We start from the raw sequence: 72089 nt of genomic DNA on the forward strand, positions 1-72089 counted from the left end.
CTTCCCTACAAGACACCTCTAATGCTGCTGCCACTGAAAGCTACCTGCTCCTGTTTCTGTGCTGATACTAATCTTCTGTACACAGTTAGAAGTCACCACTCTTACTAGCTTGCCTGGATGATTTTGACCTATGCTGTATGGTCATAAATGACTGACCAAACCCAGACCTGTGTACAGTTATGACAATAGCTCCATTTATTGAGTTCTTTTATAATAACAGGAATAATAACTCACACTTATTGGGTGTGTACTATCTGTTAGCCAGTTCCCTGTGCTAGATTCCATACATATATGACCTCATTTAATAGTCACAAAAAGGTAGATCAGAGTATACACAAAGTTTGTATCTGACTCCAGTAAAGCAGATTTGGGGATTCAAGTTTTAAGAAGTCCTTGCTCTTTCACAAAGTAAATACTTATGAAAATGTTAGATATGTAATTGATATTGTACGTGACGACTGCAGTGATAATCTGATGTTTTCATAAGATCTTAAAATAATATTTTTTCATTGTTTGACATAAAGGCTTTGTTCTTTCCTTGAAAGAAAGGTTTCCCAAAATGTAGCACACAGACCTCACATGGTCTCCCAGATGATCATTGAGAAACATTTAAAACTTTTTAATGATATACTTCTTTTACTCTGCTGTTAAAATGTAACTAAAGCACTAAAGATATTTGGAACAGTTCATAGGGAGAAAGATGAAAGAACTGGATATCACAAGCCCATGGCAAAATGCCACATCTCCTGCAAAAACTATGTTTTTCTTAAAAAGTTATTTAAAGGCAGGGAAGGAGAAGCCACAGATCTCTTTTTTCCTCCACGTAAAACTCCATCAGCCTAACAGTCATCTCAAAAGCACCTCCAGTGTCCTGGTCTAGGCTTATATACTTCTTATTACAATGTACAATATAAGAATTACATTTCTGAGTCCTCATTTGCATCTTCATGCACCAAAAAATGCTTCTGCGACGAAAGGCCCTACTCAGAATTCACTCTGCTTAGGGCATTATAAGCAGCAGTTGTTCCCCCTTACGGAGGCTTTAAAATCTTTCCAGGTCCTAAAGGACTGAAAATCTTGGGTGAGACTTAAGGTAGGGTATCCCATTTCACCATAAAATAGGTGAGAAGCCCCAGGGTTGTGGAGCTGCCTGAAAAGACTAGATCCTAGGTAGAAGGAAAGGGAAAGGAGCCCAGGGAACTCACTGAGGCAAAATGACTTAGGTCTCACCTGCTCTGGCTCCTTATTGGCTACAGCATGAAATGATTATGGGTTTCAGTCCTGGCTCTGACTCACATTGTGCGATGGTGAGAAAGGTATTTATATCCTTTGGGTCTGTTTCCCCATTTCTTAAGTGGAAATTACTATATTTACACTAAATAATTGCTATGAAGAATAAATGATATAACTGAAGTAGGCATTACATTGCAAATGGATTTGGCTTATATTCCATTCTTTCACTTGAACTCAAGTGTTTTTATTTTCATTTACCTTTACAATTACATCTCTAGCAAGTGATACTGATTTTGAATTTCAAGTAGGAATATAAGGCTAACTTTCTAAATGAATTTGAGTTCAAAAATGTATTATATTTAAATAAATATATTAAGTAGCAGTATAGCTGGTGTCAGACATGGCATCCATTCTAAAGTTGGTTTGTAAATAACTGAGGTCTGACAAGACTACCTATGTCATGGTATGAGTGGAAAACTGCTCCTTGCTGTGCGTGATACCAAAGAAAATAAGCCAGCATTCTGGTCATGCAACACCACACAACTCAACACCAGAGTCTGTCAAGTGGTCAGGCAGGCAGTCCTTAAGTAGCACTGCAGGGACTACAGGGCCACACGGTGCACTACTGCAGCTGTTAGGTTGGCTTGTCATCCTTCCAAGATATTTCCAGTAAGGAGACAATGAGCCCAAATGTATTCAAACAGTTTATTACTTAACAGAGCAAAAGCAAGTTCAGCTTGACGTCAGCTCCCTGCATCCCTAGTCCCACACACAGTTTGACATTGAATCAGAGGTGCTCAGTGACAGACACCACAGGTGGTGAGTCTCTGCCTGTGAGGAGCCCGCAGCTGTACCCTAAAGCAGTGAGCAGTTCTGTAGTCCACAGCTGTACTCTCAGGCGGCAGGGATATCTCCCAGGCTAAGGCACAAGACAAAATCCCAGAAGGAAAAATAAGCGATGAGGAGATAGGCAATTTATCTGAGAAAGAGTTAAAAGTAACGATGGTGAAGGTGTTCAGGGAACTCAAGAAGAGTATAGATACACAGAGCAAAGGACAAGGAGGACTGTCCTATACTCAGTTGAAATCAGAGATGCATGAGTAACAACCTCGTATGCTTCATTTTGTCCCAGAGTTCTCTTTAACTATCCTCATTTCTTTTCATTCTTTTTTCTGTTTTGCAGTAGTGATTTCCACTAATTTGTCTTCTAGCTCACTGATCCATTCTTCTACTTCATTTAGTCTATTCTTGGTTCCTTCTAGTGTGTTATTCATTTCAGTGGTTTTATTCTTCAACTCAGTTTGGGTATTTTTTGTATTTTCCAACTCTTTGCTAAAAGCTTTGCCAGGGGTTAGGACTTCAACATATGAATTTTGAGGTGATGCAACCCAGCAAATAACAGTATTATTATTAGTCTTATTTTAATACCATCTTTACTACTATTACTAATATAGTTCATCTCATTCTTGTAATGACCTTACAAGGTAAGAAGTAGTCACTTAAGCTCAGGAGTTACATCTCTTGCCAAACCTACCCAGGAAGAGACGTACTTACAGTCAAACAGACAAAGCTCATGTGTTTTTGACTGTGGTGTAGCTGACATGTAAACCCAACTTATATGTTAGCACTAATTCATTTGTTATCATTAAACTATAAATGTTCAGCATCGTAAAGAAAAAATAATAAAGGACAATCAAGTCTTATGAATCCACTGACATAGTGGAAATCATACTAGATTTGGAGGCCAATGAGATACACTTGATCAGGCAACTGCAGGAAACCACTCCCAAAGTTTCCTGCCCCCTGCAGTCTTGAGGCAGTTATTAGCAGAGGAATCCTGAGGCTACTGAAAACATTCACACTTTCACACCTGCCCAAACCCATGCATCAATGACCACTTCTGGGAGGAATAAAAAAATGGCTTCTACTTCCCAAATCTTACAGAAAGGCATAGCATTAGCAGCACCTAAAAAATTGTAGAGCACCACCAGCTGCAAGGAACCCTGGGACATTTAGCTATTGAGATTCTAGCACCAGAAACACAGGAGAGAGCAAAGAAAGAGATGGGATGATTGTTGCTTGAATGCTTGTGGAGATTCTACCTGTCAAGAACTGATCTATGTTCTTTTTAATAGAAGCTTCCTGAACAATGAGGTTCGAGTATATTTGTTGTTCTATGGGTCCCTTTGAAGTGATATATTGTATGGGAGATTTTTTTAAATTTCTATTATGACAAAAAAATGTATGTTATGTGTTAAATTGTGTTTCCCACTCCCCCAAAAAAATCCTGTTTATGTCCTAACTCCAAATACTTCAGAATGTGAACTCATTTGGAAATAAGATCATTGCAGATGTAGTTAGTTAAGCCAAGATAACTTCCTAATGGAGTTAGATGAGCCCCTAATCGAGTATGACTGGTATTTTTATAAAAGAAGAAATTTGGAAGTAATGCATCTACTAGCCAAGGAATACCAAAGATTGCAAGCAAACCAACAGAAGTTAGGGGAAAAAAAAACATGGAAGAGATTTGTCCTCACAGCACTCAGAAGGAAACAACCCTCCCAACACCTTTATTTCAGACTTCTAGTCACCAGAAATAGATTTCTGTTACTTAAACCACCCAGTTTGTGGTACTTTGTGTTATGGCAACTGTAGCAAACTAATACAGATTCTGGCACCTGGAAATGGGGTGCCGCTATAACAAGTACCTAAGAATGTGAAAGTAGCTTTGGAATCAGTGATGGAGAGAGGCTAAGAGGGTTCTGAAGGCATGATAGGAAAAGCCTACATTTTCTTGAAGAGGCTGTTGGTAGAAATAGAGGCACTTAAGGAAATTTTGGTGAGAGCTCAGAAATTTAAGAGGTGAGCTGTAGAGAAAATTTCTATCGTCTTAGAGATTACATATATCATGAACAGAATGTTGCTAGTAATATGAATGTTAAAGGTGCTTCTGGGAGTGGGGTCTCAGTCGGAAATAAGAAACATGCTATTGAAAACTGGAGGAAAACAATTCTTACTATAAAGTGTCAGAGAATCTGGCTGAATTGTGTTCTGTTGAATGCAAAGTAGAACTTGTAAGTGATGAACTTGAATATTTACCTAACGGGATTTCTAAGCAAATGGTTGAAGGTGTGGCTGATTTCTCCTTGCTGCTTATAGCAAAATGTGAATGGAGAGAGAGGAATTGATGAAGGAACTACAAAGCAAAACGAAATGAGCACTTAATGATTTTGAAGATTCTCAGCCTATCTAGATAGCATGCTCTGGAAATAGGGCAAGGGGTGTAGTTAGACAACTGTTTGCTAAAGACATTAGGTGTGCATGTCTTTGATCCAATCATATCACATTAGCAGAAGCCAAGAATAAAGATATGATTATCCAGGAAAGATTTGTGGAGGATCCATGGTCTTTTGGCTTAGATCCGTGAATTGCACGAGAGGCCAACAAGATTTTTAAAAACACTGCCTGCCTGAAATGAAAGGGACAGTAATGGGACAAAATAAGGGAAGAATGACATTGAGGAAAGACCCCCCCCCCGGATGCAGAGGCTGATGGAGGTTATCACTGCCACTGAGGGACCAGAAGGCAACCCAAGGGTGGGCTGCCACCCTGTGGGGCTCAGAGGCCAGAGCATGAAGCCAGAAGGATTATTCTCAAGACTTAAAACCAAGTGGAATTTATCTTGCTAGCTTTCATACTTGTTTAGGAACTGTGATCCCTTTTCTCCATCCAATTTCTTTAGTTTGGATTGGGAATGTCTATCCTAGGTTTGTTCTCTCATTGTATTTTGGAAGTTGATCATTCATTGTCTGGTTTCACAAGTTTAGAGATGGAGAAGAATTTTGCCCCAGGATGAATCATACTCTAAGTCTCACCCATTCCTGATGTAGATGACATTTAAATGAGATTTTGGATTTAGAATTGATGCTGGAATTAGTTAAAACTTTGGGGAATGTTGGGATGGAGTGAATGTATTTCGCCTGTTCGAAGACAAGAGGGAGACCTTTAATGGGTTAAATTACATCCTCCCCAAAAACTCATATGTTAAAGTCCTAACCTCAGAATGTGGAAACAGGGTCATTGAAGATGTAATTAGTGAAGATTAGATCATACTGGAGTAGGATGGGCCACAATCCAATATTACTGATGTCTTTATAAAAGAGGGAAAGTTGGACACATATACACAGGAAGAACACCATGTGAACATGAAATTAGAGATCAAGGTAATGCATCTAAGAGCCAGGGAATGCCAAAGATTTCCAGCAAACCACCAGAAGCCAAGAAAAAGGCATGGAACAGATTCTTCTTCTCATACTTAAGATAGAAGCAACCCTGATGACACCTTGATTTCAGATTTCTAGTCTCCAGAATTCTGAGAAAATAAATTTCTGTTATTTAGGCCACTCAGTTTATGGAACTTTGTTATGGCAGCCCTCAAAAACCAAGACAACACATAGCATGTTGTTTAATTACCACATGTTTATGAATTTGCCAGTTTCCCTTATGCTATTTCTAGTTTCACTCCATTGTGGCTAGAAATATGCTTTGTATAAAATTTTTTTAATTTACTGAGACTTGTTTTGTAGCCTAACATGTGGTCTATCCAGGAGGATATCCTATGTGCACTTGAGGAAACCATGGACTCATTGAGTGCTACTATGTGCCAGACAATTTTCTAGATGTTTGAGATACAGCAGTGCAAAGATCCCTGTCCCCAAGGAGCTTACATTCTCTCAGGAACTGTAATGAGTGAAAAAATAAATTAGTAATTTATGGATTGTCTCATTCAAACCTGTGTTTTCTTTCTGCCAGTAGTCTTTGGGGATTGGAATACCCTACAACTCCTTCGCACATACTATAATTTTTTATTCTTCATCCCCTGAAATAGGCTAAGCAGAGGCATTAGGTTCGAAGAGGCATAATCTGATGTGGTTGTAATGAATTATTACACCAAATGGCACCCTTGGTGTACCATAGCAACACAGCCTTGTAATTGTAGTTGTGAAGGACTCAGGATATTGGTGGGTCCTGGGAGAATCATAACATAGAAAGGCAATGGTGACTGTCACCTTGCATCAACACCCTAGCCAACCACCACACTCAAATCAGCAAGCTATCCTGAAATAGCTCTTAATTCATTTAAATTGTCTGTTAGTATTAAGTAAAGTTTTATCTTTTTATTCTATGAAGCACAACAGATTTCACTTTAGATTTTCTCAGTGTTTTATTGTAAGATATTTCACAACTGATTCTCTTGCTTTTCTAAGCAAATAATAATACCGACTAAACAAAAATCATGACTTTTCACACAGTCAGTGACTCAGATTTTATTTTACATAGATATTAATTTGGGAGTTAATATTAGTTCAGGTTTTTCTCTTTTTTCTGTCTTTTTCAAGAAGTCTTTTGTCCAAATATTTTTAGTTTTAAAATTATTGCATTTAAAAGGAAAATAATAATAAAATAATTCAAAACATGCTGGGAAAAGTTGTATATAAAGTATAGCTTCAATATTGTAGAATATATATATATATATATATATATATATATATATATATATATATCCCCACATTCAACATAGAAACAAACAGATGAACAGAGATATGACAAAAATGTTGTTGTGTTTGAGTTTTTATTTCTTTTTCTATTTCTTTAATATTTATAACTCTCTAAATATTTACCTTTATACCTGCCCCCCAAAATGGCCAAGAAAATAATATTAAAAGACTGTTCAAGCAAAACAGAGCTTTATATAGCACAATATATACTGTTAGACAAAACAGTGGAGCATGTGTTCTTTCATTTAAAACTTACACTTCTAATTATATTTATATGAGACAAAATTAAATCTTTCTTCGTTCAGGGTGTTTTAATGAGCCTTCATCATATTCTATCCAATAGAGCTTTATATTTCACTTGTGACTTCTTAAGCAGTTTTAACCTCTGTTCATTCTACAGGAAACTGGACAGTTATTCATATCTTCCTATGAGCCAGTCCCATTATTTGAGCTTGAGTTATAATACAGTGTTTCTCAGAACTGTGAATATTTTCCTTGACAGTGTGAGAGAAAGCTCATAGGTTGAGGTGCTAAATCAGAGCTTCACCTCTTATGATTCTGTTAACCTTAGTCCGGTTATTTTCCTCTGCTGAAGCTCAGTGTCCTCCTCACTTAAATGGGCCTAATCATACTTGTTATAATTGTATGTGTTCAGCACATGGTGATTGCAACAATAATCATTGCTATTACTCTTCATTGTTCTTTAGCAGGAGGAAGAGATCAGATTGCAGTGAAATTTTTCTATTTTCTTGATAAGATATCCATCTTTAATCTATACAATTGAACATAGGGTAACTGGGAATCTGAAGCACTTAAAATAGTAAACATGAGGTTTGAGGAGATGTCAGAGTAAGATACAAAGAAATCCAACTCCCACTTTCTGCCTCAATGCCCCTCTCCGTGCTGGGTGTGGATAGGCTGACTAATAAGGATGGCCCCTACTCTGGCGGAGTGAGAAGCACCTACTCAGTGGGTAACAACTGCCAGGGCTCTGGTCAGGGCAACTAGGTGGAAGGAGGTGACCACATCCCTTGTGTTCAGCAATGGGCACTCTTCCTCATTGACTGTCGCCCTCCAGCATCCCTCAGCCAGGAAAGCAGCAATAATAAAGGCTGTCATTCACTGAGCTCTGCACCAGGCACTTCATTCATTCCAGAGACTAATGTTTGTAGAGGATCATCTATGTGCCAGGCAGTGGAGTAGGAGCTGAAGATGCACCAGTGAACTAAGCAATCTAAAATGCCTGCCCTTGTTGACTTTATATTCCAGTGGGGGAGACAGCAATAAGCAATGAGTTTAATAAATCAACACATGATGCAGTACAGTATGTGTTACTAGAAAACTAGTGAAGGAAAAGGGGTCTGGCAGTGCTGATCAGTAGGTATGAAGGTTTAAACAGGGTGTCAGGGTCAGCCGCATTGAGGAGACATTTGAGCAGATACTGGAAGGCAGTGAGGGATCAAGGCACAGGGGTATCCAGAGGAACAAAGCTACAGGCATTGGAAACAGCCCTGCACTCCCCTGAAGGGGGGGTGGGTGTGCTGTGACCTCCAGAACACTGAGCTGGGCACTGGACTTACAACGCTGAGATCACACTCCACTGGGCTTGGGAGAGATGGACAGTTCTACCAGCAATTACAACAGCCTTGCCAGCACTATCTAGTTTGAGAGAATGAGGGGGACTTTGTCAGCATTTGCCTTTTTAGGGAAGTCAGATGAGCTTGCCTGATGAAGTGCCAAGAATCTCAGAGCAGAAGGAAGAGGAGAAGATAACCAGGATGGGGGTAGAGTTTCCTAGACAGGTGCAGCAGGGTGACTGCCATTAGGAATGCATCTCAGGAATCTGATGGCAGGGAATTTAATGATCTGAGGGCACCAGCTGCTCTCAGGCTGACTGAGTGTGGTACAAATAGTTAAGACAGGACTGTTCCTGGGAGGCTGATTTTGTTCCTGTTCCATCTGCCCTTTGTTCCCTTTTGGCTTTTTTCTTCTTTTTTGGTACTTTGTGTGCGGCTCATTTTTCCCCTTTGTAGGCTTATTAGCAATAAATTTCATTTTGTTCGTGTTTGAGCTTATCACATATAATACTTTTATTACTTAAAAAATTTACTGTGATAACATAAAAGTATTTTTATTTAGCTTCATTTTACTGTGAGGATATTACAGTAATATTTCATTTCTATTCCCTCAACCTTTGGGGGGGAGGGTTTCACTGTCACATACTATGTTTAAATCCCTACACCGCAATGGGGGGTTTATTCCTCAGGCAGTCAACTATCTTTCAGAAAACTTAAATAGTAAGAAAAATTTTGCCCATGCTGTTACTCTCCTAGGGGCTCTCCATTCCTTTTCATAGATCTACATTTCCATTTGCTATCATTTTCCTTCTTCCTGAAGGACTTGCTTTAACATTTCTTGTAGGGTGGGTCTGCTGGTGGTGAATCCTCTTAGATTTAGTGTATCTGAAAAAAGACTTTATTTTGCCACTGTTTTTCAAATGTTACTTAACCAAACTTGGGTCCACTCGCCCACTCACAGTAAAGCCCATCCACTGGCACCAGGTTGTGGTGAAGGCAAGTACACCCAACATGGGTGCACGACGTCCAACAGGGGACCAAGCAAGGAGGATGGGCAGCTCATGCTCAAAAGACCGGAACTCCCTGAAGGTTTTCAGGGAAGGGTTTTTAAAGGCAAAGTCAAGGAGAGGATCAAAGGCTGGGTGATCAGCTCATGCTCAGTTCTCTGATTGGTTGATGATGAAGTAACAAGGTGATGTTTTGGGAACCTCAATCATCAGCCTTCAGATTCCAACCCGTTTGAGGTCTGTGTGCTGATGGTCAGCATATAGTTAATTTCTTCCACCTAGTGGGGCTTTTAGTATCTGCAAAACAACTCAGGGATATGGCTCAGAATATTATTATAACCCTTGAGGAGGAACTAAAGGTCCTTGACTTTGATGCCTAAACTATTATTATTTTGTCTTGCTTTGATTGTATTCCTTTTTTCTTCATTTTATCACTTCTCTGATTAAATTTGCTCTTTCAAAGTCAGGGGAGGCCTAGTAGGCTAAAGCTTTTCTACAAACAAGGGGCAAGGGACACTGGGTCGGGGCGAGAGAGGGGAGGTCTGTCCCTAGGAAGGACCACATAGTCCTGCTCAGTTTCATTTTATCCTCGGGTGACTTGGAGATAAAGAGCTAGCCCTCACAGTTTTTTCTGTCACCAACTGTACCAGCAGTGTGGTCCCAGCTTCTAAGTGGCCATTGTAGGAACTGGCAAAGCCTGGGTGGGTTTAAGGAAACTGTTGGGGGAGTCAAAGGGGATGCATGAGATTTGTCAATGTCCCTGAGAGTGTCCCCAGGAGTCAGCAGAGGACTCATCCTTGACTCTGGTGACAGAGGGACCAGGAGTGAACTGCTAGGCAGAGCTAGAATATTAGTTAAGATACAGTCTTAGGATGGCAGAAAACATGATTAAATTGGTTTAACTTACAATGAAAAATTATCTCCTATAAGAAAATGTCCATGGGCAGAGTGATTCCAGGCATGGTCAGCTTAGTACCTCAATGATGCCATAAAGTAACGAACTTCCTATTTCCCGGCTTCTATCTTCACTGGATGGGCTTCTCCTAGCCCCAGATCCCCTTGTGGTACCAAAATTGTGGCCACAGTTCCAGGCACCATATCCAGACACAACAACGTTCAGTGGAATACAAGGCCCTGATCCTTGCTGTGTGTATCCTGTTCTGAGCAAAGACATCCAGCTCTCAGACTGCATTTCCACTTAACTCATTCTGAACCTGAATAAATGTGATATATTTGTGGATTTTATAATGAATGTCCATCATGTTCCATCTAGTAGAAATGTCACATTTATTAACTGCATTCTTTCATTCAGAGTTAACTTTTGCTGGATGAATGGGAATTTGATGTATGATTTCATATTTGATTACTTCCCCTATTCTGACATCTTATATTTAACCATGACACTGGATATGTAAAACAGATTATTTCTGGGGTTCAAGGGAGGAAAAGACACACACAGTCTCTACCCTCAAGGACTCCTAGTCTGCTGGGAGACATTCAGTAAAATAAGCACTGACAATGAACTGTGATAAGTGCTTTCTATCAGAGAGAAAGGTAATTGCATGGACTTGTTTGCACATAGCAGGAAATAACCTAATTTCAGAGTGACAGAAAAAGCCTCCCAGAGAAAGATAAGTGGAACCTGAGAGCTGAAGGTAAGCATCAATCGGCCAATGAAGATCTAGGGAAAGCACCCCTGACAGGGGATGTATGAGGTTGTGTAAAACAGCATGTATGAGACTGGAAATCAGAGAGAACATGGACCATGTGATGAACAGAAAGAGGTTCAAATTGGCTGGAACACAGAGTGTAGGATGCTGATTCAAGATACTGCCTGGAACGTTGTGAGCTTACTGAATATTCATTGGTTTGAATAATCTATTTTATATTCTGATTCGAGAACACTCCCTCATTTCTTGAGTCAGTATAGAGGAGGCACCAGTTTATAACTTATATGCACCAGGTTGGACAACTGCTTGTACTAAGCTGTGTGTTGTTGCAGGAACAGAACTTTGACTTACTTTCCTTTGTTATCACACAGCAAGTAATACAGTTATCATCCCATAGCATGACATGCCAGCATTTACAGAACTCAGTCATTTCCAGAGAAACTTTGGGATTATTGGAATATCTAACATGGACTGAAGTGTTATTTAATTATATTGATTTTTTAACAGCTTTATTGGAATGTAATTCACATATCATACAGTTGACTCATTTAATGTGACAAGTCAGTGATATTTAGTATGTTCACAAAATTGTGCAACCATCTGTGAATATTGCCAGCCGTATCAGTAAACAAAGGATGCTGTGGCCATCAAGTCGTTAGCTGCTACCACCACCCCCTCCGTGACAATGAGCAGAGGGAACTCAGAATGCAGACAGGAGGGCAGCATAGTCTCTGCTGCCACCCCCAACCATGCACCCTGGGGGAACTCAGAACTCAGCATGTGGAAGAATAGGATACTGGCCCTAGACAGTTAAGTGCATAGGAATGATTTCACTGAGCCCAGACCTTTGCACCATCCCATCCATAGAGAAGTGCTAAATTCCTTAACTTGAGGTATCGGGTTTTCTTTTATTAATGGTAATCTTTTGATGTTCCAATTACCTGGTCTTTATTGAAAAGACACATATATCCTGGTTTCTACTTTGCCACTTTGGAACAGCTTTTTAGAGCAATCTGAGATGCTGTGTCTCATGCTCGAGTCGTAAGAAAATCCACCAAATAAAACATAACTCTCAGCTTTTGGATTGTGCATTTTATTTCAGTCAACACATCACCACAACTTAAGACTACTTAAGAACATTTTAATCAATCACCCCAAAAAGAAACCCTAATCCTAGGTATCTACCAATGTACTTCCTATCTGTCTGTTTATTCTGAACATTTTACATAAATTGAATCATACAATGTGTTGTTCTTTACTACTGGCTTCTTTGATTTAACAAACTGTTTTTAAGGCTCATCCATTATGTACTTTATTTCTTATTATTTTTGAATAACATTCTATTGTATGAATGTACCGTATTTATTTATCCACTTGTCAGTTCATGGATATTGTTTGTACTTTTTGGCAACTATGAATAATGCTATTATGATCATCATATACAAGTTTTTGTGTCTACATAAATTTTTACTTCTTGAGGTATATACCTAGGAGTGGAATTTCTGGGTCATATGGTAACTCTATATTTAACTTTTGAAGACCTGCCAGATTGTTTTCCAAAACAACTGTACCATTTCACATTCCAACCGCCATTGTATGAGGGTTACAATTTCTCCATACTTGTTATTATCTGTCTGTATTGTAGCCATCCTTGTGGGTGTGAAGTGGTATCTCATTGTGATTTTGATTTTCTTTTCCCTGAAGCTAATGATGTTGAGCATCTTTTCAAACACACATTGGCTATTTATATATCTTCTTTGGCAAAATTTCTATTCAAATCCTTTGTCCATTTTAAAATTATGTTGTTTGTCTTTTGTATTGAGTTGTAAGAGTTTTTTATATATTCTGGATGCAAGTCCCTTATTATATATATGATTAAATTTTCTTCCATACTGGGGGTTGTCTTTTTACTTTCTTGATGGTGTCCTTTGATGATTCCAAATTACCTATTTTTGTTTCTTTTGTTGCTTGTTCTTTTGGTATCATATCTAGGAAATAATTGCCTAATCCAAGATTATTAACATTTACATCTATGTTTTCTTCTGAGAGTTTTATAGGTTTAGATCTTACATTTAGGTCTTTGATCAATTTTAAGTTAATTATTATATATAATGTGAGATATAGGTCTCAATTCATTTTTTTTTCATGTGAACATCCAATTATCCCAAGACCATTTGTTGTAACTTATTCTTTGTATTGAATGGCCTTGGCACCCCTGACAATAATCAATTGACCATAGAGATATGAATTTGTCTCTGGACTCTCAATTCTATTCCACTATCTGTCTATATATTATCCTTATGTCAGTACCATACTGTCTTGCTTATATTAGCTTTGTAGTAGGTTTTGAAATTGAAAAGTGTAAGTACTTCAACTTTGTTCTTCTTTTAAAAGACTGTTTTGGCTATTCCAGGACCCTTTTAATTCTGTTAGAATTCTAGAATCAGCTCACTAATTTTGGGGGAAAAGAGTAGTTCAAATTTTGATAGGGATTGCATTGAATCAGTCGATCTACTGGGGGAGTATTGCCATCTTAATGCTAAAAGTAAGTCTTCCAATACATGAGTGTGAGATGCCTTTCCATTTATTTAGGTCGTATTTAATTTCACTCAACAATGTTTTATATATTTCAGTGTACAAGTCTTGATTTTCATTTGTTTAATTTCTTCCTAAGTATATTAACCTTTTGATGCTATTGTAAGTGGAACTGTTTTCTTAATTTCATTTTTGAATTGTTCATTGCAACTATATAGAAATATAATTGATTTTTGTATATGATTTTGTATTCTGTAACCTTGTTGAACTCCTTTATTAGATCTCATAGGGTTTTTTTTTGTGTGGGGGTTCTTTAGGATTTTTCTATACATAGGATTATGTCATCTACAAATATAAAAGTTTTATTCTTCTTTTCCAATCTAGATTCCTTTTATTTCTTTCCCTTGCCTAGTTGCCCTAGCTAGGACAACTCCCAAACAATGTGGAATAGAAGTGGTGAGAGATGACATCCTTGCATTGGTCCTGATTTTAGCGGGAAGTATTTCTGTCTTATATCATTAAGTACAGCATTAGCTGTAGGGTTTTCTGCTTCATACCAGGTTAAAGATATTCTCTTCTATTTCTAGTTTGAGTGTTTTTATCATGAAGGGACAAGGAATTTTGCCCAATGCTCGTTTTTTCTTTTCACTTTTTTATTGAAGTATAGTAAGTTTACAGTGTTGTGTCAATTTTTGGTGTACAGCATAATAGTTCAGTCACACATATACATACATATATTCATTTTCATGTTCTTTTTCGTCATAGGTTACTACAAGATATTAAATATAGTTCAATATACTATATTGAATCATCTACTGATTCAATGCAATCCCTAGTGCTGTTTATGAAGCTATTGAGATGATTATGTTTTCTTTGTCCTTTATTCTATTGATATAGTGTATTAACTTAATTGATTCTTAACATTAAATCAATCTTGCATTCCTGGGATAAATCCCACTTGCTCATACTATATAATTTGATTTACTAGTATTTTACTGAGGATTTATGTGTCTATATTGATAAAAATATCAGTCTGTAGTTTTCTTTTCTTGTGATATCAGGGTAAAAGAGGCCTCATAAAATTAGGTAAAGGAATTAAATTACTGAATAGATATAAGGTTATTCATCTCTTTATTTTTGAGTGAGCTTTGCTAGTCAACGTTTTCAAGGAATGTTCTCATTTCATCTGTGTCAAATTTTGGAGGATAATGTTTTTTCAGGTATCTTTTTTTAAAACAGCTTTATTAAGGTATATATTTAATGTGTATATATTTTTGTATATGTTTAATGTGTACAATTTTATATGTTTGGACATATGCAAACACTCATGACACCATCACCACAGTCAAGGAAACAGACATATGCAACACCTCCGAAAATTTCCCTGTGTCCTTTTATTTTTGTTTTTTGTTAGGTTGTGTGTATGTAATATGAACACAACATTAGATACACTCTCAACAAATTTTGAATAATATTTTCTGTAATATAGTGTGATTTTTTGCTTTCAGTTTTATTAGGTAGAATTGCTGCAATTTGACTGCACATATACAATGTATTGCATGTAAATACATACACACAATATACTGCATGTATTTTTTAATTTACATATATGAACTGTTCATTGTTTCTAAGAATGTTTAGAGCTTTAGATTTTTAAACTTACATAGTTATCAAAGGAATAAAGCCAACCACAAAATAAGAATTAATTTAAAAAGATACATACACCCTACTATTAACAGCAAATTATTTGTAGTTGCCAAGATATGGAAGCATCCTAAGTGCACATCAATAAATGAATGGATAACGAAGATGAAACATATATACGTAATGCAATACAACTCACCCATAAGGAAGGATATTTTGCCATTTGTGGCCCTTCATTAACTTTTTTTTCCTTTTCACTTCAAAAACTAGAATTTTATAACTGGCATAAACATTTCCATTGCATCAAAAACTACAAAATACCTGGAAATAAACTTAACCAAGGAGGTTACCTATACTCTGAAAAACTGTAAAACACTGATGAAGGAAATCGAAGATGATACAAAGAAATGGAAAGATATCTTGTGCTCTTGGATTGGAAGAATCAACACTACCAAAATGGCCACACTATCCAAAGCAATCTACAGATCCAACGCAACCCCTGTCAAAATACTCATGACATTTTTCACGGAACTAGAACAAACAATTCCAAAATTTATATGGAACCATAAAAGACCCCAGACTGCCAAATCAGTTTTTTGTAGGTCTTTCTTTCTCTCTCTCTCTTCTTTTTGTTCTCTTTTCTTTTGGTTTGATGACTAGAGAAGTTCCTTTAACAGTTGTTGTAAAGCTGGTTTGGTGGTGCTGAATTCTTTTAGCTTTTGTTTATCTGTGAAGCTTTTGATTTCTCCGTCAAATCTGAATGAGAGCCTTGCTGGATAGAGTATTCTTGGTTTTAGGTCTTTTGCCTTCATCACTTTAAATATATCCTGTCACTCCCTTCTGGCCGGTAGAGTTTCTGCTGAAAAATCAGCTGATGGCCTTATGGGAGTTCCCTTGTATATTTTTTGTTGCTTTTCTCCTGCTAATTTTAATATTTTCTCCTTATCCTTAATTTTTTGTCTATTTGATTACTGTGTGCCTTGGTGTGTTCCTCTTTGGGTTGATCCTGTATGAAACTCTCTGAGCTTCCTGGACTTAAGTGACTGTTTCCCAAGTTTAGAAAGTTTTCAGCTATTATCTCTTCAAATATTTTCTCAGCTCCTTTCTCTCTTCTCTTTCAGGGACCCCTGTAATGTGAATATTAGTGTGTTTCATGTTGGCCCAGAATTCTCTTAAACCATCCTATTTCTTTTCATTCTTTTTTCTGTCCTACAGTAGTGATTTCCACTAATCTTTCTTCTAGCTCATTGATCCATTCTTCTGCCTCATTTAGTCTATTCTTGGTTCCTTCTAATGTGTTATTCATTTCAGTGGTTTTATTCTTCAACTCTGTTTGGGTATTCTTTATATTTTCCAAGTCTTTGCTAAAAGCTTCACTCTGTGCATCTATACTCCTCTTGAGTTCTCTGAACACCTTCACCATCATTACTTTAAACTCTCTCTCGGATAAATTGCCTATCTCCTCATCACTTATTTCTTCTTCTGGGATTTTATCTTGTGCCTCGGCCTGGGAGATATTCCTCTGCCACTTCATATTGTTTATCTTTCTGTTTGTACTTTTAGGTAGGTTAGTTACATTTCTCAACCTTGGAGAGGTGACCCTCTGTGGGAGACATCCTGTGTGTCCCAGCAGTACACTCCTCTCTGGTCACCCAAGGGCCAGGGTCCAGCCAGCCCCAGTGTAGAGACTGGTCTGTGTTTTTGGATTCCTTCCACAGGCTTTGGGATTGTTGTTTTCTTATTTCTTATTGCCCCCTAGTGGATGAAGCTGAATTAGAGGCTTATGCAGGTTTCCTGGCAGGAGGAGCCGATACCTGCCCACTGCTGGGTGAAGTTTGGTCCTGGACCTCTGGTGGGTAGGGCCTCTTTAGAGGCATTTGTGGCTCAGGAAGTCTGCTGGTGGGTGGGGCTGTGTTCCCACCCAGTATGTTATTTGTCCTGAAGCTTCCCAGCACTTAAGCCTGCAGTCTGTTGGGTAGGGCTAGGTCTTGGTGCTAATGATCCAATCAAGGTGTCAGCCTCCAGGAAAGCTCTTGTAGATGAACACTCCCAGAATGCCCACCACCAGCTTTTATGTCCCCTGGGTGAGCCACAGCTGTCCCCTACCTACCAGGAGACCTTCCAAAACCAGCAGGCAGGACTGGCCCAGGTTCCTATGAAATCACTGCCTCTGCCTTTGGACCTGGTGCACACAAGATTCTGTGTAGGCTTCCCAAGAGAGCGAAGTCTCTGTTTCCCTCAGTCCTAGGGGGCTCCTGGCACTAAGTCCCACTGGCCTTCAAAACAAGATGTCCTGGGGTCTCCTCTTCCTCCTAATGCCAGAACCATGGGCTGGGGAGCCTGACATGGGGCTTAGAAATCTAACTCCTGTGGGAGAGCCTCTACGACTTAATTATTCTTCAGCTTGTGGGTTGCCAAGCTGGGGGATATGGGGCCCAATTATATCGAGAGCACGCCCCTCCTACTATCCTGCTATGGTTCCCTCTTTATGTTTACAGTTGAACGCAATCTTCTTTGCTAGGTTCCAGTCTTTTTTATCAATGGTTGTCTAACAGTCAGTTGTGGTTTCATTGCAGCCACAAGGAGAGGCAAACTCATGGTCCTACTACTCTACCATCTTGACTAGAAATCCCGCACTTAGTATCTGAAAGCCCTGTATTGATGTCCCCTATGGCATTATTGAAATTGGTAATTTGTGTCACTCCTCCTTCTTTCTCTCTTTTTTTAATCAGTCAAGCTAAAGGTTTATTATTTAATTGATCTTTTCAACGTACCAACCACTGGTTTCACTGATTTTTTTGGTACTGGTTTCTATTTAAATGATTTCTGCTCAGACGTTTGTTATTCTTTTCCTCTGCTAGATTAAATTTTATTTTTCTAGTTTCTTAAGGAAGAAGATTATTGATCTTTGAATGATCAGTGGCCTTTTTCCTTATTAATAACACTTAACACTATAAATTTCCCTATATGAACCTCTAGCATCACCTCATAAATTTTGATATTGTATTGATGTTCTATTTTTATTTCTTCTTTTATCTTTGCATTAATTTGAAGTATTTTATAGTTTACAAATAGTTTGTGATTTCCAGATATCTTTCCACAGCTCATTTCTATTTCAATTCCTTTGTGGTCTGAGAATATACTTTGTATGATTTCAGATGTTATGAACTTATTGAGTTTTTTAAATGGCATATCTTGGTGATCATTCCATACATGCTTTAGAAGAATGTGTATTTTGCTGCTGTTATTCTATAAATATCAATTATATCAAGTTGGTTGACAGTGTTATTCAAGTCTTCTATATATTTTCTGATTTTTTCGCTCACTTGTTCTATTAATTGCTGAGAAAGAAAGGTTAAAGTCTCCACCTACAATGTGGATTTGTCTATTTCTCCTGTTTCTCCTTTCTGTTCTATCATCTTTTGGCACTTGTATTTTTGAAAGAGTATACACATTCATGATTCTTATGTCTTCTCAATGAATGGAATTCTCTATAATTATGTACTATCCCACTTTACCCTTGGTAAAAATCCTCATTCTGAAGTATACTTTGTATGATATTATTTTAGCCTCTCCAGCTTTCATTTCTTTCAGGATTTCTGGGTATATATTTTTCTGTCCATTTAATTTTAAATTATTAATTTATTTATATTTAACATGAGATTTTTTACCATATATAACGTGATTTGACAAACTAGGTCTTTTTTTCCATTATGTTTTATTGGAGTATAGTTGATGTATATTGTACACATGTAACTTTTATAATAATTATTGCTTGTTATTGCTAGTATTTTACTGAGGATTTCTGTACCTATATTCATAAAAATACAGGTCTGTAGTTTTCCTTTCTTCTGATATCAGGGTAACAGTGGTCTCATAAAATTAGATAAAGGAATTAAATTAATAGTAATTAATTTATATTAATTAATATTTTTAAAATTTTTAAATTGAGATATAGTTGATACAATATTATATGTTACATGTGTGAAATTTAGTGGTTCACAATTTTCAAAGATTATACTGAATTTATAGTTATTATAAAATATTGGCTATATTTCATGTGTTGTACAATATATCCTTGAAGCTTATTTTGTACACAATAGTTTCACCTATTAATCCCCTACCCCTATTTTGCACTTCCCCCCTTTCCTCTCCCCACTGGTTACCACTAGTTTGTTCTCTACAACTGTGATTCTGCTTCTTTGCTGTTATATTTACTAGTTTGTTATATTTTTTAGGTTACACATGTAAGTGCTATCATACAGTACTTGTCTTCCTCTGTCTGATTTATTTCACTTAGCATAATACCCTCCAAGTTCACCCATGTTGTTGCAAATGGCAAAAATTCATTCTTTTTTATGGCTGAGTAGTATTCCTGTGTGTGTGTGTGTGTGTGTGTGTGTGTGTGTGTGTGTGTGTGTGTGTCACATCTTCTTTATCCATTTGTTTCTTGATGGATATTTATGATGCTTCCACATCTTTGCTATTGTAAATAATGATCCTGTGAATGTTGGGATGCATGTATCTTCTCAAATCAGTAAAACCAGGTCTTTGAATAGATGTGTTTAAGCAATTTACACTTAGTGTGTAAACAGTTTACTTTAAAACCTACAATCTAGCTATGCTTTTCTATTTATCATATCTGTTTCTTAGTAGCCAGTTTTTCATTTCTTCTTTTCTTTTGGATTAGTTGAGTGTTTTTCATTATTTCATTTTATCTCCACTACTGGCTTACATCTTTTCAAAAATCTTTCTAGAGATAGCACTAGAGTTTACAATATGTATTTTTAACTTCTTACATTATGACTTCAATTAACATTATACCACTTCATATATACTATAAGAACTTTACAACAGTATATTTCCCTTTCTTTCCTGCTATCTTTTGTGCTATTTCTCTCCTACATTTTTTCTCTACATATGTAGCAAACAGAATACACTGTTACTATTTCTGCTTTAGACCATTATCATTTATAGAGATTAAATAAGAAAATATGTGTATCTATAAAAATTTTACCATTTCCATCACTATTCAATTGCTTGTGTAGATCCAAATTTCCTTCTAATATCATTTTCCCTCTATCTGAAATAGTTCATGAACAGGCTTTGTACGACAGACCTGCTGGCAATGACTTTTCTCATATTTTTTTACTTTGTTTAATCATTTGTTTAAACGTTCTCACTTCATGTTCATTTTGCAAAAAGCATTTGCACTGATTAGAGAATGCTGGGTGGATAGATTCTGATGAGAATTCTGTTGTCATTCTTACCTTTGTTCTTCTGTATGCAAGGTGTTCTTTTTTCTTCTCTGTTTCTGTCAGAGTTCCTGCTGATGTTTGAGTCAATCTGTTAAGTAGTTGATCTTCATTTGTTTCCTAACTATAGCTATTTTCAATACCAAACAACTTTATATTGGACACCAGACAAGTGGGAATTTTACCTTCTTGGGTTACGGATTTTATAATAATACTAATGGGAATACTAATCATCCCTTTAAGTGATATTGAGCTCCGCCTTGTAATGCATTTAAGATACCTGAAAATAATTTTATCCTTCTCAGGCTTGCTTTTGATAACTGTTAAATGGGACAAGACCAGTCATTAGTCTAAGTCTAATTTGACCCACTACTGAGTTAATATCTTCCTTAGTAATCAACAAGATATCTGCATGTTATGAGAGTTTTCTCCCTACTGGTGTAAGAAGAAGAAATATTTCCATCCATCTGAGAGCTCTGAAGTTGTTCCAACCACTCCTCTTTGGTAGTTCTTTTACTGGCCTTGGGTAGTTTTGTCACACACATGCTCTGATCAGAATTCAGCAGGAGACTCCAGGGAACCCGCTTCAAATCTCTCATACTCTCTCTCTCTCTCTCCCTCTCTCTCTCTCTCTCGCTCTCTCGCTCTCTCCCTCTCCCCCTCTCTCTCTCTTTCCCAACTCCAGGAAACACCTTTTTCTCTATTTTTCGGCTCTAGGAATTCTGGATGCCATAGTCTCCCTGCATGCTGAATGCTGTTTCCTCAACTCTGGGAGAATGCTGGTCTCTGTTTGGGTTCCCTCTACCTGCACTGAAGCCTGCAAACCCTCTCCAGGAAGTAACCTGAGACAAACTGTAGTGCTTGCCTCATTTTCCCCCTTCTCTCGGGTATCAACTTCCTGCATGCCTGTTGTACCATACCCAAAAGGTCATTTCCAATTTTTTTACTTATTTAAAGTGGGAGGATAACTGTTAATTCATCACAGGCAGAACCAATTCCTAAGTCAGTCTGAATTAGTCCCTGTATGCTGGGTTAAGAGGATCGGTTAGCCTTCTCATATGACAGGTGTGTGTGTGTGTGTCCTGTAATGAAGACGTTGAAGGAAACTCCCGAGTTTCTGTCAGTGTGAAGATGTAACGGCTGTTGCTATGCTGACAATTACCACTCTGTGTGATGATGAGGAAGTTGGGTGGGTCCGGGGTCTGCACCAGCCCCATCACCTCTATTGTACACACTCTGGGAGGTGGGTACAGGCAGGGAACGTTTACACACCCATCTGCTGCTCTTCCTTACCCTCACAGGAGCTGGGTTCACTTATGCACGTTAACTGCCTGGCTCTGGGGCATGTACGTTTCAGAACTCTGTTCCGGGACACACTCCAGATGCTCTCACTTACAAATGCTCTGGGCTGCAGGTATTGTTTTCATTCCATGACTTTGTTTATAAAGAGTTACTCAAATAATACGTGAACATGGGGCTGGTGTAAAAGATTCCATTACTACATCAGTACACAGACCACACAGGTCAGATCATTCCTCCACGTTCTCTACTCTGGGCCTACCGGTGGGGTTAGTTATGAGTGTTTCCTTGTTCCTTTCAAACATATTTCTCTGTATTTAAACAACACGCACACACAACAGGTCCAACCATGAGCATCTCCGCTTTGCTTCCCCGCCCCCACATGAACAACATGTCCTGAAGAAGATCTCTCTGATCAGTACAGACTGGTCCCCTCATTCCGTTCCATGGCCAGCGTGTGCTCCCTGGTGTCATACGAACCCATCACCGTTCATTTACCATCTAATGATCATTGACTACTAATGGACATCTAGAGGCGGTTCATGGTCGTTTGCTGCTACCTTCCCTGTACGCACAGTGCTGTGAATGTGTGTGCTTATTACACACATTTAAAGTGGAATTGCTGGGTCAAACGCAGTATTCACCGATCATCCAGTGAGCACCTACTATATACTGGGCACTGGAGACTGACCACAATGGACCTAAACACCGCATCACCGCCCTCACCGACCTAGCAGTGGAAGGATTTTTCACTTTGATAGATGCTACCACAATGCTGTCCATCAGTGATGCAAGAGAGAAAAATCACTTTTGCTGACACCCTCACACCATTTTTGGGGCAGACGGTTTGCTGCAGTGAACAGGGAGCTTAGACTTTTGTTCCCTTCAAGATCTTCAGGGTCTGGTGACAAGACTGTTCATTTGGGTGTGCTGGGGGGCAAGGAGGGAGGAAGAGAAGGAACCGCTCACTAGCAACAAGGTGGAGGGAGGGAGGAATCAAAGAGTCCACTTCGTTGTGTGGGAGAGAGGCTGAGCCTGTTCAAAATGCAAATTCTCGGGCCCCACCTGGGCCCCATCGAATCAGAAAGAGGGGCAGCAATCAGCATTTTAACAAGCCCTCCAGGTGACTCGGATGCACACTAAGTTTCACACTCGCGTTAGATCCACCAGAATAACTCGCAGGACTGAAGTCAGAAGCAGCCCCCACTGGGGTCTCACCTCCTGGAGGTGTCTGGGGAGGAGGTATGAGGATGGAACCTTCTGCTACTGGAACGAACCATTGTGGGTGCAGAGACGGGAGGCACCACTATAGGAGGTACCACAGGGGAGGAGGGTCTACTGGATAACAATGCAAATCCTGTGTATGGAGGGAAGATAAAAAGTCCGCCGCACCCCAGGGAGAAAGCCCCAGCTTTGGATAGAGAAGGCGAGGATGCTGTCTTGGCACCCAAACCCCAATCTGACTTGGAGGGACCCCCTTTCTCAGTCCGGGAGGCTGCTCCAGCCCCATTTTGACCACGACCATCTCCAGCAGTTTCGAAGAAACCAGGAGCCAGCGTTGGGGCCCCTGATTGGTTGTGGGGCGTTGGAGGCAAGGAACCAGGACCTCTCTAAGCCGCCCACCCAGAGGCCGTCGGCTCTGGCTCCTCTGCGGGACAAGGGCCGACCCCCAAGTCCGTCCCCGCACTCGCACTTGCACACCCGGGCCCTGAGGTTGCGACTGGGGTTCGCAAATGGCGGGCTCGGCCCTAAGCGCTGGAGGACCTGGAGAACCCAGCCTCCAGGAGGGCCCCCTGTCCTCTTGACAGGCTGGAGACACTTCCCTGGTCAGTGGCCAGTTGAGTGAGGTCACTGAGGGAGTCCGCTGGCGCTCTCCTGCGGGGCTCTGCGTTTTAGGGAACCCCTGATCTGATCTGCAGTGTCCTTAGCACTGGTTAGGTGCCGTCTCACTTAAATCTCCCTAGGCCCCTTGGGAGAAAACCCTGTTGCCCCTGTCACCGGTGAGGACACTCGGGCCCAGAGAAGGCAGGCAACTGGCTGGGTCGAACGTAAGGACAGGAGCTGGGGCAGTCCTGGCGTTCACACAGCCCCAGGCCCCTCAGGGCCCACTCCCTGTCCTCACAGACCCAGCCCTGCACCGTCATCCCAACTCTTGGGGGACACTCACCGCAGCTCCTCCCCTCAAAAACCATCTCCCTTCCCCGCAGCCCTGGGGGAACTGCCCTGGACTCCTGGTCTGGGTCTGGAGTTTCATCTGGATCCTGTAGAGATTTCCAGATGTGCCCCAACGGGGACCTTATGCGTGACCCCTGTGTGTGGGCAGGAGACAGGTGTCCTGCAGAATGTTCTGTCCTTGCAGGGAGCACGGAGGGTCCTGAGGGGATGCCCTGAGGCAGCGCTGGGTGCTGGGTGAGAGGAAGCAAACTGGGATGGGGGTGTAACTGAGGCCTTGTGACTAGGGCTGGGGGAGGGGCTAAAGAGGCCCCAGGGGTGGAAGGGGAGGCCTGGTGGTGGGCTAAGGGGGCAGACAGGGGAGAGACAGGAGTTGTGGCAGCTGTCATTAGGAGAGGGAGTTTGGGAAATGACAGGGGTGATCAGATGGATTTAACATAGTTGCCAAGGGCACTGTGAAGACCTCTCATAGCTCCAGGATCCAGTACCCCACAGCGGGTCCTGAGAGACCCCAGAGATGACCGGGTCCACATTCCTCCTCCGGGGGATGTGGGATTCACACTAAACTCCCCGTGGGGCAGGATGCAAAAGTGACCATGTACAGAGGTGACCACGGTTGGCCAGATGGTGGCCATTCCCAGAACCCACACATGAGAGGTCACTCTCAGGACCCCTCTGCTCCAGGGTGCTCCCCATCCCTGGAGTGAACCTGCCTTCCTCACGATGACATGGTGGTGACTGCACACAACAAGGATCGGCACACCTGAGGCCTCTCGCCCTGGGGGTTGCTGGACCAGAGTCACTGTCACTGCCCACACAGCAGCCCAGAGCTAAAGATGTGTGGCTCTGTGTTCCAGGGTGCACACTCTAGGCTCTATTGGGAGGTGTGTGAGGCCTCTGAGCTGAAGGGCAGCTGTGGCCTGAGTAGTGTCAACTTAAAGAAAAGCACACAACTTAAGAACTGTGAGTTTAGCTTTTATTCAGGGTCTTGCTGAGGACTGTAGCCGGGGAGATAGCCACTCAGCTCTGAGGAAACGGCCCTGAAAAGGCAGGGGAGAAGCCAGCTTAGAGAATTTTGCCTAGGGCATCCATGCAGTCAAGCATACATATTGGTACAAGATTAGTGTTAACCACAAAGATCAGATAGCTCAAGTTAATGATTTCCATGCTTTTCTGTGTACGGAAAGATGCAAGGAGCTCGGGTCATTGAACTTCTTCATGAGGTATGCATCTAACTAAATAAGGGCCTGTTTGTCCAAAGCACAGAAGGTCTCATCGTGTTTTTCACTCCGAATTCCTTCAGAGTGCACTGGCGGTCAGCAACCTCGGTGGTAACCACAGAACTTTTGTAGAACTGGGTGGCCAGCAATAATCATCCGAAATTTTCTGCATCTCCAGTAGGAATTATCTGAGCTGGCTGGGGTCTGTGTCTCAGGTGTGACATGTTTGAGCTGTTTGTGGTTAATGTTTAGGATGAGAGGTCTCTGAACTGTTTGTAGGTCTCTGCCGCAGGGCACGAGGTCTCTAAAGTATTTGGGGGATGGTGTTTGTCCAGAGGGTTGGGTCTCCGAGCTGTTCATGTATCTGCATGTGAGAATGTTCTTGAGAGGAAGGCAGGCTGGACCTTACTCTCACAGGCCTTAGAAGTAGGCGTGTGATTTCACTTTTGCTGTGATTTCTCCCATGCCTGCCCTGGTACCATGGAGATGAAAGCTTAGGGTCCCCATTCTCAGGGAGGGTAAGCCCTCTGTCGTGTACAGGTTATGGAAGCCCATGGTTTAATATGGACATGAACAATATTTCCTGACATCACCACTAACCTTGCTAGATGTCCTGTGATAAAACCCACGTATACATATTCACTCAGCGATCTGCCCAACCCCCAACGAGATGGGCACCTTTTGCAGATAGGGGGGCCTGAGATGCAGTGTGGATGGGGCTTCTAGGCTCAGGAGGAGGGGAGGAAGTAGATGTAAATTTGGGCTCCTTGGGGGAGGCAAGGAAGCTTCCACAAGCACCATTCAGGCCAGGTTGTGGGGAGGGCAAGTTTTGCCCAGGGCCATAAGGACCCTGTGACTGACTCATCGTCAGGATTTGTCTCCGTGTCCCTCCATCACACACCTGCTTGGTACTCGATGTACTGAATGTAATGCCCACATTCCCTCTGCAGGTGCTGGTGGCAGCTACAGGGGTGAGCCTCCAAGCAGCAGAGGAAATGCCTCAGTTGATCAATTTGCACAAACCCCCACCACAAATGTAGGGAGACCAGCTTCCCCTCCCCTGCCTAAAGCATTTTTTTTTTTGGCACTGAGGTCAGCAGGAGAGCAGACAAGGGCTGGAGGGGCTGTGTGGGACACTGTACAGCAGGAGCCTCCCCATAACGGGAACGTGCCCTCGTCCTGATGGGCAGAGGGCCCCGATGGCTGTCAAGGCAGTGTGACTGCGGCCCAGGCCTCGGGCAGCTGAGTCATTACCTAGAGACCGTCCCTGGGGAGGGCTTCTTGGCCCCTGCAGAGACAGGCACATCATGCACAGCAGATATCGGGGCCCATAGGTGGGTGCTAATCAAGTGGGGACACTGTGTTGCCAGAAATGGTCTCTCTGCCCCTGTCTCTCTAATGCTCTTTCTCTCTGTCTTCTCTGTGCCTGTGACACTGTCCCTCATGTGCCCTGTACGGGACTGGGTGTGACCTCACTCACACCATGAGGGCCCTTGCTCATCCTCTTCTGAAGGTATCATCCTTTGACATGGGGACATGATGTTCATGGGGAGCAGCCGGGGGGACTCCCCGAGATCTAAGAGATTGTTCAGGAAAGGTAAATTAGCTGCAGAGGGGCTGGGGGAGGGGTACTCCCTGGGAGCAAACTGGGAGCTCCTCCACATATATTGGGTGGCCTGGGCTTATGGCCTCTGAAAGAGGCATGGGGGCTTCCTGCCAAAAACCCTCCCGTGGTTCAAGTTGAAGTCCTCACCATGGCCCAGAAGGCCCTACATGACCTGGTCCTCATTACCTCTCTCAGGGGATCCCCTACCTCTCCTGTCATCTGCTGTGCCAGCCACACATTGGCCTCCACACTGTGCCCATGCACGCCGGACTGAGTTCCATTCCTGCATTTTTGCACTGGCTCTTACCTCTCTCTGGGATGCTTTTCTCGCAGATATTCTTCTCCTCTCGTTTCTGCTCACATGTCACAATCTTAGAAAGACCTTCCCTGACCACTCCGTGGATATGCTCCCCCTCTCTATTTCTTTATTGCAATTTTATTTTAATCATAGAAGTTACCAACACGTGACAGATTACTTACATTTTGGAGGCTGTATGATCCCAACAGAAGGTAAGCTCCATCAGGGTAAGGGTTGTTTTTTTCTCTTTCCTAACACCCATAATTGTGCCTGACACATGCTTTGGAGAGAATGAATGAATGAGTGAATGACGGAATGAATAAGCAAGTGCAAAGCTGTGGAGAGAGGCATAGCCAGACAGGCCGAGGATTCTGCTAGGGAACATGTACAGAGATGACAGGATAGTGATGAAGCCCGTGGTCTTTATCTCACCGACTCAGTGTCCTTGGGGCTCCTGGGAGATGGCCCCTTTCCTAAAACAATCGAAGGCCCTGCTGTCCTTTCCACCTATTACTCACAGTCAGTGACAGACACCTGCCCCATATTAGGCTTTCTGGCCCCAGTTGGGAGTTTTAACCCTCCTGCCTCCTGGGGGACTTTGGCTCCCTTCTCCCACAAGACCTCTTCTGTGTTACGCAAGGAGGCACGAGCAAGCACAATGCCCAACACAGAGAAAACGCTTCGTAATGCTCCTTGTTATAGTGGTGGCCACGACAGGGAAGTAATCTTCAGTATACGAAGACTTTTTCCCGAATCCAAGACTGCAGGGATCTGTGGGGTTTTCATTTTCATCTTGCCTTTGCCCTCCCCTCCCTTTGGGGAACAACCCTGGCATCTCCATCTGCCGTTCCCCAAGGCGACCACCAAGGGGCGCACGAGATGGCATAGTTCTGTCCTGGGACGTACCACTGCGGGGCGTAGAGGGAGCACCGTCACTCGGGAAGGTACCACTAGGAAGGGGGTATCGGTACTGGAATAATCCATCGCGTGTGTAACAACATTGAGGGTCCCCGTTCACCGCGTCAGGCATCAACCACATTTCCCAGAGGAGGCACTCATGGCACCGCCGTGTCCATCTCCATTGGCACGACTCCATTTTCCCGGCGCATTCGAGCCCAGACGGATCCCGGGTCTGAGGTGGCAGCCTTCTTTGTTACTTCTCCAACTCCATCCCTACGTTTTCACATGGTCACATCCAGCTCGGGGTGGAAACGAGGCGAGAGATTGGCTGCCGGGTGCGGGGGACGCAGTCAAGGACTGTTCAGGGCGGTGATTGGTCACGGCGAGATTGCCGGAATAAGCTCTTTCGGACGTTCTAGCGGCGCCGGAAGTCCCGCTACTCCCGCCCCCTCTCCTCGCTTGCCCAGTTCCCATTGGCCGCCTCTGGGATGGACGCTGTGGTCGCCAAGCGGGAGTTTAGTGTGAGAGGTCGCGTGCGTGTGCGTGTGCGAGTGCGTGTGCGTGTGCGTGCGTGTGCGTGCGTGCGACCGCGCGCGGGCCTTTTGGGAGTGTAGATTTTTCGGAGTTCGACTACTCCACAACTAACCCTTCCGTGGGGGCCGAATGGCTGTCCGGGTCAGTGGCGAGGCTGGGCGCAGTGGCTGCCGTGCAGGGTGACGGCGCTGTCTTCCTGTGAGCTCTCTCAGCCGTGTTGAGCCCTGGCCCAGTCACGAGTCTCCCTGGGCGCGTGTGGCAGCGCACCGTCAGTCGGACAGATGCAGTGCGGTTAATGTCGAGGCCGAGGTCTCTGAGCTTTCTTAGTGTCTCTTCCGGGGAAGTAAAGTGTGTCATGCCATTTGGGGATGTGTACCGCTAGGTATGACATCACACATGCTGTTTGGGTGCCTTTGATCTCTCTGATGTCTGAGCCTTTGCAGAGATTGTGGGTGAATGGGATATTTTATCTGAGTGGATTTTGTGAGCCATGGTACAAAGCCTCTTAGGCATTGTGTGCCTGTATGCCCGGGTGTGCATCTTCTGAGCTTTTGGAAATTTGAGTCCCTGGGTGTGAGATCTCTAGGTATCTGCAGTCCAGAGTATGAGGTCTCTGAGCTGTTTGTGATTCTGGATCCCAAGTTGTGATGTCTCTCAGCTTCTTTTGGGAGGGGTGCAGGGGGATGTTTGTGTTAAGGTGTAAAGTATCTGAGCTGTTTGGGGATCTGTAGGACTGTGAGCAAGAACACTCTGGCTTCATCATATTGTTTGGATTTGGCCCACTTCACCTTCATAAACTGATTATATTAAGATATATTCACCTTTTCCCTTTTGGTTTGTGCTTGAGCAGTTCAGTCCTAAAGCGACTAGGTGCTGCAAGGCAAGTCAAGTGTATGCATGTAGAGGCCTCCCAGCTTGGGGAGTCAGAGCCCAAGGCGGAAGGAGGATGTCCCTGGAGGTTGGGTGGGGAAAAGGTTGACTGGCCCAGGGACTCAAGCTGGAGCGGAGCGTGGAAGTCAAGGGCGGGGGATGGTTCAGCCCAGCGTGTGAGGAGGGCCTCTATGTGGAGGAGGGATGGCTAATATGCTTCGGGATTCATCAGCTCAGTAAATGTATAAGGGTGGTGGGGGCGATGCCTGTCCCTTTTGGAAAAGGGAATTTCAAATATGGAAAGGAAGTAAACAAGAACAAATCCCGAGCTATTACAGTACTGAAATTAAAGTTCTCCGTGAGAACTCTTGGGTTTCAATCAAGATGTGTGCATATGTGGGTCGATTGATAGATACAGATGTACGCCTGTATGTGTACACACATTAATCCCTAAATTTCTAGAAACGGCAACATCCCAGTGGCAATAAGTATACCTCCCCCTAGCTTCTAAATACCATTCTCCACAAAATGATGGGTTCCCAAGCTGGAGGAGGGTAAGGATAGATGAGCCTGCCTCAACTTGTCATGTAGTAATAAGGGAAAGTTCGAGGGATGATGGGAAGGTGTCAGAGGGACACAGATCCAGCTTGAAGGCACTCCCAGTGGAAAAACTGAGGACTCTTTTATATCTCTAGCTTTATTGAGCTATTATTGACATGTTACATGTAAGTTTAAGTTATACAACTGTGATGATTTGATATACGTATATGTTGCAAAATGGTTACCACATTAAAGTTTGTTAACATTATCCCCTCACATCATTACCTGAAAATTTTTTTTTATTTTGATAGCATTTCAGATCTACCCTCTTACCTTTCAATAGATAATACAGTACTAGTAATTACCGTCACCATGCTGTACATTGGATCCTCATATGTTAAGCATTTTGTAGCTGGAAGTTTGTACCCTTTGACCAGCATTTCCCCCAGCCCCTGGCAACCACCCTTCTAAACTATTTCTGTGAGTTTGACTTTTTTAGATTTCACTTATAGGGGAGAACATAGAATATTTGTCTTTCTCTCTCTGGCTTATTTCACTTAGCATAAAGCCCTCAAGGTCCATTCATGTTGCAAAAGGCAGAATTTCTGTCTTATGGCTGAATAATATTCCATTGTATATGTCACCACATTTTCTTTATCCATTCATCCCTCTGGGGACACTTAGATTGTTTATATATCTTGGTTGAAGCTGCATAGTAAATCTTAAAAGTTGCTGTTACTCCTCCAGTTTTGTTTTTCAGAATTACTTGGCTATTGTACTTCCTTTGCCTTTCCACAGCAATTTTATAATAGGTTAGTCTGTATGTAGAAAAAAATCCTGCTGGGATTTTTACTGGAATTGTATGAAATTGATAGATCTATTTGGGGTGTAGTGACATCCTAATTATATTGAATTTATCAACCCATGAACACAGTATGTGTCTCCATTTTGACAAGTCTTATATTTCTTCAGCATTTTGTAATTTTGAACATAGAGGTCTTGCTTCTGTTTCTCTAGGTTTCGGGAGAGGGGAAGAAGCTGTTATAAATGGTATGTGGGAGTCTTTTAAAGAAGTTTTGTTTTGTAATTGTTTATTGCTGGTACAGAGAAATACACCTGATTTTTTTTTTTTTTTTGCGTTGAGCTTGTATCCTGCAACATTGTTAAAGTTGCTTATTAGTTATAGGAGTTTTTGTTAATAGATTTCATGGGATTTTCTATGTAGGGAATCTTGTCATCTGTGAATTGCAGCAGTTTGATGTCCTCCTTCCCAGTCTAAACCACTTCCTTTCCTTTCTTTCCTTACTAGAGTGGCTAAGACTTCTAGTACAATGTTGAATTCTAGCCGAGATAAGAGTGGCTATCCTCCTGGCCTTGTTCCTGATCTTAGGGAGAAAACATTTAGTCTTTCTCCATGAAGTAGGACAGAAAGTGCAGGTATTGTAGGTGCTGTGTATCAGGTTTTAAAAGCTCCCTTCTACTCCTGGTTGGCTGAGTGTTTTCTTCATGAATGGCTGTTGAATTTTGTCAGGTGCTTTCTCTGCATCAGTTGATACGATCATGGAGTTCTTTTTCTTTGGTATGCTGATATGGTGGATTGATTGATGGATTTTTGAATGCTGCACCAGCTTTGCATTTCTGGGATAAACCCCAGTAGATCATGATGTATTATTCTTTTAATATATTGAATTTGATTTGCTATTACTGTCTCTGTTTGATTCTGGTATCAAGGTAATGCTAATCTGATAAACTGATTCAACAAGTGGCCTTCTCTTCTACTTCCTTGAAGAGACCGTGTAGGGTTGCTGGTATTTCTTCTTACACGTTTGGTAGGATTTTCCAGGGATACCATCTGGGCCTGGAGGTTTCTTTCCTGTAAGTTTTTCAACTACAAATTTGATTTTTAAATAGATTCACGTCTATTCAGATGATCTGTTTAGTTTTGAATGAGCTTTGATAATTTGTTCCATTTCACCTAAATTGCCAAATGTAGGTATATAGAGTCATTCATAGGATTCTTGTCATTTCTGTGCGGTCTGTCTGTAGCCTGTTTCATGCCTGATGTTGGTAAGCTGTGTCTTTACTTGTCTTTTTTTTTTTTCTTTTGGTCTGTCTGTGTAGAAGTTGATGTAATGCTATTGACCTTTTCAAACAATCAGCTTTGGGTTTCATTATCTCTATTCTTTTTCTCATTTCTGTTCCAACCTCTATTTCTCTTATTCTCCTTGCTTTCAATTGATTTTGATTTTTTTTCTAGTTTCTTAACTAGAAGCTTTCATTACTGATTTGGGTTCTGTAGTCTTTCTACTACAAGCATTTGCTGCTGTACATTTAATGCTGGCACTGCTGCAGCTGCATCCTGCACATTTTGGTAGGTTGTTTTCTCATTTTCATTTTGTTCAAGATCGTTTCTAACGTCCCTTGATACTTGCCCTTTGGTCCATGGACTATTTAGAAGTGTGCGGTTTAATTTTTCTTGTGTTTGGAGATCTTCCTCTTCATTTTTTCTTACTTATTGGTAGTTTTTCTCTTTTGGTCAGACAACATTCTTTATATGATTTCAACTATTTTGCATTTGATAAGATTTGTGTTATGACCCAGCATATAGTGTACTTTAGGGAAACCTCCACATGGCATTGAAAAGAACGTAGTATAGCCTGCCTTGTTACGTGGAGGGTTCTGTGCTTGTGAGAACATCCAGTTAGTTCATGGTCATTCAGTTCATTTATGCATTCGAATTTGCTTTCTATTTTCAGTATATGTTCAGTATATTGCTGTGTTCAGTATATTACTGAGAGAGTCCAGCTACTGTTTGTACACTTGTTTCAGCTCTTTCAGCTCTGTCTGACTTGGTGCAGATTTCTCTAGGAAATTAGACCTCTAATGACCTCTTCATAGGATTTGTATAATGATGGGAAATCAAGTTGTCACTGGATGATTATAGAACATGAGTATATAATTTTTTATTGAGTGATAGTGGCTTTACAAGGCTGTGTCAGTTTCTGGCATACAGCACTATTTTTCAGTCATACATGAATATACATGTCTTCATTTTCATATTCTTGTTCCCCGTGAGGTACCCCAAGATCTTCTATCTATTTCCCTGTGTTATACAGTCTAAACTTGTTTATCTATTCTATATTTGCCTGTCAGTATCTACCAATCTCAAACTCCCAGTCTGTCCCTTCCCACCCACCTCCCCGCTGGCAACCACAAGTTTGTATTCTATGTCTGTGAATCGGTTTCTGTTTTATATTTAAGTTCATTGCTCTTTCTTTTTTTTTAGATTCCACCTATAATTGATATCATATGGTATTTTTCTTTGTCTTTCTGCCTTACTTCACTTCTCCAGGGACATCCATGTTGCTGCAAATGGCATTATGTTGTCTTTTAATGGCTGAATAGTATTCCACAGTATAAATATACCACCACTTCTTTATCCAGTCATCTGTCGATGGACATTTAGGCTGTTTCCATGTCTCGTCTGTTGTAAATAGTGCTGCTGTGAACATTGGGGTGCGGGAGTCTTTTTGAATTAGGGTTCCCTCTGGATGTATGCCCAGGAGTAGGATTACTGGGTCCTATGGTAAGTCTATTCCTAGTCTTTTGAGGAATCTCCATACTGTTTTCCACAGTGGCTGCACCAAACTGCATTCCCACCAACAGTGTAGGAGGGTTCCCTTTTCTCCACACCCTCTCTAGCATTTATCATCTGTGAACTTTTGTATGATGGCTATTCTGACTGGTGTGAGGTGATGAGTATATAAATGTTTAAAAACATTTCAGGTGAAATTTAAATGCCTAAGAACCTCATCATATGGCTTTTTTTCTTTCTGCTATTAGTTTTGTCAAGTGTAATTCTCCTTCATTAAATTCTGAAGATCTGAATGTGATGAAGATACGAGAATTGTTAATAGTCAAGCTTTCCTAGTAACACTTTATTTCTCGTGTAGTTTTCACACTGCCAGTTTTATTGTGTTCATTGTTTCTACCGCTGATGTCCGTGATTGACCTAACAAAAGGCTGATGGTAGTCATATTTTCTGAGCTGAATCGTGAGGAGATGGCCAATAGTGTTTTCAGGTGGAGAGCCTGAGGAAAGGGGCAGAAGGGAGAGAGGGTGGAGTGGGGGGTGGGGAAGGTGAGAATGTGGGGCTGGGGAAGGATACGGTAGAAGCAGAAACAGAAGTGAAGAGACACAAGAGGAAAAGCTCAGGCTCCTGGACTGTGTTTAGCCATGTCTTTATGCACATGTGTAATATAAGGGTCATCGGTTACTCACAGCAACACTGTGAGGTAAGCGTTTTTCATGTTATCATCCCTTTTTACAGATGACAAGGCTGAGACACGTAGAGGTTTACAGGTGAAGGAACTTACCCAGAGTCACCCAGCCAGCAAGGGCTGAGTCAGATTGGTACCCAGGCCAGAGAGAAACAGAGACATGGTGTCCGGCACCAAACTCTGGAACACACTGCAGCGTCCGGTGTCCCCTGGATCAAAAGGCAGGTGACTGTGTCCAGCAGCGTGAATCAGATCACACTGGGTCTCTTTATGGATTGAAGGTGACGTCTGTTCAGTGCATGAAAGACTGGGGTGTCATCTCCATATGCACACGTCACAGAGGACAGTTCCCCGTAGGTGTGAAGGTCTATCCTTATCTTTGCTCCTGCTGATGTCAGTCAACATCCTCATCCTTATGGAAAGTAGCGTATCCATAGTATAATGATAAACGGAGCAGTAGATACAACATTATGAAGGCATTACCTCCCCACCCACCTCATCGTTTTTAAAAATGCATAGAAAGAAACCTGGAAGACAAGAGACCACATATTAAGTGTTTTTCTCTTAAATGTGAAGTTCTAGGAAATTTCCAAACAACATTTATTATTCACTTTTTATTTTCTGTACTTCATTATTCCATAGCCAATTTTTCTATTCTAATTTTAAAATAGTCCTTCTGAAGACCCATTCTCTTAGGTATCTTGACGTTTCAGGATTTAATAAAAAAAATGTTTTTATATCTTTGCCAGGTGAAAAACCAGACAGCGCATTGAAAGCAGGAGAATGATCTTTTGTACAGTAGGTGGGGAGCGGCGGGGAGGGGAGCAGAGAGGTCCTGATAGAAGGTTAGATAAGTCTGCAAGTGTAAACGAGGCCACACAGGATAGAGGCCAAACCCAAATCACAACTAGCACTTCCCTACAGAGAGAGTGGTGTTCTATCCGCATAAGTATCCGTATTAGGACTTCTTAGGCCTTCGCTCTTTTTTGGCTCCCGTGGCTCGATGGGGCCACACGCAATACTTACAAGGAAGTCCTGCTTTGAGCCAGGCTGTGGATGAGGGTCGCACCCTCCCCTGCAGCACCGCCCCATTTGTGGGCCATCCGGAGCACTTTTCTTGATGTCTGGGAGCCTGCAGATTCAGAAGGGAAGAGAGGAAGAAGATACACAGTGCGGTAGGTAGGTCCAGCCCTCCCCCAGTAAATCCATACGCAGAGAGTGAGATGCAGGTGCAGTCATCAGTTGGGAAGGAGCAGAGCTGGATTGGGTGACTCAAGGAGGAAACGTGGAAGTGAATGCAAAGGGGAGAAAACACGTTAAGAGGGGTGAACGGCTACAGTTCCCATTTCTAGTACGAGGATAGGGTGCTCCATTATTGTTGGGAGAGGGCTCCCTGCTCTGAGCGCTGGCAGGGCCTCACTGCACTTGGTGATGAGCGTTCTGAGGACCCGCCATCAGCCCTAACTAGGGGGTGCTGAGCATGTGAAGCCAGGAAGGAGTCAGCCTTTACCACCGACAGACACAGAGAGCTTCTTAGGCCTGCTGAAGGTACTGCTGTGGCACCTCAGGGAAGCTCAAAGGTGCCCTGTAGCAAAACCACCAGTGCTTCCTCAGCCTCCTGAACCAGCTCAGGAAGGCTGCCCAGACACTACATACTGATCTGGATGTGCCTGGTGGTAGCGGTGTGTGTGTGTGTGTGTGTGTGTGTGTGTGTGTGTGTGAGTGAAATGAATATGATCTCTCTGTTTAATGGTTCACCAAGCTCCACCTGTGGTCAGGGCACTATGCTGGGTGTCTGGGGGATACGAAAAAAAGAAAAAGACACATCACTGCCTTCATGGAGTTTATGTGAAATCGTGAGACAATAGTGAATCTAACAGTCACACAAATAAACGTGAAAACTGCTGCTGTGATTGGTGAGAGCAGAGAGGCCCACCCCAGGGCTTCGGAGGAAATGACCTTAGCCAGATCTTTAGGGAAGTCTTCCCTGAAGAGACATGACTTGAGTTGAAATGTGAATGATGCCCAGGAGTTAACTAATCAAGAGGCTTCAGGAAGAGGGGACAGTCTAAGTGAAGTTTGGAAAATTGGAGGGTGTGAAAGAAGCCCAATAAGAGAGACAAGAGGAAGCTCTGCTTTCCATATGGCTAAAGAGGTGGGCAGGGGCTAGACCACGCCTCGACGTCCTTGTGTAGGAGTGTAGTCTTCGTGTAAAGTCAGGGACAGCTCTGCAACAGGAAGAGAGGGAGGGGAGAGGGAGACAGAGACCGGCACACTGAGCGGATGTGAGAGGCCACTTAGAAGGGAGGTTTCACAATCAGAAGCAGGGAGGCTTTGGACTAGAGCTGATGGGGTGGGCACAGGAAAAAGTGGAAACATCAAGTATTTGGGAAGTAAAATGGGCAGAACTCAGCAAGGATTTGGACTTGAGGTGAAGGAGAGGGAGTTGCAAAAATGGTTATGACTAAGTTTCTGTGTTTACTCATAGGAGTACGATGGAGTTGTCCATTGACATGGGAAATACCAGCAGACGGCCCAGTCTGCAAAGAATTCCGAAATAAGACGTATTTATGAGATCACGCTGTAGGTGGATACGGTAACCAGTATTTAAATATTTTACCTAAAAGTTCCTTTTCCTTTTTAAAAAAAAGTCAGAGGTATTGAGATAAAATTTCATACAATAAAAGTGAACCTTTTAAAGGACACAGTTTGTAGAGTTTTGACAAGCATATACAGTTGTGTAACCACCTCCACAATAAAAATACAGAAAAATATTCCCTTGTGCCATGTGCCATCAGACTCCTTCCTCCACTCCCATAGCCTGGAAACCACTGATAGATTTCTGTGCCTGAAGTTCTGTCTTTTCTAGAATTCCATTCACATGAAATCATATAATGCGGTAGGCTTCTAAACCGGCTGTTCTGGCTTGGCATGCTCGGCATGCATCCATGCTGCTGCGTGCATCAGTACTTCCTTTTTTCTTACCGTGTAGTATTGCTCTGTGTGGGTGTCCCTGTTTTTCTTTCATCCATTTACCGGTTGTTGAGTATTTGGGTTGTGTCTAGGTTTGCTTCATATGAATAAAAGTGCGGAGTGTTTGAGTATGGGTATTTTGACTTGCTTTCATCCCTCTTGGGTAGAATTGTCTAGGAATAGAATTCCTAGGTTGTATGGTAAATTTATGTATCTTTGAATCTAAACTGTGTCCTCTGGAGACAACAGACAGTTGGATCTTTTTTTTTTCTTTCATCCAGTCTGTCAACGTCTGCCTTGTGATTGGGTTATTTTATCTGTTCACGTTTCATGTTGATGCAGGCTGAAGCCTGCTGTTATACTTTTTTCCCCGTGTGTCTCGTGTGTTTTTGTTCTCTGGTTCATTTACTGCTTTCTTTTGCATTAGATGGATAGTTTCTAATGTAGCATTTTAACTTCTTTACTGATTTTTTTACTGTTTTTTAGGTTATTGCCTTAGCTGTTCCAGGGCTACCATAAGCATTTTAATTGATCACAGTCAGCTTCAGATGTATATGAATTCTAATGAGATAGAGAAACGTTACTCCTATGTTGGTCTCTTCCCATTTCCCTCTTTTCCTCGTATTGTTACGTATAGTACATCTATAACGGGTACATCCCATTAATATTCTTATCATTATTACATTATACGTAATGTTACATCTTTAGAAAGCTGGTATAAGACAGAATATCGAGTATATTTCTAACTTCTGTTATATTAACCTTCTTTGTCACTATTTCAGCTTCTTTTCATTTGTTCTTGTGGATTTGAGTCACCATCCAGATTTGTTTCCTTACCTCATAGTTTTGCTCCCAACCACCGCCTTTGTGCCGTTATTGGCAAATATATTACATTATATATGGTATTGTGACAACAGTCAATTATATGATGTTGTTTTATACAAATGCTTTTTATTTTCCTTATTCTATTATTTACTTTTTATTTCACTTTTTAACGCCGTTCTTGTGGTATGGTTCCTGTAGAGTAAAGTACACGTACTTCAGATATACAATGTGATGAAGTTTGATAGATGTGTAAACCAGAGAACCCACCATCACAGCCAAGACAGCGAACACTGCCATCACTCCCCAACAAGTGAAAATTTCAAATTCTCCATTTATCGCTTCCCACACCCTTTACCCTCTGGTGACCATAAGTTTGTTCTCTATGTTTGTGAGTCTGTTTCTGTTTTGTAGGTAAGTTCATTTGTGTCCTTTTTTTCTTTTAGATTCCACATATAAGCCATATTACATGGTATTCTTATTTCTCTTTCTGTCTTCACTTAGTATGACATTCTCCAGGTCCATCCATGTTGCTGCAAATGGCATTATTTTATTCTTCTTCATGGCTGAGTAGTATTCCATCGTAGAAATACACCACAACTTCTTTATGCAGTCATCTGTCCATGGAGTTTTAGGTTATTTCCATGTCTTGGCTATGGTAAATCGTGGTGCCGTGAATATCAGGATGCATGTGTCTTTTCAAATTATGTTTTCTCCTGGATATATGCCCAGGAGTGGGATTGCTGGATCATGTGGTAAGTCTAATTTTAGTTTTTAAAGGAAATCTCCACACTGTTCTCCATGATGGCTGCACTAAACTACATTCCCACCAACAGTGAAGGAGGGTTCCTTTTTCTCCACAGCCTCTCCAGCATTTGTCACTTGTGGACATTTTAATAATGGCCATTCTGACTGGTGTGAGGTAGTATCTCATTGTAGTTTTGATTTGCATTTCTCTGACAATTGGTGATGTACAACTGCTTTTTACATACGGGACGAAAAGAGTAAAAATGTGTATTCATAAAGTTATTTGCACTTCTATAATTACCTTCACCTGTGCTCTTTGGTTTTTCATGGGGATGCGAATTAACATCTGGACGCACTCACTGCAGCCTGAGGAACTTCTTGAGTTCTCCTTGTGAGCCAGTTCTGCTAGGAACATAATTCCTGACTTTTTGTTTTTCTGGGAATGCCTTTATTTTGCTTTCATTTCTGTTCCTTTAAACCACTTAATTGTGGTATGCTTGACACGTAAAAAGCCGTACATATTGCATATGTACTTCTCCATGAGTTTGGGAATATGTATACACCTGTGAAATCGTCACCACCATTGATAGACGAAACTGAATTGTATTTCTGTACGCTAGCAGTGAACACTCCAAATAAGTGATGAAGAAAACAATTCCAGTTGTAATATGATGAAAAGAACATGTACTTAGGAGTTAATTGAACCAAAGAGGTGTAGGAGTTGTACACTGAAAATTACAAAACACAGTTAGTAGAAATTAAAGAAAGCATAAGTAAATGGGAAGACATTCTGTGTTCATGAACTGTTAAGATGGCAGTGTTCCTCAAAGTGATCCAGACATTCTGCATAATCCCTATTGATATTCTACCTGCCGTTTGTTAGACGTTGAGAGGCTGATCCTGAACTTCATATAGAAATTCCAGGGACCCAGAATAGCTTAAACAACCTTACCAATGAAAACCAAAGTTGGAGGACTCATACAGTCCAATCTCAAAACGTATAACAAAGCTCTGGTTAACAAGACAGTGTGGTACTGGCGTGAAGGTAGACATGTAGATCAGTGGAATAGAATCGAGAGTCAGGGACTCAGTCCATGTATCTGTGATGAGTGACTTTTTGACAACAGTGCCAAAAGAACTGAATGGCAAAGAACACTCTTTAGTAAGCCAGAAAGAGAAAGAAAAATACCATGTGAGATCGCTCATATCTGGAATCTTAACAACAACAACAAAAAGAACATAAATACAAACCAGAAACAGACTCATGCAGATAGAATACAAACTTGTGGTTGCCATGTGGGAGTGGCGTGGGAAGGGATAGACTGGGGGTTTGAAATTTGTAGATGCTGACAGGCACGTGTAGAATAGATAAACAAGATTACACTGTATAGCACATGGAAATATATACAGATCTTGTGGTAGGTCACGGCGAAAAAGAATGCGACAATGAATATATGTATGTGCATGTATAACTGAAAACTTGCAGTCTATACCGGAAATTGACACAACATTGTAAACTGACTATAACTCAATTTAAAAAAATAAAACAGTCTTTTTAGCAAATGGTACCAAGACAACTGGATATCCACATGCAAGAGACTGAATTTGCCTTCCAGCCTCATACTGCCAGACACAATTACTCAAAGTGGATCAGAATCCAAATGGAAGTGCTAACACAATAAAGCTCCTGGAAGAGAGTATAGGAGTCAATCTTTACGACTTTGGTTTAGGCAGTGGATTTTGATGTGACACTAAAAGCACAGGTAATAAAGGAAAACTTAGGTAAAAGAGACTTCAGCAAGAAATGTGCTTTCCAGGGTACCATCCTAAAGTGAAAACACAACTCAGAGAATGTGGGAAAGTATTTGTAATTCATATTTCTGATAGTAACCACGACCCAGAAAGTATAAAGGACTCTTAGAAGCTAATAATAAAAGACCAAGAACCCAATTAACAATGCACTCAGCAGCTGAATAGACGTTTCTATAAAACATACACAGATGTTCAGTAAGGACATGAAAAGATGCTTGAAAATATTAGTCATAGGGAAGCCAAGATGGAAAACAATGAATTACAACATGGTACCCGCTAGTAAGGATATGATTTTTAAAATGTAAGTAACAAGTGTCTGGGAAGATGTGGGAAAGTTTAAATCCTCAGTGGCAGGGTGTATAGCTCAGTGGTAGAGTGCATGCTTACTTAGCATGGACGAGGTTCTGGATTCAATTCCCAGAAATGCCATAAAATTTTTTTTAATTCTTAGACATTGCTGGTGGGAATGCAGAATGTTGCAGCTGCTGTGGAAAACAGGTTGACAGTTCCTCAAAGTTACACACACAGTTGCCATGCGACTCAGCCATTCTATGCCTAAGTATGTCCCAAATTGTGTGAAAACATAAATTCACATAAAAACTTTTGCGTACAGATGTTCCTGGCAGCATGAATCAACAATCAAAGAGTGCAAGCAGCCCAAACGCCAACCAGCTAATGAATACAGTTTGAAATACAGTGGTATATCCGTATAATAGAATATTATTCAGCCATCAAAAAGAACAGAGGACTGATACATGCTACGACATGGATCAATCTTGAACACATGAAGCAAAGTGAAAGAAGGCAGACACACAAGGCCGCCTAGTGCAAGATTCTGTTTTTATGACATGTCCAGAGTAGGCATCTCCATAAAGACGAAAGCAGGTTAGTGAGTGCCAGGGGCCGGTGGGAGGGGACGTTGCGGAGAGACTGCTCACGTTCTGCGATTATGCATTGGGGTTGGTTGCACAGCATGGTGAATATGGTAAAAAACCATTCAAAGGGTGAGTGTGCTACATGCATGACAGTTGAATAAAAAAATTTTTTAAAGAAAGGGATGTACCTTGGGATATATTTTGGGCCATTTTGGGAAATAGAGTCAGCCACACCAGAAGGAGTAATAAGCACTCCAGATCTTGCCTCCATCAGTTTGATCACCAGATGCGACCACTGGAGTCAGTTTAGGTGTTTCCCTCTATTCCGTGTTTTCTGCATGGAAAAACATCACGTAGACACACGCACCCAGACGCTGGTGAGTAGGAGTACTTCTCGCTTCTCATTTAGAAACTTCTCTGGCCAGTCAAAGTGGTTCCCCTCATTGTCTTTCACAGCTAGTGGTGCTCCGTGGTATAATATGAACACTTCATCTCTCACTTACCCTTCCACTGGTCAATGCCTATTACTGGACATTTAGCACTCCCCCCACCCCCAGAAATTTGCTGCTGTCACTGTACACACAGCTCTCTGCAGGTGTGAATATTTCTTTAAGACACTATAGCAGTGGAACTGCTGGTCCAAACAATCCTTTGGCTAAACAGACATCTCTCGAGTCCCGACTGGGTGCCTCACACTATTCTAAATGTGGAGGGACATTGCAGAATACGACTGACACGTGTCCCTCTTTTCATGAAGCTGAGAGTGGGTGCAGGATGGAATTTAAATTTTGATGGATGCTGCCACAGAGCCGTGCGAAGGTGTTTTCCGGACTCACACTTGCCTCAGTGGGGCAGGGGAATGAATGTCCCTTTGCTGGCACCCAGTGCCATTCGTGTGGTGACGGCTCTAGGCAGGTGGCTGGACTCCAAAGAGCTTCGGGTCTGCAGCTGGAATGATGGGCATGTGAGGAAGTGAGCTTCTCGGCGGCCACACCCTCAGTTGTGAGATGACAAAGTTTCTTTGACACAGGATGGCAGGTGTCTGACCCTTTGGTGGCTCTGCCTACCGAGTGTGTCATCTCTGACCTGGCTGTAAGTCTGTGTGCCAGGGATTGAGGCTGCTGGAGCTTTGGGAGTTTATGGTGTCTCAGGCTGTGAACGTTGGGCTTGGTGGGATTTGGGGTACCACAGTCTGAGGTCTCTTCGATGCTGGCTGCACGTAACGTTGTGAGCGCGCTCTCCACCTCCACGGCACCAGTGCTCTGAGCTGTTTGTGTGTGTCTGTGCCCGGGAGTGTGAGCTCTGTGATTGTGTGGCTTCTGTGTCCAGGCTGTGAGGCCTGGGAGCTATTGGGTTTCTGCATTGCAGGCTATGAAGTTGCTAAAATGCATGTAGACCTGTCATGTCTGAGCTGATTTTGTGTCTCTGGCCTCATCGATCGAGCCCGTAGGAGTTTCAGTTCACTGGATTGTTTGGTGGTGTGTGTCCAATGCAGTGAGGTCCCCTCTCTGCTGTTTTGTGGGTCTGTAACTGAGCTTAGCATGTCATTGATGTCTCTGGGGTTTTGTGACTCATAGTGTGCAGTCCCTGGGGTATTTGTGAGCCTGTATTCAGAGTATGATGCTGCAGAGCTGGCGGGAGACTGGGGTCCCAGAGTGAGGTCTGCTCTGTCTTTGGTTCTATGTTCCAGAGGTTGAAACCTCTGAGTCCCTGGGGCGTTTTATGCCGATTGAGAGACTGTCATTTGCCAGAGTTCCGACATGAGGTGTTGCGACCTCTTCCTGATGTTTCAGTCCGACAGTTTTCCAGAAGGAAAGGGAGAGGTTGATTGATCTGAGTTGAGTTGACTGTGGACTCGTCCACTGCCACTCCCATCAGGAGGACATGGAACACACCTGGGGCAAGTCACCTGACTGTTGGGGAAAGGGATGTAAAACTTCCCCTTGCTTTGCAAACATAAAGAAAAGCCTGACAAGTGAAAGTAAGAGGAGAAGGAAGTACTGCAGCTGCTGAAACCGAAGCATTTCACACTAGCACACCCAAATTAATCGAAAATTGTGAACTTGTAAGTGTTTCACAAACAGCAATAATTTATTTTTCATTAGCCTGTCGAGAATCAAATTCAGGTCTAAAGTAAAGCCTCAACGTTGAAAATGTCTAACTTCCTTTCAAGTTAGGCGTTTGAAAGTTGAAATAAAGCCCGGTGACTCCTGAGTCCCAGATCACGGAGCTGCCGGGCAGGAGGCGTGGTGGAGATGGACGCGGGCCCAGTGTGAGGCCCTGTCCCAAGGGAGAGGAGACACGACCCGACCCGCACGGGACTCACAGCCTAGTGGGGGAGGCACCCCTGTTGCTGCAGGCAGCAAATATTCATCGAGGGCTTTCTGCGTGCCAAGCACTGCTCCCCACGTGGGACCCATGGCAACAGAAATCCCCGCCCCGGACTTTACGGTCCCTGAAGGGGAAGGGGTAGGCGGCAGGCGTAAAGCCTCATCATAACAACTGAGGAAGTTGTACAGTGCCGTAGAAGGTGATGGTGCTGTGGCCAGAAAACAATGCAAACCCTGGGACGGGGCCTGGTAATGTGAGGAGCTAGCGGGAGAGCTGCAGGTTAGACCGCTGACCAGAGCCACCAGGGTAGGCTTCATGGGGGAGGTGACATTTTGACAAAGACGTGAAGGGGAAAGGAGTGAGCAAAGCAGACAGCTGAGGTCAGGACGTTGCAGACAGAGGGGACAGTTGGGGAAAGTGCCACAGGCAGAGGCTGCCAGACAGTGCAGACTCCACCAGGAGGCCGGGCAGCTGAAGACAGGGAGTGAGAGGCAAACGGAATGCGGGGATGAGATCCTGCATCTGCTTGGTCGGCTGACCGGAAAGGACCACCAGGGGTCACAGATGCTGAAGGACAGGCCTGTGCCAGGCTGCGGAGGGAGGCAGAGGAGGGACACGGGGAAGAGCAGGCGGCGTTGAGGCAGGGTAAGCGAGGAGCTCGGAGGGCAGCAGAGGGGCAGCTACGAGTGAGGCTGACGGCCTCACCTGGACGCCACATGCCCTCCCTACGTGCATTCACGGCCCCGTCTCCATGGACACCTGTGCCCTGGGCACGGCATCACACACCTCAGTAGCAGGCTGAGCTCATTCAACAGTCCATCGATTGGACTCCGGCCACTTGGTACTTGGTAAATGTTCGGTGTGCTGACTGGTGCTCCAGGTATCTGGGCCCAAGGTGCACTGTGAGGCCAGAACTGCGGCTGATGGGGCAACGGACTGACCCACATGTGTGTGATGAACGTTGCCGCCTCTTTTATTAGGAGTTTCCGGAATTAGGGACGGTATGAAAGATGCAGCCCTCCACCCCTCTGAGGGTAGAGAATCTTACTCCCCAGATGTCTTATTTATGCCGCTGTCCTCTGTCATTTTTAACACAGAGATAACTGGTCCAAGACGAGCAACCGTTTATTGACCAAATACCTAGGGTCAAGGTCCTTAGATCATTGAAGAACCATGTTTTAAGCTCCACCCGGACACTACACCTCAGGTACTGTGGCCAGCCTGGGGATGCAGGGATGATGTGGGCTGGAACCCGCAAGCAGCGGGACGCCACCTGCTGTGTGAGGAGAGCTATGGCAGGATTTAAGTCATAGACCCTAGGAGCACAGCAGAGCGCAGGTGACTCCTCCCAAAGTGTGAAAAAGTTCACTCGCGGGGGAGGAAGTGTGGAGGTTTGGTCAGGACACCCTTCTCAGGGGTGGGGAGGTTCTTGAGGTAGGACGTTCGTCCGCATCTTACAGGCACACAAGCTGCAGGACACAGACACGAAGACGGGTAGAGGCAGACTTCTGTTCCCAGTCTGTGGGGCTGCAGACCACCCGGCAGCTGGGTCATGTCCAGAGTTCTCATTGCAGCCCCAAAGCACTTCCTCTGCTCCTGCTCGCCTCTGGATCCCTAATATCTGGGGAACAGACCGAGACTGGGGGCGACATACCTAGGGGTCGGGGCTGATTGCAAAAGCCTATCCCGTATGGCAAAGTGCCTCCTGCAGGGGAAGTTCCAGTCCTGCCTGGCTGTTGGCTCTGAGGCAAGGCTTTCCTGCCGGTGGTCTCTGGTTTTTGGCTTCAGGGCAGCTCCTCTGAAGGCAGATACAGATGGTCTTAGAACCTTTCAGGGTGGCTTTACCCTGCTGGGTGCCTGCATTTCACAGGTGGACGTGGTATTGGGACAGCGATGACCCTCCCGTCCTGGAACAGTGTCTGCATCTCGGCAACTGAAACACAAGCCAAGTGTGTTGTGACAGCAAAGAAGCCTGGCTGTGGAGTCAGGCAGAACCGAGGCATGACTCCCAGATCCACTCTTTACTGCACCAGCGACCTAACCTCTTTCAGCTTCTTCCCTTGTCCATAGAAACTGGGCGCTGACACTTAACCTGCCTGGGATTTGGGGAAATGAAACCATATATGCCCAGCTGACATGAGCTCAATACCTAGGCTCCAGGCAGAGCCGTTGACCCTGTGACCCGTGTTAGGGACACAGTAGTGCGGAGGGAGGGAAGCATGCCAGGGGCCCTGGGAGTCCACTCCGCCCTCTGCCTGGGGTAGGCGGTGGGGTAGTGCTGGTGGAGCTGGTGCCGCTCCCATCCTTTTTCTTGTCTTTACAGCCCAAAGGCACAGACTTCATTTCATAGTTGGATGTGCTCTGCTCAGAGGAGTCGTAGTGAATGAAGTGAATCATCACTGTTGAGTCTGTAGCAGGTACAGCCAGCTGTGGGTGCACTCTCTCCACTCGATCTGATAGGAGCTGGCCGTTTCCTCCAGGGGTTGACGGCCCCTGGCGGGGACATCTAAGGAGTAGCCCGAAGGCACTTAGAGGGTCCCCCATACTGAAGAGGCAGCTGAGCCTTGTCTCTTTGATGACCACAGGGACCAGGACATCACACCCCTTGCAGGGGAGGAGGATACAGCTCAAATGGTAGAGCATGTGCTTAGCGTTGCACGAGGTCCTGAGTTCAATCCCCAGTGCCTCCTCTAAAAATAAATAAACCTAATTACCTCTCCCTGTCCAAAAACAGAAAAACAAAAAACCCTTGCAAAGGGACAAGCATTTAATATATTGTCCTAACAGAGTACTCAGACTATCAGCTATAGTGGAGAATAATGACAGTCCCATGGGTAGGGCAGTTGAAGGCCTGTTCCATTTACAGGGTCACAGACACCATAAAGTTACAGACTTTTCCCCAGATTTGGGCTGATTCTCTCCTCACTGTGAAGCAGGTGGTCTCCCTGGATCCCTTTATGCAGTTTTTTTTTTTAAAAACTGCAGCCCAGTTCCAAACTCCATATTCAGATGCAACAGTGGGCCCACATAAAATGAGAGGAGAGCTTTGCTGTCTGTATCTGCCTGTTCTTAGCAAGGAAGCCTTTCCCAGAAACACTCGGCCATCAGATTGCATTTCAAACCAGCTCATTGTGAACCGGAGTAGAACGCGTGTCCATCTGGGAAACGAATGATGAAATCTCCATCACGTTCCGTTCGGTAAGAGTATAAATCTGTTAACTGTGACTTTTCCTCCACGGCCTCCCCAGGTAAAACGGACATTCTCTACCTAACCGGACAGTGGAACCCAAGAAGGAACCACGCAGATGAGGAGGAAGGAAGGGCATGCCAGATGGAGGGAAGACCACGTGCGAGGTTGTGAAATCTGCAGCTGGGCGTGGGGTGGCTGGGGGAGGGAGGGCGAGTGTGAACACCCCGGCCACATGATGAGCACAGAGATTCTGGGTGGCGGGAGTATCAAGTAGGAGTTGGAGCAGAAGGAGGGAGTCTGGTGAAGATCAGGCCTTTGGGGACAGGCAAGGCTTGCTGTGCCCAGTCTGGGAGGCTGCAAGTCTTCCTAAGAGCAGCAGGCAGCCCCCACCGAGTTTTGAGCAGGGGTGGCCTCCCCAGGTTGGGGCTTAAGACAGGTTCCTCACGCTGTGGGCTAGAGAATGGGCGACAAAGGATCCGGGTTGCTGGTGCTCCCCTAGGAGGGAGAGGAGGGTCAGCTGGACCAGGGCATTCACTGTTGTGACAGAGAGAAGTGTCAAGATCTTCCATAGGAAGACCTAGGAGGCAGAAAGGAGGGGCTCCGTGATTGAGCAGCTGGTGAGACAGAGGCAGTGATCAAGGATGGCTTTAAGGATCTCTAGCCTAAGCAGCTGGGGAGAAGGCTGCCTTTCACTGACTTAGGCAACAACAGTAGAGGAGGTGCAGATGAGGGGAGGGAGCAGTTGGGGGGAATGAGTTACTTTGGACATGGTGAGAATTTCTTTCTGTGGGACTGAACCGCATATTACCTGAATGACCTAGAGGACCTGACCTATCCTCTCTGTGCCCAAAACACCTCCTCAGTGATGGGGGAATGATACCGATCGTTAAGGAAAATGACTACTTTCTGTTTCATTTCTTTAGTCTAGGAGAATGTTCTCCTTTCCCACAGCAGAGTGCCGTTTAACTGTCAGGCACTCCCTCGGCAAAAGCAGACTTCTCCACTTCTCCACGTGACTGCCTGCTTTTACGTATCTGCTTTGTGTCTTTTCACCTTGCTGCGTGTATCGCCAACGCTAAAGGAACCATAAGTAAATTCAAATAGCAAGTGCTTATTATCACACGCATGCGGTATGGCAATCCATCAGCGTGGCTACCAGAGAAACAGCCCCCTTCAGACCCCCCAGGCTCGCTCCTGTAGCCCCTCACTCCCTGCAGGGTGTAGGCATCGGGCCCTGGGGAGCAAGGTTTTCTAACACTTCTCTTCCTTGTGAAGTCATCTCTGGTGTCCCAGAGGTTGTCCAGCACTTGATGAGTGCAGTCTCCCTGCGGGCCTGTCATGCGACTGGGGAAGGCTGTATTTCAGGAGGGGATTGGGGTGGATATGTGTTTCTGGAAACCATCAGTGTAGCTGCCTAGCAGGGAGGGGATGAGGGCACAGATTCCTAGATTTGAATCAAGGCCCCACCGCTCACTCCATCTGTGACTCTGGGCAGGTTACTTAACCTCTCTGCAGCTCAGTTTCCTCAAGTGTAAGATGCGAATGATGATCCTATTCTGGGTGAATGACTCATTTTTGCCTCCTTCATTTAGATCATGAAAATACTGCCTTTTTATACCTAGAAAGGGCTGCTCAAGTGTCAACAGGTTGGGGGGGAAAGGCGGGCCAGTGTGGCAGGTGGCAAAAGAATTCACCAAAGACAAAGAAAAGTTTCCAAGACAAGGAAAGTTTAATAGATTCACTGCTGTAACAACAGTGCGCCACACAGATGAGAGGTGCCTTGGGGAGCGCCCAGGGTGAACGTGCAGGATCTTTTATTGGGGGCAAGGGGCTGTGAACACAAGGGGTAGAGGGCTGTACGATCAGTTCGTGCACAGGTACCCGACTGGTTGTCAGTGAGGTGAGACTTGCCATGGGCAAATCTGAATAACGGGATTTAGGCCTCTGCAGTGAGGCCTGTCCAGCTAGGGTACTGGGAGATGAGCCATTTCCTGGCAGCCGTTAGTTTTGTCAGGGCAAACACGCATCAAGGAAGATGTTTTTATCTTATGCAAGTGCAGGTACGCAGAGGGTCCTGAAGTGGGGAGTGGGGGTTAAGGATGCCAGTCAGCTCCAGGCATTCAGAGAGCCCAGGAGTGAGGGTGTTTTATGGTCTTCAGTGTGACTTTAGAGAGCTCCAGCCAGCTCCGCATAGTCATCTAGGTCCAAAAGGGAATCTCTGCTCATAGACTCCCCTGCTTGGACAGGCGTGAATGATGCCTGGCTCATTTTTACAACGCTAACGAGGTTGAACTTCACCCGAGCCCTGAAAAAGCCACAGTAAAGAAACGTCTGTTGATGTGTTCCCGAAATGGCTGACCGCAAAGGACCACCCTTCTCCTCATGATTTAGATAAGGCTTCCCAACAGTCAGGCGGGTGACTCCTGAGCTTACCAGCTGTGGGGCAAGGACTTTCTCCTTTTCCTGAAAGGTTGGACACAGACCCTGCAGCTCCCTGTTTTTTGTCTCATGAACGGTAAGTGACAGGAAAAGTCAGTCCTCCTGAGACTAGCCAGACACAAAGATAAACGTGTCCTGTTCAGCTGAGTGAGACTTCCCCTGACGCGTCCCCACCTACAGATGCCCCCGGTGTACCTTGTCTGCTGCTCCCGGTGCAGTACAAGGCAAAACCGCCCCGCTGCCACCGTCCGCTGTTCAGATCTGGGGTGCTCTCTGGATTGCACCAGGAACTATAGTCAGCCTCTTTATTGGTTTGTTTTTTGTCTTTTGTCTTTCCGAGTGTGATGTGCAAAATGACTGTCAGGAAAAAGTCCAGTAAAGTACCTGCTGCTCACGTGGGCAGGCAGTAACACGCAAATGGCCAGGCAGGCAGGGAGGAGCCTCTCTTTTCCATCCCTGTACCCCGCGCCCATGTGCACCTTCTTTGACGGTCACTTCGGCCACCCGGAAACTCCCTGTGACTCCAGAAGGGATCCTGTCTTCCAGTCCTGAGGTTCTGGGAGCCGCGCCCTGGTGCAAGGCCTTGAGGGGAAGGCTTCTTGGAGAGGATTCCAACCCAACACCTGCAACCCAGCTACCCCTGCCCCTGGGGAGTAAGCCACTCCCCGTCAGGCCCCTCCAGGCTTCCTTGCTGTCCACTGCAGCCCAGGGGCTGCCAGAGAAGAACCTGCCTCTGCAGGAGGTGTCTATTCCTGTGACAAGGGGTGCAGGCCCGCAGGCTCCTCCTACCCTGAGGCCTGGAGGGGATGGCGGGGTGGGGGTGAGGGGGTGGGGAACCTCTCTAGGACCCCGGAGGACACTCCTCTCAGTGGTCTTGGCCCTTCTATTCCCGGAAACTACACTTTACTGCCTAGGCTAAGGATGGGAGGCCGTGAACTGGCGGAGGGATGTCAGGAACCTGAACCTGAGAAAGAACGTTCCAGGGACAGAGAGACACCAATGCACACACTGAGAGAGAGAGGTCTCCCTAGGACGGGGCAAGTGTGCCTTAGTGTCACAGGACCAAAATCCTCCGGTCAGGGGGGATCCGTGCTGCACTCTAGCTGAGAGCCGCTGTTATTCTCTTCAGCATCAGAATTGTTCTCTGACAGTCTGTGTACAGTGTATCTCTCGGTTAGGGGTTCCCATTTTTAAGCCGAGAGTGATGATATTGAAACTTCCTGTGGACCTTGGTCGACCCCCAAGATAACTGGACTAGAATCAGTGTTCAGCGGGTTCAAAAATAGCCTGTTTCCTTGGCACCCCCTCCCTCCCCACCTCATCTCCCACCTCAGGACTTTAGACGACGTAATTGAAGTGTTTTCAAGGAAAACTGTTTCCTGTATTGAAATTGCACGAGAAATTCTTTCTAGAGAACGTGTGAGGGAGAGGTCTTGCTGTGTCGTAGGAATAGACTTGCTTGTAAGAGGCTCCGCGGTTCCTGCTCTGGTGTGCAGTTATTTTGACAACTTGTATCACGTAGCCGGACAGCAGCAGTGAAGAATAATTAGAAAAGGAAGGCATGTTTGCTTGTCCAGTTTGCAGGAGTACAGCCGGCCCTAGAAAGCAGACATCGGCTGTGATCAGACATTTGGGTTCATGATTAGTTAGTTAGGGGTTTCCATTTGCATTTCCAATAAGACTTGCTTACATGGACATACCCCTATTGGATGTATTAGATATGTGTTTTGGGGGTGGATGTGTTGCTAATCTTTTTTTTTTTCAAAAATAGAGAAGGAAGGGCTTTGCTTGCCTGAGTCTCTTAGGGCACCAGCAATAGAGAAAGAGGATTAAAAGAAAGGGTTTCCACAATTTAAGGAGCACGGCGTCAACAACTCCCTACCAAAGGGGCCGTGTCTCCTACCTAGAAGGCCTTGTCACTCAGTGACATGTTTTATGAATGGTTGTTTTAGGGAAGCAACGGTTCTACTGTTTTTAGTTGGATATTGGCTGCACTTAAAACTGTACTTGAGATTGCGTGAAACACATAAGTAAAACTGGAGACTGCAGAGATCCATTTCGTGTACCCAGCACGTGGGTGCAATACTAACTCAAGGTAAATGTTCAGTTTGGGCAGGGCCCATGTGCATGGCAAGGAAGAGCTCTGTTTATACAGCGGAGAGGTCTGATGTGCTAAAAGGTAATCTATACTTTGGTCAGCAGATTATTTATGAATTTAAGGAGGAAGGCAAGCCAAGGTCATGTATGAGGTGATGAATGCAGATAAAAAGGGGTGACAACAAGGAGGGAGGGAGTAGCTCAAGAGCTAGAGCGCCTGCTTAGCATATTCAAGGTCCTGGGTTCAATCCACAGTATCCCCTCGGAAACCAAATATGCAAACTTAAATACTTCCCCCCCCCCCCGGACAATAGATGAAACAATTCTTTTTAAAGTGTGACAACATTAAGAGGGAGAGATTGTTCATATGTGGAATCTAAAAAACAAAAACAAAGCATAAATACAGGACAGAAATAGACTCATGGACAGAGAATACAGACTTGTGGTTCCGGGGGGTGGGTAGAGGGTGGGAAGGGATAGACTGGGATTTCAAAATTGTAGAATAGATAAACAAGATTACACTGTATAGCACAGGGAAATATACACAAAATGTTATGATAAATCACAGAGAAAAAAATGTGACAATGAGTGTGTATATGTCCATGAATGACTGAAAAATTGTGCTGAACATGCTGAACACTGGAATTTGACACAACACTGTAAAATGATTATGAATCAATAAAAAAATGTAAAAAAAAAAAGAAGAAGAGGGAGAGATTGGTGTAATGAATAGTGCAGAGAACTTTGTGTTTTAGCAGACGTATGCAAAAAATGGTCACCACCACCACCTAGCTGTGTCACCTTGAGTGACTTGCTTACCCTCTCTGATCCTCAGTTATCTCATCTGCTAATGGGGACAATAATACTAGATAGTATTCCAGCCCCAGGCGAAGCTGTTCCTGACCAGCTGCGCTCCGGGCTCTGCTCTGTGTCCCAGCATCCCCTGGCTCACGCCCGCCACAACTCTCCTGACGCTTGTGTCACCACTGTCTTCAGGAGGGCTCCCTGCCCACTGGACTGCGAGCTCTCTGAGGACCGTTTTCCTGCAGGGAACATTCCTGTGTGCACAAAGTCTGCCAAAGCCCAGGTCCTGGAGCCTGGTGCCCCGCAGGCGCTCAGAACCCGATAAATCCTGTGAGTGACGATGGGGCGAGGTGCTCGCACAGAGTAGCGTATCTGCCGTGATGCCACCAATATGTTTGTTGGAAACAAAATATTGGAAATGAGTGGCTAGAACACATCTCTCGGCTTCAATTTCTGTTGATCCAGGCGGGTGGTTTCCTTTGTCTCCACACTGTGAAGAAGCTTCTCGTACCAGTGCAACAGCCCCTGGCCCCCCTTAGCAGAGCACACGGCTGTTATAGCAGCTGTTTCTCAACGGAAAACGTGTATTGTCAGTGAGCAGACACCGAAAAGCCTCTGCTTAAATTTCTGTTCCTTCAAGAACAGAGGTGAGGGACATCGGGACTTCTCTCCTAGTCTTTCCTGCCTGGAATCTCTGCATCGTTCCTGGGCGTTCCATGGCCGGGGAGACGGTGGGTGGCTGTCCTTAACTCCTGTGTAACGGCTCCCGTGATGCATGTGGTTACTCTCACACCCTGATGTCTGTCTCTTCTCCCTACCTTGTTATTGGTGAGATATGCGGTGTCTCTGTAGCGTGAATGCCTTGTTGGTGTCCATGTGCTTCCGTGCCATGTTATTGGCTGGCTGCCCCCGGGAAGAGCACCGGGTCTGGTGGAATGCATGCGTGCTAGACTGAGGCCCTGCTTTGAGGATCTGAGGCCACACTCAGTGTGGAGAAGTGAATGCAGACCTGGAACTCTGGGAATCACGACTGTATTGTATTTTTTGTGTCGGCTACTGTGACCTGATGAGCTACGTGTAGGTAAATGCTCTCCTGCTCCCAAACATTGAGTATTGCCCCTTGAAAGAAGTTCTGACGGGTTGCATCATTATCCACAGCAAGTAAATATACGTATAGAAGGAAACTAGCTTCAGAATTCAGGTTTGTTCATCCAGATTGTTTTGTTCTCTGTCAGCTCTGAGATCGGTACCTGTAAATCCCAGAGCAGCAGGTCTGAGTTAATCATGAGGTGCTCTCACTGTGCAGATATGGAACGGGAGGGCAGGGGGCTCCAGAGAACACAATTCAGCAGTCAGTTTGTGGCCCTGCAGCAGGACCAGCCTTCATATCATCCAGATGGAGAGGACGGAGGGAGTCCTCCGGCCCGCGGAGTCTTGGAAGCAGGGCCCGCTGTCCACAGCAGGTGGTCCTGCAGGAGCTGCTGGGGGCCGTGGCTTAGGGGCTCCACGGGACTGTCCTCGGCGCCTGGCGACCCTGAGTCAGAGCGTGTGCGTAGCCGTTTCCTGCCTGCTGTGTGAGAACCAGAGAGCTCGTCACTGAGTTATTCAAGGGTCGTCTTGGGAGTTAGACATGTGCCCCGTCATGTCAGGAGGCAGGAATAATGAAATCGACTTGCTTCCCACACTCAGAGGCCAAGGATGTGTACCTGGCAAGTGCCCACGCAGTTCTTCTGACCTGAAAATAAGTTCTACTCTCTGTCACTGTGCTTCTAGGTATCCCCAGAGCTGTATTACTGCTGAAACCTAGGAGACTTTCCCTGACTGAAGTGGCTGAAGACAGGTACCTGTATTGGACTCTGAACTTGTGATCTCATCAGAGAGCTTGGGAGCTCAAGTGACCGGCCAGGCTTTCCTCCCAGCTCGAGGGGAGGAGGTAAGGCAAGTAGGGCTTTTCTTCCAGAACCTCCAAGGCCTGAATTCAGATGGTCATTTGGGGTGTGTTTAGCAGGGGTAACGTGGCATTTCCCTTTCATTGGTCCTGATCATAGTAGGTATCAGGCAATATTCTGTCATTTGTACATATCACCTTCTTTAATCCCCTCCTGCCGGCCCATCACTTAGCAAGATTTCAATCCCACCTGATGACGTGGGAAAGCAGAGAACAGAGATGTAAGGAGACTTGCTCAAGGTCACACGGGCCATGAGTGGAGGAGTGACACACGACCTAGGCATCCTGGACTCAGAGCCTACACGCTTTCTTTTTTTTTTTTTTAATTAAAATTGACCTACGATAGTATATTCGTTTCAGTTGCACAACAAAGTGATGTGATATGTTTATACGTTAGGAAATGAATACCACGATAAGTTCGGTTACCATCTTGTCACCATGCAGACTTCTTGCAGTATTATTGACTATTTTCCGTGTGTGTACGTTACACCCCCGGGGCTTGTTTGTCGTACAACTGGAAGTTTGTACCTCTTAATCCCTTTCCCCTATTTATTTCTCTCCTCCTCCCACCCTCTTCCCCTCTGCCGACGACCAGGCTGCTTGCTGTATCTCTGGGTCTGTTTCTGTGTCCGCTTCTTTTCTTTCTAGGTTCCGCGTATAAGTGAAATCATACTGCATTTGTCTTTGATTTTTTCCAATTAGCGTAACGCCCTCTTGATCCCTCAATCTTGTCGCAAACGGCGAGATTTCATTCTCCTCTAAGGCTGAGTAGTGTTCCGTTGTATGTCTACACCACTCCTTTATGCATTCATCTGTCGACGGGGACCTAGGTTGCTTCTGTACCTTGGTTATGGTAAATAACGCTGCAGTGAACATTGGGGGGCATGCATCTTTCCTGATTTGTGTGCTGCTTTCCTTCAGACAAAAGCCCAGGACTGGAACTGCTGCTTCATGTGATAGTTCTAGTTTTAAGTTTTTGAGGAAACCCCATACTGTTTTCAGAGTTATCTCTGCACCATTGTTTGAAGAGACTGTCTTTTCCCTACTGTATATTCTCGGCTCCTTTGTTGTAGATCAGTTGACCACATAAGTGCAGACCGATTTGTCAGAGCCCACAGCGTTAGCCGTCACCAACTGTAACCTCCGTACCGGCTGGGGTGACATGCAACGAGCCGGTGACATCGCTGTGTGTTCAGAGCTGGTGGCACCAAGTCTGGGTGAGGTACATCATCAGCCCTGCCCACAGTGCACTGGGGCGGGGATGACCCTCCCCGCCTGGCACGGGTTCTCCCGGTTGGTGACGTGGTGGGCTCCCTGCAACAGCCAACCCGGGGCAATCCTGCCAACCACAGCTAACCCTTCAGCCAGTCGTGAAGGTTCCACTGTATCCTTGACACCCCCTACTCTGTGCTAGGCTGGCCGTTGAGGTGGGAACGTGAGGAGGAGTTGCAGAACCAGTCCCTGCCCTCGGGAGTCGAGTCTTTAATCAGAGAGAGATGTGACACCCGTAGATGTGGTGGAGAGCATGTCATCGAGCCCCTGTGAGGCTGGGTTGCCAGCAGACGAGACGAGTGAGAGGATCAGGGTGGGAGGAAGTGGACAACACCAGGGTAGGGGGGTTATTTGCGGAGGCCGGTCCTAACTGCAGGATTCCCCACGGCCTACAGGAGGGCGCAGGGAGAATGCGTGGGCAGGTGTCTGAGGGACTCAGCGCATCCGCACCTCAAGGTCTTTGTCCCCATGCCCGTGTGTGAGGTGTAGGAGATCTGAGGGTCACGTCTGAGGCAGCACGCTATCCCAATTTACAGAGTAGGAGCCGGAATCCAGTGAGGTCCAGAGACGTGCCCCGTGTCAAATTCTAGGCCAGAGACCGAGCCACAGGCACCGAGAGACAAGAAATATTGGTATGGAGTCAGCGTAAAGTACAAGGGCCAAATAGCAAATCTGAATGTACCTGTAGCAAGAAAAGAGATCCAATCATTCAACTCAAAACCTCCCCACAAAAGGAAGCCCTGGCTTTGTCGGTGAGCTCTGTCAAATGGTTAAGGAAGAAACAATACGCTTCCTCCACAGACTCTTCCAGACTAGAGGAGGGACCGTTTCCTAACTCGTCCTAGAACAACGTTACCCTGCTGCCAATACCAGAAGTGACATCACAAAGAAAGAACAGACCAGTATTGGTCATGGATAGCGAGACATAAATCCTCAACGAAAGGTTAGCAAACCAAATCCAGCAACATTCACAAAGGGCTATGCAATATAATCAGTCGAGCTCTATCCCAGGATTGCAATATTGGTTTAACGTTCAACTTCCGTTAAGGTAACCACCACCTTGATGTAAGAAAGGACGGAAACCACTTGTCATCTAGAAAGACAACGAAGAAGCATTGGACAAAATTCAAGAGCTGCTGATGATAAAGATGCTCAGCCAACTCGAGATAGGAGGGAGCAGCCTCATTCTGATGAAGGTCACTCCCGGGAAATATCCAGCTCCCGTCACGTCATATTTCAGAGGGTGAGAATGAAGGCTGTCCCCTGGGGCTCCAGACCAAGACAGGGATGCCTGCTCCAGCCATGGGTGTCCAGCACGGACTGAAAGTCCTAGGCTGTGCGTCATGCAGGGCAAGAAATGAAATATGGAGACACTGGAAATGAAACCTGTGTCCACGCAAGTACCCGTACTTTGGTGTTCACGGCAGCATTATTCGTAATCTCAGAAAAGTGGGAACGGTCTAAAAGTCTGTCAGCTGGTGACGGATAAACAGGGGGTGCAATACTCATACGGCAGAATGCCAGTGATGGATGGAACGGGACGGACTTCTGATTTCTGCTAAGACATGGGCGAGCCACGGAAGCAGTCTGATGTGTAACAGGACCCAGGCAGAAGGCCCCCTTAGTACCTGAGTCAGTTTATATGAAATGCCCAGAAAGGGCAGATCTACAGACACAGACATGAGATTAGAGGACGCCTGGGCCTGTGGGTGCTAATGGGGATTGACAGCCGGTGGGAACAAGGAACCTTACTGGGGTGCTGGCAGCGTTCCAGAACTGGATTGTGGTGACAGTTGCACAGCTGTGTAAATTGACTAAAAGTCACTGCATTGGCCCCATTATATGGGCGAATCTTCTGGTGTATAAATTATACCTCAGTGAAGCAGTTTAGAAGAGATAATGCAAACGTCCTGGTAAGTCATGCAGGGGAGGAGATGCTGTTGCTGTTGTAACATAAGGACCCACCCCGCCCCTCTATTTCCATGTCCTGGGGTCCTGCGTCCTCTATGTGTCCAAGATGCTCCCGCCAGACGGGGTCACTGTGCACGTAGAACAGAATTGTGTGTCTGTGTGTCTTCACGCACAGGTGCCCTCTGTGCGAGCACAATTCAGTGGCTCCGGACAGCCTCCTGTAATCCACCCTGCGTCTCACATCGTACTGAGGTGATTTTCCATTCTTCTCAGATCCCAGGGCCCAGGCTTCTGTTTCCCTGGTAACTGATCTCAGCCGTCAGCTCCAGTACCTGGTTGCAGAAATACTTGTAGCGCGGGGAGAGGCTTGTTCCCCCTCGCCCCCGTCCACACACACGGCCCCCTGCGTGAGCTCAGCGACCAGGGAGGATGCTCAGCAGAGCGGTAACCAAGACAACGGAACTCCAGCCTCCTTCTTCCCCCAGGACCGAGGCCCGTTCCCTCCCCTTCACCTGCCTGGCTGTGTGGTAAAAAAGGAGACTCGGGGGCATTGACACCCTCCCGAGTCCCTGAAATTGTCTAAATATGTCAAAAACGGCTCTGGAATGAGAAGACACAATGAAATTTCAAACATTTTCATGACTAACAACTATGGCTTGGAAGTCCAAGATTCTCTTTAAAGGCAGGACGACGAAGCAGCATGTGATGATGCTTCTCCACCTCAGCTGGGCCTCAGATCTCCCCTGGGGACACCTTAGAAGAACAGGGGCTGGCGCGCCATCCCCAGGGAGTCTGAAGGAGCAGGTCTGGAATGTGGCCCAGACATGAGCATGATTTGAAAACTTCCCTGATGAAAGCCGGGATTGCGGCTGTGGAAACAGAACCATCCTTATAGGAGGAAATCTGAAATCAGACTTCGAGGCTCCTGTTTAGAAGGAAAGCAAGTTTTCATCGTGATCCGCTGTGCTTGGCAGGTATCTTGGGCTGAGGAAAGGGAGAACATGTCCAGTAAATGGGTGCCTTACACCTAACCCTGGACTTACTCTTCTCCACGTTCCTGAAAGCAAAATTTTGCACTTAAAGCCCTGCATTTGCTCATCAAACTTAGTACTTTGAGTTCTTGTCAGGATCCCTTGTGCTTCGTCACTTCAAAACATTCGTAAAACGTGGTAGAGGTAACAGCACGGGACAGAGCAGACTGGTTCCTTTAAAATGAAAGATGAGCAAGAATCTTACCGTTGCTGTAGAAGGATCAGCTGTCGGCTCATCTGCTGAGTGTGCTGAGTTGCATTTCTTTACTTTTTGGTATAATTTATGTCATCGAATTAACTCCCGTGCTCAGATAAGGCCAAACAGCACCAGCATATTTCTTGGGAAAAATAAAATCGCGCAATCCCTTGTTTCGTGCACACCCACGGACACCCACCTGCCCAAACTCTCTCTCTCTCTCAGGGGTCTCTTCCGCATCCTCATCCGCACGTTCCCAGATGGTGGGCTTACACTGCTGCGTCCTGACTCACCGGGGTTACACGTTGTGTGTCGAGTTCTTGCAAAGCGCAAGGCTTTCACTCTCTCGGGCATGTTACAAGCCCAGGTTCCCCTCCTCAGAGAGCCTGTTGAGGCGCGCACCCAAAGCAGGGCCTGGGCCGGTGCTCAGGGCTCATTCAGTGTGTCTTCCAAGAAGAAGGCCTCACAAGGAAACTCACCCCATCCGTGGCAACGTGAAGATCATGGTTTAGCCTTTTCCAGAGCCGGCCCACGGCAGTCGTGGCCTGATGCCGATCACACCCAGCAGCATCCCGGGAGTTTGGTTTAGGGATTTGGGTGGGTGACCGTGTCCATCCATGAGAGGAGAAACACTGGTTTGGGGCCACCAGCAGATTCGCAGGGCTTGTGGCAGATCTGAGTGCAGATACCCCTTAAGTCTCTGCCTCCGGGGACTCTGGGGCCCAGTTAAACCTACTTTGGTAGACCTGGTAATGGGAAAGGGGATAGAGATGAAAAGCATACAAGGGGATAGAGATGAAAACAAGCCAGGTGGGTAAAAGCTCGGGGGCGGGGGGGAACTGGCCACCCAAGGATCGTGTAGAGGAGGAGAGGAGGGCAGGGGTTGGAAGCCAGGGGGAAACAACCCAGATGTAGGAGGAGATCAAAGCAAATGGACCAACAAGGAGACTTAGAAGTCGTGGACTGAGAGGTAGGAGGAAACCAGGGTGGACTCCTGTCACAGATTCTGACAAAGGGAAGCATTTTGAAAAAGGAATGTCACTGTGGCCAAGACGGCACTGGATACGACGGCTTGACAAATGGAGCTCTTTGGAGACGTTAGGCAGGGGATGTCCACGGATGGGAGGACACTGAGCAGGAAACAAGAGGTAAACCAAGCAAGCATGCTACTGGCGTCTACACTTCCAAGAGGCTTGGCTTGAGAGGAACCAAAGAAGCAGAGGGTAGTAGAAGCAGAGGTGCTTTCGGGGTTTGTAATGGTCTGTTCCCCCAAAGAGGGGGAAAACCAGGATGCAGGTTCCAAAAATTCCTCACAACCCTGAGGACTGTTGACTAGATGAGAGTGGAGAGTTGGGATGAGCCTCACAGGTGTTTCTTCAAGTTGAGGGCGGCGGGGGTTGGGATGGGGGTGGGGAGTGGTTTCAAAGCAGCAGTGGAGTTGCAGGCAGGTTTCCATCATCTCCCTCTGGGCCCCACTCCAGACTCTGTGACCCATGGTCAGAGCAGGAGCCGGTCGGGATGGGATGCTGGCAGCACAGGCTCACTCATGTTACTCAGACCACACGGGCGCTCTGGTTTATTTATTCTCCCTGACTGACCTGAGCTTCATCACGAATGCCCACCCTCCAAACTGGTTAGTAAGGGCAAAGAAAACCCTAGGTTAGAATTTACTCCTAATCTGGTAAGTGTGGTCGGATGCAGTCACGTGAATGGTCCACATAACACAAATGCTCAGTCTGTTTGGGTGAATAACTCGGTCTCCCGTTTCCAACCCACCTCCACACCACTTCTTTCCACGATGGGCAAGGGGTACGTGTCATAAGTCTGGCAGTGACGTGCAAAGGGGATACCTATGTTGCTCACGGTGGCCTCGGGGGTCCCTGAGGGAAGGACGACTCTCGTCTCCTGGGTCCAGATGGTGATGCTGACCTGCACCGCCCCTAGGGGAGGCTGGGCAAAGTTGCACTCCTGTCTCTCTGCTCTTGGTGGGGAGCCCGTGCTCCCTGGCTGACTCAGCCTCAACCACTCTGCTGGCATCTGCTGACCCTCTCTGCCTCTGGGTCTCATCGTCCATCCCACCCTGGGCAAGGCTGTCCACCCCACAGTCTCAGCTGCAGGGTCACCTAGCCCCCTGCCTGCTCCAGCTTCCTCAAGACCCAGCCACTGTGCACATTCCTCCCTCCGGGAGCGAGACCCCTGGGATCTCACCTCCGCCACAGCAGGAACCACAAGCAGCTCCAGAAAACTCTGTTCCTGAACCCCAGCCATCCCTCTCCCTGAAGAGGCTGTTGGTGCAGAGTGTGCTCCCATGAGCCCCACGTGTGATGGGGTGAGTCCTCCTGTCCTTGGTGCTCCCCTTTATTTCCTGACACACCTTCCTTGTCTGAGCTATCTCACCTCTGCCTGCCATTCACTGCCTCTCTGGGCCGTTCCTCACTGTGACTGGGATGGACGTTCTTTTCTTTGGCTTGTCATTCATTTGACCCGGGACTTCCCATACTATGCAGTTCAGGAGGGGCACGTTTTAAAATACGTAGTCACACAAGCCTCCCCCGCCACCCAAATATACAAAGAAACAAAGGGATACATAACAGAAGGGTCACAGTGCCAAAGTTGGTGCCTGAGATGCTGGGTAAGACGAGCAGTGAAGAGTGTCTTTGGGATCAGGAAGTATGGCTACTAATGACGGCCTTGACAAGACCAGTTTCGACGGAGTGATAGCGACGAAAGTTCCACTGAAGGGGGTCGAGGAGAGAATGGTGTGAGCATAAGTTGAAGCAGTTGTGCTCTGGAGGGCAGCAGATAATGTGCCAGTAGCCGCAGAATGGCCTGGTGAAGGGGGTGCGTTTTCCCCTTTGTTGTGCAGCGCTCCCGTGTGAAGCAGCAGGTGATGGTTCAGGAGAGAGGAGTGACCTTTGCAGGAGCAAAGTCCCCGAGGAGGTGAAAGGCATGGGATCCTGGGCAGAGGTGAGGGGCTGGGTGCAGTCAGGAGCATGTGTGCAGAGGGGCGGCAGAGTGCCAGGGCAGAAAAGCTCTGAGAAAGTCCCACGGGACTGCTTCTGTCTTCTCCAGGAGTTACTGGGGGTGGGGGGTGGGGTCAGTAGAATGGAGGAGGGTTACTAGTGGGTGATAGTTTAGGTAGGTGAGTTTAGGTATGTGAGAGTATTTAGGTAGGTGTAGTAGGTCAGGTAGGTGAAAGGCGATTCCCTCCTGGTCATGGATGTAAGATAAAAAACAATTCCGTGAGCTTTTAACGTTTTGTCATCAATGCTTAGGTGCTCAGACAGGCAGGGAACGATTAGGGAGGAGGGGGCAAGGAGCACAAGACGTGTGTTGGTGGGAGAGAGCTTACAGCCCTGGGTAAGCTGAGTAAGAAGGGGCCTGGTGGACGGCGTGGAAGGCTGTGGGGTCCGTGGACTGGATGTTTCCAGGAGGTCGAGGCTGTCGACGCAGGGGCATTAGAGGGAGGTAGCTGGATGAGCAGGACTTGGTGTTGCGGGTGAGGAGACTGCACTGCTAGAAAAAGGACATCATGGAGGGGCGGGGCTTTCCTGATGCCCAGGGGGTGACGGTGGGCAGGGGGATGCTCGGCTGGGGAGGAGGAGAACATCGCTGAGGACAGAGAGGCCCCTGGTTGACCCTGTGAGTGGGCACCGGGATCGCCAGGACGGATCCGAAGAGTGAGGGCTGAGAGGAGCACGGTGTTCCCCCGGCGAGCGCCTTCCCAGGCCCGGGGCCGGTCGGAGAAGAATGACCAGGGGATTGGTCCGGGCGGCTGGGACAGTCGGCGACAGGACATCACCGATCTGCTTCCTCAGCCCACAGTTCACAGCACGGTTCCGAGGAAACCTCTAGCGGACCCGGGCAGGGAGCCTGGCACGGACCTCACTGCGCTCCTGTGCGCAGGCCCAGAGCCCGTCAATCGGAGCGTAGCCTCCGGGAAGTCCTGTGCGCCCGGACTTCCGGCTGCTGTTGCTATGGTTACGGAGCGGGGCTAGGTGAGGCTGCGGTGATGGGGACGGTTCGGCCGGTTCCCTTTCATCCTGTGGTCCTCGTAGGCATGCCTCCTACCTTCCGCATCCACGCTCTCCAGCACTCTGCCTGGAAAAGGAGCGGAAAAGGTGGATTTGTTTTCCTCTGGCTTGTAGCGCTGTTTCTCTCGCCTGCAGGTGGCAGTGTTGCGCCGTGTAACGCCGCCGCTCTTTTCTCCCCCGCCCTTCGCGCTTGAAAAAACTCCAGGGACCCTTTTCCAAAAGAGTTGGCGACTTCCTTCTGCGCCTGTGCCGGCCGGCCGGTTAAGACTGGATCTGTGCGCCTCAGTGGGGACCCTTCTGAAAACTGTCTGCCTGGAGACTAAAGCCTTTTTCTTTTCAGTTTGGCTTTTCTTTCTGTTAAGGGGCTGACTAGGTTCCTTAGCAAGTTGTACTTTTGCTTTTCTGAAAGGCCTTGTCGTTGGTTTTCCCCAAGTTGCTTTCAGTTTATGGACCTTTACTACTGTATTCTTCAGTTAGGCCAGTCACTCATCCTCAGTGCAGAAAATTTGGAGGACAGATAAAATATAGTAAAGAAGACTCCCAGTTGCCACTGATGATCATTAATACTACTTTGTGATAAATTTCCTGAGAGGTTTCTCTTCAAAATGTGTATTTCAAGTATACCAGGCTTCCTTTTTGCATCATTACTTTAACCTCCGTCTTAAAGTCAGTTGTATATTTTAAAAATATTTTCATATTCTTAGTCGTTTTACTGAAAAATAATAAAGACATACTCTAAAATGTTGAGTTTTTGCAAATCTTGAGTTCACAACATAAGTTACCTATGATTTGCAGGCAACCACTACACTACAGGTTTATGAAGTCAGGGATTGTGGTCTTTGTTTTTCATGCTTGATACCTTGCACTTAGTGGGTGCTCAATAAATAGTTAGATTTTTTTAAATGTTACTGTTCTGGTCATTAATAAAAATAAAATCAATGTTTATCTACCCTCAGTTATAATATAGCATTAGTTTTCTACCTGATTTTTCATTTGTCCTTTTCCAGTGAGAATTTGGCTATGTCATTAACATTTTTTAAAAGTCAGTTTTTCTGACCTTAGCCAGGTCAGTTGACTTACTGAAAGACACTTATCTTGGTGACAGAGTTGGGACAGAGCCCAAGTCTTTCCAGTTTCAAGGCTGTTAGCTTCATTCCATATTTACTAGTGAGGTTTAGGTGAATAATCTGTAGTACAGAATTGCCTTGGTAGAGATGGTGTTTCTTTATTGTTACTCCATGTTTTCATCAGTTGTCAATATACTGACTGGGTGTTTTTCCAGAAGGACCCTGCCTCCAACCAGACTTTGGAATGTATCCTAAGGTTATTTGGGCCAGCGGTTAAAAGCATGGTACTTTGGATTATTGATTTGTGTCATGTAATGTACCCTAAATATGAATTTAGGGGCTGAATTGCCAACATGGGTTGAATTAGGAACCTAGTCATTGGACAGTAAGCAGTATGTCGGTAGTAAGCCTGATCTGATTGTGGTGGTCCTTCTCGTCCCAAGTCTGGCTAATACTTCTGATGCTGATTTGTCATCCCTCACTGAAATGAAGTCACATATTTCTTACCAAAAAAATTTTCATTTTAAAGAGTATTACACACAAATTATGAGAATTAATTTATGCTAACAACTTGTTTACCATAATGTTGTCATTTGTTTGGACATGAAGTTTCTTCACTAATTTTTTTCTTCCTGGAAGGCCTTGGGCCAGGGTTCAAGAGAACTTTGCTTCCAGTTCCACCTCTACTAGGCTTACTTACTTTACTTTCTGAATCCCTTTGCTTCTTTAAGTTTGCTGTTTCCTTACTTTTAAGAAAAGGTGTCTGGCTAAGTTAGTGGTTAATTCAAACATAGATGGGCATCCAGGAAAGGTGTGGTGAGAGAGCCCATGTTCCCAGTACAGTAATGCCTCTTTTTTCTTTCATGGAATTGGAATTTTTTTTTCCATGAAAGGCTTATTTTATTTTACCAAAGATTTTGAAATTCACTGGCCTACATGATCTCTTAAGATTTCCTGTGTGCTCAGTCTCCCAGACATGAAAGGGAGGATGTAATCTCTAAGCTTATGTCTCCAGCACTGTCAAGCTATTATACCGGCCCTGGTCTTAAGGAAAAGATTATTTGAAAGAGAAACTTTTATCTTTTTTAAAGTAATGTATTTTTGCTCACTTATTAAATAGACTGTGTGCTAACTAGTTAAATAAGTGCACGGGCTGCTACAACACTGAAAACCAAAATCTATATAAATTTGAGCCTTTTTTCCCCCAATTAATCCATTTTCCATCAGATATCTTTTTCCAAACAGCAAGTCATAGTTTTTCCTATATTTGTGTCCTAATAACATATTAGGTTGTATTGTTTTGGCACAGACAACCTTTGCATTGTAAGGATGTAGGGAAATTCTTTATTCCTCCTAAAATGATGATTCCAGAGCTTGTGCTCTGATCTGTTACAAAATCATGTGTCCAAGATTTATTGAGTATATACTATGTGTCAGGCACTGTGCTAAGTCCTTTATATGTACTGGAGTCTCATTTATGACAGAAACCTTATGAGGCAGATTACTCTAATTATCTGCATTTAACAGATGAGAAAGAACACTGCTGCTTAGAGAGATCACTGCTAAAGATGTCTATATATTAACCCTATGACAGTTCTAGGGACAGATTTCCCTTGAATCTCATTACCAGGAACACCGGTACATCCCTTGAGAAAATGGTTTGTTTTGATCCAATGGTGACTGTAGTTCATGCAAGTAATCCTATAACCAAAGCTGCTAGAAAATTTGGGTCAAATTACTGGTAGAATTTGTTAGGAAAAAAATATACCTACTGTGATTCAAATACAAGTTAAAGGCTTTGTCCAGCTAATGTGCATCACCTTAAGACCAGTAAACTATCTGAAGTGAAGCTGAACTGGGGTTCTGAGAGGGAAAGAAGAGAAACTGCTATTGCAGTTTATGTAGCTACTACAAAAATGTGGTTGGAATGGTTGGGAATTTCTTCCACTTTTTCATGCCTCTTGCTTGCATCCTTGGTACAATCTAATTCCAGCAGCTGTCAGATCAGTTCTTTGAGAGTGGTTTTTGTATGCCTTGTTGTTTGTTAAGTTTCAAGGGTGGCAAGAGGTAACAAAAAAGGTAGAGGAGGGAAGAGAAGAGAAGAAAGTTCAAGGAGGCAAGGTTTGAGGCAAGGAAAATTAAGGTCTATTTTAATTATTTTTACAGTGTCTCCTCTTAGACAAGATGAACTCCTTTCATCATCAGCCAGTTCTTATTGGAGAGGAAACAACAGAGATGTACCAGGTCCAGGAATTGAGTCAAGAAGGCCCCCATCCATAGCTGGAAGAGCAGTTTGTGCTTTGGTTTTCTGTTCTTCAGTCATAGCTTGGATCCTCTGCTTGGACAGGACAGTGCTCCCAGTCTTGATTAGATGTGATTGGGTGCATTTTGATAAGGATTCTAATTAGGATAAAAAGAAAAATGATCACTAGCCCTTGGGGGAAAAGTACATCCCCGGGACTATATCCCGGTTGAGACTGTTCAGGGAAAGGGATCCTGTTCTCAGCCACCCAATGATGACCATCGGTCCCAGAGGTCAGGACTAGGTCATTCACTCCACGAATGTTTTGGCTGGCTTCACGGGTGTGATGATTTCCCCAAAAAGACATAAGAAAGGTCTGGGTGGATATATGGGTGGCAGTCATCATTGACAACTGCACAAGGGCACCCCCTGGGTGTCAGGGTGATTTCTAATGTGAGTAGATGATGGACAACAGCCTCTGGAGTTCCAGCATACCTTGAGTGTGTCACTATTTTGGGTCTTTGAAGCTGTAGTTCCTGTCTGTGACCCACCTTTAGTTTTTTTCAGGGTTATGAAGTGTACCAGATGGAACATACCCTGGAGACATCCTCCACTAGCCAATTCAAAATTTCCAGGCAGTGTTGTCCAAGAATACTTTTCAAGTTTGTTTATTGTGATGGGTCATAGCCTGCAGATTTTTCATCAAGCTCCATTTTAGAGAGACAAAAGTGACAAAACTGCAGTGTTGGTCCTCCATAGCCCATCTGATTGGAGGGAACACACAGATTTCCTCCAATATCTTTTTTTTTAATTGTGGTGAAATATACATGAATAACACTTACAGTTTTAACCATTTTAAAGTGTATAGTTCTTTGGTATTAAGCACATTCATATTGTTGTGCAATCATCACTACCATCCCTCTCCAGAACTCTTTTGATCTGCAAAATGGAAATTCTGTACCAGTTAAACAATAACTCGCCCTTCTCCTCTCCCCCCAACCCCTGGTACCACCATTCTGTCTCTATGAATTTGACAGCTCTCATATAAGTGGAGTTATACAATATTTGTCCTTTTATGGCTGGCTTATTTCACTTAGCATGATGTCCTCAGTGTTCTTCCACGTCCCCAACGTTCATCCAGGGGATTGTCCTTGGGAGATTGTTGCAGCATGTGTCAGTTTCCTTCCTGTTTAAAGTGGAATAACACTCCATTGTCTCAATTTGCCGCATTTTGTTTATCTATTCATCTGTCATTTGTCATCGAACACTACTGTGAATAGCACTGCTATAAACATGGGGATACAACTATCTGTTCGAATCTCTGCTTTCAGTTCTTTTGGATAGTATACCCCGAAGCAGAATTGCCAGATCATATGGTAATTCAATGTTTAATTTTTTGAGGAATCGCTGTACTCCCAATGTATTTCTTCTTTCTTTTTTTTTTTTTTACACAATCTCCTGTTTGTGACTATGGTTGTCTCAAGGTTTCATAGAAATGAACTGTAGTAACCAGACCATCTTTAATATTTGATACCTGAATGAGAGCATACTGTTTGGCATACTGGTCAGTCAAGGAATTTTCTTCTGTCTTATGAGTTTGTTTCCTAGTCTGAGCTTTGATTATATAGATAAGACTACATAAAAATAAAATTATCCGTGCATCTGAAAACCAAAAACATAATTAAAAGGCAAAAACAGGAAAAGTATTTGTAATATATATGACAGAATGGGGGTAAATTTCTACACATACAATTGTTAAAAACAATAAGCTAATTATTTTTAAAACATTAATAAATGCTAGTGAGGGTGTGAAAACAAAGAATTCTCATAGACTGTCGATCGCAAAACAGATGGGTATTCTGTTTTGGCAGTGTGCAACGAGTGTGAAAAGTGTTCATGCCTTCCAATCCAGTAAATCTACTCCTGCAAATCTATTAAAAACAATCAGAGATGGTGAATATATATGTACAAAAATATTGTTTTCATTCTTCTGGAGGGATATTGTTTGAAGAATGTTTCTGTGTTTTCCTCGTATATATTTTCTTGACTGAATTTCCCTACAAATTACTAGTGTGAGTTTTCTATCAAAAAGCAGAAATAGGTAGTTGTAGAACAGGTATCTGCTGTAAGGAAATTTAAAGAGTTCCTTTTAGCACACTCAGGCTTGTGGCTTGAAAATTTGTACGTACTACACAACTTACACAGAATACTGAAGATGGCAACAACAATACTAACAAGGTATCTACAAGTGCCAGGCAAAGAACGTGTTGGGTAATTGATGTGACCACCACCTCTGAGGCACATGTAATTACCACCCTCGTTTTCTGCGCAATGGAAACTAGCATACCTAGAAGGAATCTGAGGGGTCTCCGGACCCCTCAAATAGGGCCCCTCCCTGGTCTCTCAGACTCTAGATTGCACACTGATTTGCAAGATGCTTTCCTGCTCCCAATACATGAATGAAGTAAAATACACACTGGGGAAGAGGGTGAAATAGCGAGCATAAGTTTTTTAAACGTGTAATAACATAGTTATTGCGCAAAATAAAACGCTAAATGAAAGGAGGAAAAAGCCCACTAGGAAACGTTTCATACAGTATACCAGTATTATGACATGATAACAATATTTACAAAAAGAGGAGCATCTGAAAGAAATCAGGTACTGATTTATGCATTCAACAAATGTATATAAAGAACACACTGATAGGCAGTGTTTTGTTGATGCTGCAAATACAATGCTGGGCAAAAAACAAAAATTATAGCATCTGTCTTTAAGACAGTTACATTATATTTCCCTTTGAGGTACAGGGGTGGGGTTATTCCTTCTTCCTATGGCAGTAATTAAATCTACCTTTTTCATCTTTTTAGGAACAGAAATGAAAGAAAAACATTTTAAGTATTTTGAAATGCTTTTTGAACACGTAACTCATGTTATATCTGATACTAACAAAAGATGGTGAAGTCACAATGCAATACGAATCTCATTTTGTCTACAATGCACCGTGCGTTAACAAATGAAAATTCTCTCAGGTAATTTATCACAAAGTAGTATTAATGATCATCAGTGGCAACTGGGAGTCTTCTTTACTATATTTTATCTGTCCTCCAAATTTTCTGCACTGAGGATGAGTGACTGGCCTAACTGAAGAATACAGTAGTAAAGGTCCATAAACTGAAAGCAACTTGGGGAAAACCAACGACAAGGCCTTTCAGAAAAGCAAAAGTACAACTTGCTAAGGAACCTAGTCAGCCCCTTAACAGAAAGAAAAGCCAAACTGAAAAGAAAAAGGCTTTAGTCTCCAGGCAGACAGTTTTCAGAAGGGTCCCCACTGAGGCGCACAGATCCAGTCTTAACCGGCCGGCCGGCACAGGCGCAGAAGGAAGTCGCCAACTCTTTTGGAAAAGGGTCCCTGGAGTTTTTTCAAGCGCGAAGGGCGGGGGAGAAAAGAGCGGCGGCGTTACACGGCGCAACACTGCCACCTGCAGGCGAGAGAAACAGCGCTACAAGCCAGAGGAAAACAAATCCACCTTTTCCGCTCCTTTTCCAGGCAGAGTGCTGGAGAGCGTGGATGCGGAAGGTAGGAGGCATGCCTACGAGGACCACAGGATGAAAGGGAACCGGCCGAACCGTCCCCATCACCGCAGCCTCACCTAGCCCCGCTCCGTAACCATAGCAACAGCAGCCGGAAGTCCGGGCGCACAGGACTTCCCGGAGGCTACGCTCCGATTGACGGGCTCTGGGCCTGCGCACAGGAGCGCAGTGAGGTCCGTGCCAGGCTCCCTGCCCGGGTCCGCTAGAGGTTTCCTCGGAACCGTGCTGTGAACTGTGGGCTGAGGAAGCAGATCGGTGATGTCCTGTCGCCGACTGTCCCAGCCGCCCGGACCAATCCCCTGGTCATTCTTCTCCGACCGGCCCCGGGCCTGGGAAGGCGCTCGCCGGGGGAACACCGTGCTCCTCTCAGCCCTCACTCTTCGGATCCGTCCTGGCGATCCCGGTGCCCACTCACAGGGTCAACCAGGGGCCTCTCTGTCCTCAGCGATGTTCTCCTCCTCCCCAGCCGAGCATCCCCCTGCCCACCGTCACCCCCTGGGCATCAGGAAAGCCCCGCCCCTCCATGATGTCCTTTTTCTAGCAGTGCAGTCTCCTCACCCGCAACACCAAGTCCTGCTCATCCAGCTACCTCCCTCTAATGCCCCTGCGTCGACAGCCTCGACCTCCTGGAAACATCCAGTCCACGGACCCCACAGCCTTCCACGCCGTCCACCAGGCCCCTTCTTACTCAGCTTACCCAGGGCTGTAAGCTCTCTCCCACCAACACACGTCTTGTGCTCCTTGCCCCCTCCTCCCTAATCGTTCCCTGCCTGTCTGAGCACCTAAGCATTGATGACAAAACGTTAAAAGCTCACGGAATTGTTTTTTATCTTACATCCATGACCAGGAGGGAATCGCCTTTCACCTACCTGACCTACTACACCTACCTAAATACTCTCACATACCTAAACTCACCTACCTAAACTATCACCCACTAGTAACCCTCCTCCATTCTACTGACCCCACCCCCCACCCCCAGTAACTCCTGGAGAAGACAGAAGCAGTCCCGTGGGACTTTCTCAGAGCTTTTCTGCCCTGGCACTCTGCCGCCCCTCTGCACACATGCTCCTGACTGCACCCAGCCCCTCACCTCTGCCCAGGATCCCATGCCTTTCACCTCCTCGGGGACTTTGCTCCTGCAAAGGTCACTCCTCTCTCCTGAACCATCACCTGCTGCTTCACACGGGAGCGCTGCACAACAAAGGGGAAAACGCACCCCCTTCACCAGGCCATTCTGCGGCTACTGGCACATTATCTGCTGCCCTCCAGAGCACAACTGCTTCAACTTATGCTCACACCATTCTCTCCTCGACCCCCTTCAGTGGAACTTTCGTCGCTATCACTCCGTCGAAACTGGTCTTGTCAAGGCCGTCATTAGTAGCCATACTTCCTGATCCCAAAGACACTCTTCACTGCTCGTCTTACCCAGCATCTCAGGCACCAACTTTGGCACTGTGACCCTTCTGTTATGTATCCCTTTGTTTCTTTGTATATTTGGGTGGCGGGGGAGGCTTGTGTGACTACGTATTTTAAAACGTGCCCCTCCTGAACTGCATAGTATGGGAAGTCCCGGGTCAAATGAATGACAAGCCAAAGAAAAGAACGTCCATCCCAGTCACAGTGAGGAACGGCCCAGAGAGGCAGTGAATGGCAGGCAGAGGTGAGATAGCTCAGACAAGGAAGGTGTGTCAGGAAATAAAGGGGAGCACCAAGGACAGGAGGACTCACCCCATCACACGTGGGGCTCATGGGAGCACACTCTGCACCAACAGCCTCTTCAGGGAGAGGGATGGCTGGGGTTCAGGAACAGAGTTTTCTGGAGCTGCTTGTGGTTCCTGCTGTGGCGGAGGTGAGATCCCAGGGGTCTCGCTCCCGGAGGGAGGAATGTGCACAGTGGCTGGGTCTTGAGGAAGCTGGAGCAGGCAGGGGGCTAGGTGACCCTGCAGCTGAGACTGTGGGGTGGACAGCCTTGCCCAGGGTGGGATGGACGATGAGACCCAGAGGCAGAGAGGGTCAGCAGATGCCAGCAGAGTGGTTGAGGCTGAGTCAGCCAGGGAGCACGGGCTCCCCACCAAGAGCAGAGAGACAGGAGTGCAACTTTGCCCAGCCTCCCCTAGGGGCGGTGCAGGTCAGCATCACCATCTGGACCCAGGAGACGAGAGTCGTCCTTCCCTCAGGGACCCCCGAGGCCACCGTGAGCAACATAGGTATCCCCTTTGCACGTCACTGCCAGACTTATGACACGTACCCCTTGCCCATCGTGGAAAGAAGTGGTGTGGAGGTGGGTTGGAAACGGGAGACCGAGTTATTCACCCAAACAGACTGAGCATTTGTGTTATGTGGACCATTCACGTGACTGCATCCGACCACACTTACCAGATTAGGAGTAAATTCTAACCTAGGGTTTTCTTTGCCCTTACTAACCAGTTTGGAGGGTGGGCATTCGTGATGAAGCTCAGGTCAGTCAGGGAGAATAAATAAACCAGAGCGCCCGTGTGGTCTGAGTAAC

The 72089-nt window shown here is 45.0% G+C and overlaps 1 long non-coding RNA gene across 2 annotated transcripts; it reads left to right on the plus strand.

Moving 5' to 3' along the window:
• The first annotated feature begins 28583 nt into the window (after nt 1-28583).
• LOC140691960 (uncharacterized) lies at nt 28584-54577 on the plus strand. 2 transcript variants are annotated; one of them, XR_012067569.1, is made up of 3 exons: nt 28584-28817; nt 47007-47112; nt 54062-54577. It is a non-coding gene; the product is annotated as an uncharacterized lncRNA (long non-coding RNA). The 2 variants fall into 2 exon arrangements; XR_012067570.1 differs by lacking the exon at nt 28584-28817 and adding an exon at nt 46086-46175.
• Nucleotides 54578-72089: the final 17512 nt, after the last annotated feature.

The sequence above is a fragment of the Vicugna pacos genome, chromosome X, assembly GCF_048564905.1.
Source record: "Vicugna pacos chromosome X, VicPac4, whole genome shotgun sequence".
NCBI lineage: Eukaryota > Metazoa > Chordata > Mammalia > Artiodactyla > Camelidae > Vicugna > Vicugna pacos.